Source organism: Mustelus asterias, chromosome 26 (assembly GCF_964213995.1).
Source record: "Mustelus asterias chromosome 26, sMusAst1.hap1.1, whole genome shotgun sequence".
NCBI lineage: Eukaryota > Metazoa > Chordata > Chondrichthyes > Carcharhiniformes > Triakidae > Mustelus > Mustelus asterias.
In genome coordinates this window covers 16,148,544-16,209,491 of record NC_135826.1, presented here as the reverse complement: position 1 = coordinate 16,209,491, position 60,948 = coordinate 16,148,544, and the positions used below count along the sequence as shown (strand labels likewise).

General features: G+C 43.6%; 2 protein-coding genes and 1 pseudogene across 2 annotated transcripts in view; all 3 read left to right on the top strand.

The window, feature by feature from the left end:
* Window positions 1–2,064: 2,064 nt before the first annotated feature.
* LOC144479489 (cathepsin L2-like) lies at window positions 2,065–13,851 on the top strand. Its single transcript, XM_078198213.1, has 7 exons — window positions 2,065–2,202; window positions 4,339–4,461; window positions 6,619–6,771; window positions 7,858–8,079; window positions 10,246–10,411; window positions 12,468–12,573; window positions 13,724–13,851. Exons 1-7 carry the CDS (start codon window positions 2,071–2,073, stop codon window positions 13,821–13,823), a joined length of 1,002 nt encoding a protein of 333 aa, XP_078054339.1. The 5' UTR covers window positions 2,065–2,070; the 3' UTR covers window positions 13,824–13,851.
* On the top strand, window positions 10,907–11,126 carry LOC144479788 (U2 spliceosomal RNA; annotated as a pseudogene).
* A 36,101-nt stretch (window positions 13,852–49,952) lies between the features above and the next one.
* LOC144479727 (procathepsin L-like) overlaps window positions 49,953–60,948 on the top strand; it is a 12,384-nt gene continuing 1,388 nt past the window's right edge. The window contains exons 1-5 of the mRNA XM_078198759.1: window positions 49,953–50,069; window positions 57,522–57,674; window positions 58,568–58,789; window positions 58,993–59,158; window positions 60,774–60,879. Coding sequence (XP_078054885.1) covers window positions 49,968–50,069; window positions 57,522–57,674; window positions 58,568–58,789; window positions 58,993–59,158; window positions 60,774–60,879 — 749 coding nt within the window. The 5' untranslated portion in view covers window positions 49,953–49,967. The remainder of the gene's footprint in view (window positions 50,070–57,521; window positions 57,675–58,567; window positions 58,790–58,992; window positions 59,159–60,773; window positions 60,880–60,948) is intronic.

Genomic DNA, 60,948 nt, shown 5'->3' with positions numbered 1-60,948 from the left:
CTTTCTTCTTCTTTTCCTGCCAGTGGCTATTAGCTTTGAACGTCAGATCTTCCATGCTGGTGAATATTGGCCCCCCTATCCGGAGCGCATTCTCCGGACACCCCTCCAAACTCTTGGGCAGCTCATAAAATAGTCTGCCCATTCTGTTTCAAGCATCTCAGAACTCAGGGATTCCTTTACTCTTTCAACTCTCTTGTAAATGACAATTCCTGCAACAGAATCACTTTCCACTCAACAAAACTCCACTCTTTATTTTACAACAATCAAAAGAGAGCCAATAGAATCGATCTTTTCGTTTATCCTTTGATGTGATATGTGCATCCCTGGCAAGGCCCATCCCTAATTGCTCCTGAACTGACTGCCTTGCTCGGCCATATCGCCAAGGGCCTGGAGTCACATGTTGGCCACACCCGGTAAAGATGGCAGATTTCTTTCCTGAAAAGTAATTTGTGACCAACCCACAATGCCTGCATCAGCTCTCCGAATGAGCAACTGATTAAATGGCATTCTCCCCGTAATTACTTTCAGTCTGTGCCCTCTCATTCTCAATTCTTTCACAAGTGAGAACAGTTTCTCTCTTTCTACTCTGCCCAGGCCCCTCATGATTTTGAACACCTCTATCAAATCTCCTCTCAACCATCTCTTCTCTCAGGCAAACAGTCCAAATTTCTCCAATATCTCTTCACAGCCAAAGTTCCCCTTCCCTGGAACTATTTCCATGAATCTTTTATGTGCTGTCTCCAATGTCTTGATATCCTTCCTTAAATCTGGTGTCCAGAACTGGACACAATACTTCAGCTGAGACCAAACTAATGGTTTATACAAATTCAACATGGCCTCCTTGCTCTTGTACTTTATGCCCCTGCTAATAAAACCCAGTATATTTATTGACTGTTCTCTCATCTCGTCCTGCCACCTTTGATGACTTATGCACGTATATACCCAGGTCCCTCTTGTCCTGCAGCCCTTTAGAATTGTATCCTTTATTTTACATTGTCTCTTCATGCTTTCCTGCCAAAATGAACCGCTTCACATTTCGCTGCACTGAACTTCATCTGCTGCTGGTCTGCCCATTCCACCAACTTGCCTATGGCCCTTTGAAGTTCTACATTGTCCTCTTCAAACTTCACATTGCTTCCAAGTTTTGTATCATCTGCAAACTTTGAAATTCTGCACTTCACACTGAAGTCTAGATCAGTAATAAAAATGATGAAATGCATTATAATATAAAGGTGTTCAGCAGAGCAAGGGTTAACATGGGATTGAAGACTGGCACTGCCCACACTGTGATGTAAGTAATTACATGATTAGAGAACAGTCTAGAAAAAACTCTGTAAGCAGCCAGCCTGCATTGTGGTGAGGAACCCCATGAGGAACATACTCGGAACTGTAAATCATAGAATCATAGAATCCTACAGTGCAGAAGGAAGCCATTCAGCCCATCAAGTCTGCACTGACCACAATCCCACCCAGGCCCTATCCCCATAACCCCATGCACTTACCCTAGCTAGTCACCCTGACACTAAGGGGCAATTTAGCACGGCCAATCCACCTAACCTGCACATCTTTGGACTGTGGGAGGAAACTGGAGCACCCAGAGGAAACCCATGCAGACATGGGGAGAATGTGCAAATTCCACACAGACAGTGACCCAAGCCAGTTAAATAGTTAAAGCCTACCAATAAAAGTGTTTATGTTTGGAAACATTAGCCTCAAGATCTCATCAATGAGCCATCGCCACTGCAACATAAAGCACACACAGCAAGTACATAATATGCCAATAGGTATCAGGAAAGGCAAGGGTGCCAGCATTGACCCCTGGGGAACTGAATTACAAACCTTTCTGCAGCCTTAAAAACATCCGTTCACCACCACGCTCTGTTTCTTGTCACTCAACCAATTCCATTCCCATGTTGTTACTGTCTTCATTCCCCAAGAGTCAGTTAAATATTTTGGTGAGTTAAGATAATGCTTACACTCCACACTTTAAAAATCTTTTCCAGTATAACCTGTGAATGCCACGTTGTATCAATATTACAAAATTGCCTTTGTTCCAACAGACTGTGCATCATGAAATTCTCTTTGATTGTGGGCTGTGTGCTCCTCTTCATCCTAACAATAGCCTCCAGCTTCATGTTTGACCCAACTCTGGATGAAGCCTGGTTCAGCTGGAAGTCGTTTCATAGGAAGCAGTATGACAAGGTAGGAAGCAATAAATGCTGAACTGAAACTTACTGAGCAGCTATTATGATTTCCTGCTGCTTGCTCATCAAAATGACTTGGTTGTTTTCACTGAGAAACAGGGGGTGAAAGGTAAGAGGTCAGAAGTGCAGGGGGTGAACTTTGAGTTTTTCCTCAGTGGGGAAATCGAGCAGGGTTCTTGGATTGACCCCATTCTATGCAAGACACAATTTTCAGTGTCAATACCAGTTGTAAGAAAGGATGTAAGGAGCAGAAATGGAGGAGAGCGGGATGTGAAGGAGAAGGATAAGAATTTAAAGTGATTGGGCGTTGAGGAATGAATAGACCAGCAATCATGGGTCTGAGGCTGGGGTAACTAGTGAGCAGAACTTAGTGCAGAATGGCATACGGGTTCTGGAATTTTGACAACTTGGTGCTTATGCATCCTAAAGGATCGGAAGGTGGAATAATTGAACGTAGAGGTGACAAAGGTCCAGATGAGGGATTTCCATAGCAGAGGGGCTGAAAAAGGCTGGAGTTTCCTGGCAGGGTCAGCCACTGGAATTGGCAGTTTGCTCAGTGGAAGTGGGCAGGTGATCAATGTAACTTGATCAATGGCATTTTCATACATCAGCAGAATTTCTGTAGCATCGAATGGGTCCCCCACTGTGGCTGAAGTCCAGCAACACTTTGGCCTCCTGACTGGAGGTTGAATGAAATGCTGGTATTAGGGAACCACAAAGCTCAAAAGAGGTCTAATTGTAACAATGGAAGGGTTTCCCCATATCTCTGAGGCCCCCACCGCAGCGGATTATGCGACTTGAATCCACAGCCTGAGGGCGAAGAGTACTTTCACTGATTGAGAGAAATTGAAAACTTGCATTAATGCATCCAAAATTCAAAAGATTTCACAACTGTCTAACCTGAGATAAGTTGGTCAATTGGGAGCAAGTCTTCACCTGAATTAATTCCAAGCCAAGATTACCACCGTTTGCATTCTCTTTGTCTTTTTGTCTATGACATCTTTGTCAATCTCTCCTGTCTCCACCAACTGCTGACTCTCTATCAGCCCCCACAGCTTCCCCTGCTCACCGCCCCCTCCCCACCCCCTCACCACAACCGTATCAATTTCATCCTATTTTCTCTGTCTTCAGCTCTGATGAAGGGTCATTCAGACTCAAAATGTTGGCTCTGTTCTCTCTCCACAAATGCTATCAGACCTGCTGAGATTTTCCAGCATTTTCTGCTTTTGTTTCAGATTCCAGCATCCGCAGTAATTTGCTAATATCTTGTTCCAAAGAATTTAAGCATTGAGTCTACAGTACAGAAACAGACCATTTGGCCCAACTGGTCTATACCAGCATTTATACTCCACACAAATCTTTTTTCAATTCCTCTACATCTAGTCCTTCAGCAAACCCTTCCATCCATTTCTCCCTCATGTATTTATCTAGATTCCCCTTGAATGCATTATGCTACTTACCTCAACATTTGTTGTCATTCTAAACACATACTTAGCACTCTTTGGCTGAGGTAATTGCTCTCAAATTCCCGACTGGATTTACTAGTGACTATCCTATATAGCTTTAGACTTCTCCACGAGAGGTAACATCTTTCCTCCATCCTATCAAACCCCTTATAATTTTAAAGATCTCTATCAAATTACCTCTCGGATTTCTCTTTCCTAAGGAAAAAAACACCACCTTATGTTAGTCACAAGTAAGGCTTACATTAACACTGCAATGAAATTACTGTGAAATTCCCCTAGTTGCCATAGTCTGGCGCCTGTTCAGGTCAACCATCACGTCTTTCAGACAGTGGGAGGAAACTGGTGCACCCGGAGGAAACCCATGCAGACATGGGGAGAACGTGCAAACTCCACACAGACAGTGACCCAACTGGGACTCAAACCCAGGTCCCTGGAGCTGTGAGACAGCAGTGCTAACCACTGTGCTACAGTGCTGCCCTTATTGCCTTCCCTGATAGTTATAGCCTCACAGTTTACTACAAGAATTTTTCTTTGGTTTAATACGCATTGGCTTTGATGTGATAAACTGGTAAAAGGGATTTTTTTTCCTGGAATTTATTCTTAAAATATTCCCAATATTTACAACAATAAAATGCACTTGAATTGGATTTTGTTGGATTACTTTTCAGAATTCTGCAAGTTACAGAAGAATGGTGTGGGAGGAAAATATGAAATACATTGCAAAGCACAACCTGGAGCACTCAATGGGAAAGCACACGTTTACAGTGGGAATGAATCAGTTTGGAGATCTGGTACGTACAGAATTACATTTCATGGAATTACATCGAATTTATAGCAGAGAAACAGGCCATCAGGCCAACTAGCCTGTCAGTGTTTATGCTCCACATGACCCACCCCCCCCTACCCTTCCTTATTTAACTTATTCTTCCAACAATTTCTTGCTCATGGGTGGGATTTCCCAGCGGAGGGAGGTAGCCTGCCTTTGGCTAATGGTCCCATCATTGTCAAAGGGTTTCCCATTGTATGTAGCCCTTGCCATTGTGAAACCCATAGCGGGGGGTACACCATCAGCAGGACCGGTGGGTCCCGCTGGCGTGAATGGCCAGAAAATTTTGGCTCGTGTTTATCCAGCTTCCCTTTAAAAACACCCCTTCTATTTGCCTCAGCAACTCCATTTGGTACCAAGTTCCACATTCTAAGCAGTCTCTGGATAAAGACGCTTCTCTTTAATTCTTTATTAGGTTCATTAGTGAATGTTTTCTCTTTATTTTCACTGCAAGTTCATCTCCAGCCCTGAGAAGATGTCTCTCACCCTGGCACTGGGCAGGCAACACAACCGTCTGATCTCTGACTCCTTGCTACAGTAAGAAGTTTAACAACACCAGGTTAAAGTCCAACAGGTTTATTTGGTAGCAAAAGCCACTAGCTTTTGGAGCCTTAAGCTCCTTCTTCAGGTGGGTGGGAATTCTGTTCACAAACAGGGCATATAAAGACACAAACTCAATTTACAGAATAATGGTTGGAATGCGAATACTTACAGCTAATCAACTCTTAAAGGTACAAACAATGTGAGTGGAGAGAGCATTAAGACAGGTTAAAGAGATGTGTATTGGAGATCTGGTACGTACAGAATTACATTTTGTGGAATTACATCGAATTTATAGCAGAGAAACAAGCCATCAGGCCAACTAGCCTGTCAGTGTTTATGCTCCATATGACCCCCCCACCCACCCCCCCCCCCCCCGCCCCCCCCACCCTTCCTTATTTAACTTATTCTTACAAGAGATACAAGAGATGTAAACTTCTTACTGTGTTTACCCCAGTCCAACGCCGGCATCTCCACATCCTTGCTACAGAGCAATGCCTCTACTACCACTACATTCTTATCTGCTCCCCCAACTTTCTGTACCATGGCCAGCCAGCTCACCCACCCTGCAGCCCCCACTCTCATCCAAACAAGCTCAAAGAATCTTTAACCCGTTGGAACAATTGCAGAGGCCGACACTCCTGCCCACTGGGTTCCCTTACTTGCCTCACCTTTGGCCACACCCACTTTGTCCCTGACCACTTTCTAAACCAGAAGGCCCCATTCTTAGGAGTGTAACTGCCTCCTGAAACAAAGCGTCCAGGTAATTCTCACCCTCCCTGATGTGTCGCAGTATTTGCAGCTCAGCTTCCAACTCAATGAATCTGAACTAAAGTTCCTCAAGCCGCAAACACTTACTGCAAGTGGGTTTGCCGTGAATCACAATGTTATCCACGAGTTCTCAGATGCTGCAGCCTTGATACATCACAATGCCGCCATCTTTAATGTGTTTTATGTAATTACTTAATTAAATTATTTATCTATTTATGGTGCTTTTTGTACATTTTGTTAAATAACCACCAAGTTGTACACTGTTTTAAACCCTAGGTGCACTCTGTTTACATCCCTTATGTTAACTCTATTCTATTTTGGATTACTTGCATCACCTTACTATATTAGGCCCCAACTTTCCTTTACATCAGACACAAGTTTGACACTCACTACCCCTGGCACTGAGTACTTATTGGCCAATCAACTTACCAGTTTCTCAGGACTGCATGGTTGTTTCTTCATTTTTCCATCGCTGCCTCACAGTGGCTGAAATACTCACCAAATACTCCTCTACTCCTGCAGCAGGGACAAGACCACTTTCTGAAGGGTGAAAAAGTTAGGAAGCAAAAAGCAAAAACTTCTCCTCTGCACCGAATTCCCACTTTGCTCCAAATTCTCATGCGCCCACCTTCTAAAAGCTGTTGTCTGCTTCATTCCACTGCTACAACTCACTGGTTCATCTACCTTCCAGCAAATCCTAAACCATCATTTTAATGATGAGGATTTATTGAAATGATGTACGTAAGTCGTATCATACATTGAACCCATGTATATTATGATTAATAAAGCTCAGAGTTTCTTGATTTTTTAGACCACTAAGGAGTTTGGACAGTTTTTGAATAAGTTCAACAAAAAGGAAGCTGGGAACCTGACGTGCAAAGTGTTTACAGCACAGAAGAATGTTGAACTGCCTTTGGCTGTTGACTGGCGTCCCAAGGGTTACGTTACCCCAGTGAAGGACCAGGTAAAGATGGGAGAAGTGCTGCTAATCATAGGATGTTCATTTTTAGCATAGAACAACAAGAACCTGCATTTATATAGTGCCTTTAACATAGATAAAGACCCAAGGAACTTTAATTAGAGCAATATTGAGGATTTTGGCACTGAGTCTTCAAGGATGATATTAGGACAGTTGACCATAAGTGTGGTCAAAGAGGGAGGTTTTAAGGATAATCTTAAAGACAGAGAGAGAGAGATAAAGAGGTGGAGTGATTTAGAGAGGGAATTCCAGATTCCCTCTGGCCCTGGCAGCAGAGAACAAGGTTGCCAATTTTTGGAACAATTAAAATTGGATAATTTGCAAGAGGACAGATTTGGAGCAGCACAGAAGGGAGGATCGTGGGCTGGTGGAAATTAAGGAGATAGGAAATGGAGCGATGAAGAACATAAGAACATAAGAAATAGGAGCAGGAGTAGGCCATCTAGCCCCTCGAGCCTGCCCCGCCATTCAATAAGATCATGGCTGATCTGAAGTGGATCAGTTCCACTTACCCGCCTGGTTCCTATAACCCCTAATTCCCTTACCGATCAGGAATCCATCTATCTGTGATTTAAACATATTCAACGAAGTAGCCTCCACCACTTCAGTGGGCAGAGAATTCCAGAGAATCACCACCCTCTGAGAGAAGAAGTTCCTCCTCAACTCTGTCCTAAACTGACCCCCCTTTATTTTGAGGCTGTGCCCTCTAGAAGGAAGGATATGAGAAAAAAATGAGTATTTTAAAATCAAGGTGTTGCCAGGCCAGGAGCCTATGTGGGTTAATGAGGACAGGGGTGATTAATGAACAGTTTTGTATCAAACATTGATATTTGTATGATTGAAAAATTAGCAGCCTCAGCCTCATGTTGCCAAAATGTATATAAGAAAGAAAATCATTGTAAATGAAAGGAGAGATGTATAAGAGACCGTAGCCTTTTGTCTGAAGTCAAAATGTTTAGAAATTTGATGGTGTCCTCCGCTATGACTGTTGACTTTTACATGGAGGTTTCTCAGTGAAATAAAATATCACAAATGATCGCAAATGTTTCCCTCTGTGATTCTTTATGTCAGGGACAATGTGGCTCGTGCTGGGCTTTCAGTACGACTGGAGTACTTGAAGGGCAAGTGTTTAGGAAAACCGGAAAACTCATTTCCCTGAGTGAGCAGTACCTGATGGATTGTACCCGAGCTGTAGGAAACAGAGGCTGTAATGGTGGATATAAAGTCCAGGCCCTTCTATTTATCAAAGAAAATGGTATTAATTCCGAACAATCTTACCCCTACACTGCAAAGGTAACTTTCCCTTCTCCTTAATGTTCTTGGAATTTTTATGTTACTTAAGATGAAGAATGCTTTTTTTTTCCATTTCAGGGCCAGGTTTTGTTTGTTTGAACTATTCTCTGAGGTTATTTGTCAGCCTCCTGGGAGAGATACCTTGGAGACTCCACAAGCCCCTGAAGAGTTTCAGGCCCCTGTCACACCCTCCCAGAGGAAAATGCTCTCCTCCTATAGACTGACTACTTCTGTACCCAACAGCCCGTGATTGAAAAGCCCAAAACAAAATATCTACTGTTAGATGTAATTCCACAATTGGGCAGCAGTTTCTGAGCAATCCTGAGTACGCTAATAGGTAAACCAACAACTGATTTAGGATACAGGCAGTCCTCGACTTTACAATGTTCAAATTATCATGAACAGCACTTACAGTGCTTATAAATTGACATTCTGTTTCAAATTTGCAATTTACAATGAGTTTTGGTTAAGTTAAATTTTCCAGAATATTTGATGTTTTACTGTTCCAAATGCTTTAATCGTTGCTTTACTCATATACCATGAGTAGCATTTCTACAGGAGTTGCCTGTAACACTGGCAGAAACACCCTTGGAATTTACGAACATATGATTATTTGTAATCAGCAGATTAAATGGTTTCTTTTCAATATGTCTTAGGCAGAGCTGGAGAAATAGAGTCCAATAGTCCATCATCCAGTTGTACAGTATTGGGTCATTGGTCCCGAACAAGCATGGTTAAAAGTGTTGCCTTGCCTCACTGATAGAACCAGTCCCCCAGTTTTAACAGTGTTCCTATGGGGAAATCAGTTCCAACATTTCGACTTGACGATGTTTCCAGGAACCAATTGTTGTGTAAGTCTGACAGCTGCCTATAATCAGTTGGGCTCGTAATGTGGTGGCTTTACTGTGACCACAAGTGATTTAAGTTCACTTCAAACAAAACAAACATGTTCAAATCTTGCATCTTTTTTGAATTATCCAAGTGCTAAGGAGCCAATAATTCCTCAATCAGTTTCCCTTTCTCCCCGAGGAGAAATTGTTATGGATGCACAGGCAAGAAGCAAAAACCAGGAAAATAAAACACTGGAACACTTGACATCAAAAACATTAAAGATTGAACCATTCATCTAGGGTGAAGGTAAAAGTTAAAGGTAGGAAACGCCCGCAGACACGGGGAGAACACGCAGGCTTCGCACAGACAGTGACCGGGTCTGTGGCGCTGTGGGGCTAGCAGTGCTAACCACTGTGCCACCATGCTACCTCTAGAGGATGAAGGCAGTAATGAACTTATTTGGAAAAAAATGTAGAAAATTATTTTTAAAACCTTCAGAATTTACTAATTAATCATTTAAGAGCGCTCTATAAAAATAACATAATTTTCTTAGGGTCAGTTTAATTGGTGTTTAATTTTATTAATTACAGACCAGTTAAATACCTGGTTACTCCTGATTGACCAAGGCATAAGTTTTTTATGGACTTCTAACAGTGAAGGGGGGGGGGGGGGGGGGAGGGAAGATGTCCTCACTAAATTCAATAAATCTAATTCTGGGAAGATTTGGTTCTCCCCTGAAAAACCTGGGCCATTGTGTGAACATCATACATCTCAGTGCACAACCTAACTCAACTTGCTGATGTTTGCCAAGTTCATGTGAAGTCCTGGTACATTGGTGGGTGATGAATTTATTCCAGCAAAGCAACAGATTAAACAAAGAATTACACAAATTCTGCTGGGTAGGTGAGCAGGGTTTATCTGAACATATCAAAAGGATTTGGTGGTGAAGAAAATTAAGAATGTAGGGCCTTTCTTTGGAGGAAAGGAGACTCTGATGTAACATAATTGAAGCTTTCATGTTTGAAGGAAATGACCCAAACAATAGTTCATCCTGGTGAACATTTACATGGGAGGAACACAATTTAAAAATAAGAATAGGTGCAGGAAAAAAATTAAATTGAATTACTTACACGCAAATGCTAAATGGCTTGTGAAGTAAATTGTAATTGGAAACCATTGAAATATGTTCACGAGGCACTTAAAAGTATTATGGAGAATAAAAGGTTTGAAGGAGTGCGATTCATCAATAAGGGATGAAGCTGTTCAGTTTTCTGGCCTAATCATTTTCGTGTTATTTGAATAAATCTTTGCCTCAGCTTTCCTCTTGGCTTTTAGGATGGGGATTGTAAATCCAACAAAAATGATATTGTCGCCACTTGCAATGGGGTCAGAATTATTCCAAAGAATTCTGAAGCAGATTTAGCTGCAGCAGTGGCCACGGTTGGACCAATATCGGTTTCTATAGACGCAGAGCACAGATCCTTCATGTTGTACAAATCAGGTAAGTGACAGAATTCATAGCTACTGCGCACATTTGACCTATTCATGGTTGAAACAAGTTCTGAATGAACTGAATAAAATTTCAAGGTGCGAAGTTGAGAGTTAATCATAGTGAAGTTGTTACAAGTTTAGTATTTTTAACCACTGTCTTATACTCCACTTACATCTTGATTAAAAACACGAGTGATAGGCTTTGGCCATTTATTAAATGGAGAATGAGAGATCTGAAGATATTGAGAGCAGTTTGCAAACCTAGTGCAGAGTAGGCAATGACACTGCAATGTTCCGCAAACTGTAGACCATGTTGATGGTGGTCAGTTTTGTTTTGGCATGGAGGCGACTGAGGTTTAAGAATTTTTCTAGAGGGCATTTGATACTCACACCAGAGGGCAGTAGGTCTTTGAGGTGAATTGCTGTTGTCAGGTAGACTGTAAGTAGTATGGGAGCTATCACACAACCTTGCTTGAGACTGTTCTGTATTTTGAAGGTATCTGTGATCGCTTCTTGGCCTTTTGGCTAAGATCAAGTGTAGTATGGTCGGCAGCCCATGGCCGGCCGCACTTGGTTGAGGTCATTAGGCTACACTGAAGCTTCATATGTTTCATTTGAAGCAATTTTTTAAAGTGGCATCTCGGCCTTTTGGCTGGGATGCAAATGAGCTCAAGTCTTGGAAGAGGAACCTCCCCCTTCTCCAATCAGCTTGGCTCATGTAGATCAGGCCCAGGACAGGGTGGTTTGGTCGCTCGCCCTGTCTTGTCAGCCTGGATCTGAAATGTCTCAACTTGTTGAGACTCTGAATTGGATTTGATTTGATTGAATTGGAAAAGTATATTAAAAAAAAAATCTGTTCCAGATCTCCCTTTCAAGGCATTTGCAGCCATAGCTTCATGAAGCTTTTGTAGAATTGTGATGACATTTCTTGAAGTTTAAATCTTTGCAGCACAATACACAGATCTTCGTGATTGACTTAATCAGGTTCTTTGGTCAGGTTGATGAATACAGTGGTGAGTTCCTGGTGTTGTTCTTGAGATTTTGTCTGAAAATAAAGACCAGTCAGAGATCCTCTGGAAAAGCCCTAGTGTACAGAGCAGTTGTCATCACCACGTCCCTGTGAGATCTGGACAGTATATCAGCGACACACAAGAGAAGTTCCATCATCAATGTTTCCACTGCACACTCTGAATTCAATGGAAAGATCTTTCAACAAATGCTCGAATCCTTCTTCAAGCCAGTTTATCACAAGCATTAAGGCAAAATTCCTGCAAAATCTGCTACAATGGACTAGGAACTGAGTCCAGATGGCCAAATGTACCCCCCCCCTCCCTGCCCCCCACCGCTCCTTGTCCCCTGCCCCCCCAGGTCCTATTATCTCAACTCTCAAATGGCTGACGTCCCATGGAGGACAAAGAAAACTCTTCAATGACTCCCTGGACTTCTCCTTGAAGCATGGCAGCATTAACATGGAGCAGTTTGCTACTAACCATTTAAAATAGCGACAACTTGTCCATCGGTCTCATCATGAATTGAGTCACAAAGTTTTAATGATGAGAAGAAAGAGTGCTGGAAACAAGCTGCCTTTTTCTAGCTTCCTCTGTTTATGTTTCAGATTCCAACATCTGTTGTATTTTACTTATCTTAATGCGACAAATTAAGTGGAGCGACAGCAGAGAGGGAAAGTAAAGGAAGCCAACCCTGCAATCTGGGTCCCCCTACCTCTCGGGACATCCAGACCCACCTACCCAAAGATCTGTGAACTGTTTAGTCGCATGAAGACCCACGGCAGAAATCCAGGACCCTGAGCAGACGTCATCTTTGAATTGAGGGACAGCTGCCGTCGTGATAATGGAGCATAATCGATTATTAGGGGAAATGTTAAAAATAGCGTTCTTGTCACCTGATCTTTGGGGGAGTCTGATTTATTAAAGAAAGGCAGGTGCAAACCAATAGTTTTTAATTGCTGTAGAATTCCAATAATTCTCCCACAGCATGTTGTCATTTCCTTTTAAAATGAGATTTCAATTCTGTGATAACAGGTACAATTGTTGCTTTTCCTCCAGGTATTTTCTATGAGCCACGCTGTAGTACAGACAAACTTGATCATGAAGTGTTGGCAGTCGGGTACGGGACTGAAAATCAGAAGCCATACTGGATTGTTAAAAACAGGTACGGTACCCAGCCAGGGAGTCAGGGCTGATCCATTTAATCTCAGAGTTTTAATTAAAGTTAAAAATCTACAGAACTATAATATTTTCAATAAGATATAGCTAAAGCTAAAGGAATGCATTTAGTGAACAGATGGACCTTCCTTCATACAACCTTCTTATCAATTTGACCAAAATTGTTTGGGGCTTTTAGTCTCTTTTTGATTTTTCCCTAAACACAGAAAATTTGTAGAAATGCTGGCGGCTGTAATTCTGCTGCAGATTACCTGAGGTGGACTTTGCATGGCAACAAAATCTCTGTGCCCCCACTTCCCCCACACTCCTGAACTAGTCCTGTTCCTCATGCGGAGTCAGCACAATTCAAAGATTTTGGAGTTGCAGCAACTGGGCTGCTGGGAAGAGGGACATTTCTTTGGGGCCTGTCACAATGTAAATGGGCCCCTTTGCCGAAAGCGATCGCTTGGTCTGTAAAATGGGACGTTTAAAACTTAAATCCTCAGGGCTTTGATTAATGGTGGACATTAAGCCTGGGCAGGCAGCTCTTGTAATGGGTGATGTTGGGTGCAACTCGTGGGAAATATGCCATATGAAGCCTCATCGCATTTTCCTCCAATCATAATATTGATTGAGGTTGAACTATTGAGCATTCGATATCACAAGTATAGAAATTGCTGTTGGGGATGGATTTGCTTGTGAAACGGTTGTTGACTTTCCTGTGTAACCCAATGAGAAATTTTGTCCTCAGCAATCTGGTCCAGTTTTATCTTAACAAGCTAGTTTTATTCTGACAGTGGGCAATCCACAGCTCTCCACTTTGTAAAGTTTATTTATTTAATAGTCACAAGTAAGCTTACATTAATACTGCAATGAAGTTATTGTGAAATTCCCCCCGTTGCCAAACTCCGGCGTCTGTTCGGGTCAATGCACCTAACCAGCACATCTTTCAGACAGTGGGAGGAAACCGGAGCACCCGGAGGAAACCCACACAGACATGGGGAGAATGTGCAAACTCCGCACAGTGACCCAAGCCGGGAATCGAACATGGGTCCGCACTTGGTACCAATAATCAAAAGCAAAACCTCTTATTTTAAAAAATATGTTTAAAGATTTGCTTTACCAGGGCTATAATACAAGATTTGCTTTCATTTCAGTTGGGGAGCAAGTTGGGGCAATGAAGGATATGTCCACATGGCTAAGGACATGGAAAACAACTGTGGAATTGCTACAGATGCAGTCTATCCTGAGGTGTGAAGGTTTAAAGGTATCAGCTAGAAGTGGATAAAATTCCAATAAGAATCAAAATCACGTCTACCTGGAGCCGCTGAATTTAGAAATTATTCACAACACTGTCTTAATTTACCTTTGCTGTGGTTTATAGGAAATTCTTTTCAAATATTAAGATAAAATATATGCACAAATTTATCTGTTATCAATAGGACTGAAAATGTTTCTCTTAGAATCAATGTAAAACATAACCTTCATGTGGTTCAATAGTTACATTTAAGCATTTTCTCTGTATAGTAGCATTAGCATCATAGTAGCATTAGAACAATGTTCTACTTTAAAGGGTTTTTTCTATGTTAAAGGCTGCTAAGTACAAGCTGCTGTTGTCTGATATTACATTAAACATCATTATCTGTCAATCTATGAGTCGTGTTCATTTAACTAAACAAAACCTGGGGTGGAGGAAGTAGGGTTGCCAATTCTGGTTAAATGTAACCCTGGAGACTTTAAGCACATGAGATGCCTTCAGACCCACCCTCTTGGTCAAATAAACTTATTATCCCACAATTCAATATTTTAATAGTTTTTAAAAATTATTTTTTTCTCGGTTTGCTCACAGCAGGGTTCAGGAGATTAATCTTAAATTCCTGAAGGATCCAGGATAAGCTAATATTTACAAGCACTCAATCAAAATGCAGTGAAGCATTTTGAACAAGATGGATGAATTCATGCCACGAATAGAGGTAAATGGTTTTGATTTGGTGGCATTACTCAGGCATGGCTGCAGAATGACCTAGCATTGGAACTAAATATTCTAGGGTAATTTAAGAAAATAAATGTTATGTATGCGCGGTGCAGCCCCTTTAAGAAGACAAGTCAATCGACCCGGGGAGAGAGGTGGCCCTGTCTGTGAATCCGCCCCTATAGCCAGTCAAGGGCTGGAGTGCGAGGAGTACAGTTCATCAATAAACCTTATTGCTCCTGTGGCTTGTCTTTCCATGTGATGTCTTTGGAACTACCCCCCCCCCGGTAGTCTCAAATTTAACAATAGGCAAAATGGATAAGGAGACGCGGAATACTTGGATAATTTTTTAAAAATTCATTTACGGGATGTGGACATTACTGGGAAGACTCATCCCTAATTGCCCTCCGATTGAATGGCTTTCTTGGCCATTTCAGAAGGTATTTAAGAGTCAACTATATTGCTATGGGTCTGGAGTCACATGTAGGCCAGACCAGGTGAGAACGGCAGATTTTGTTCCCTAAAAGGCATTCAGGAACCAGATGGGTTATTACAATGATCAACAATGGTGTCATAGTCACTATTACTGAGACTAGCTTTTAATTCCATCAGCTACCATGGTGGGATTCAAAACCAAGGACCCAGAGCGTTCCCCTAGGTCTCTGGATTACTAATCCAGTGACAAAGCACTACCCCACTGCTCCCCATTAAAAAAAGGGATAGAAAATGGGTGGGATTGTTTGATAGGCTCACTAACAATAATCTGAGTGTTGGACTAAGTATAAACAAGAAATTAGAGGATCATGTAACAAGGGAGTAGTGTATTAACCGTGGGGATTTTAATCTTTATACAGAGCAGGCAAACCAATAGGAAAATGTGGCTTGGGGAATTAATTAATAGAACACAATAGTATTTCTAAACAATGTACCAAAGAACTAGCAAGATAAATTTGAACTGGTATAATGCAAAAAGACATGGTTCATTAGTAAAGGATAATCTGGGGAAAAGCGATCATAAAGTGATGGAATTTCATGATAAGTTTGAAAGCAAAGTGCTTAAATCCAAAATTAGGTTCTTAAATTTAAACAAAACCAATGGCATAGATATGAGGGAATGAGTTCAGAGGTAGGTTGGGGAAATTAGGTTAAAAACAAATAAGCAAAGGCATACATTTAAATAAATCATTTATAAACCTCAATAGACATACATTTCCTTGAGGAATATCTTCACTCCATGGTTAGCTAGAAAAGGTAAGGTTAGTATCAGATTGAAAGAAGAGGTTTACAATGTTGTCAAAAAGACTAGGAAGCCTGAAGATTAGGAGAAGTTTGAAAATATGTAGAGGATGACCAGGAAGCCATTAGAAGGAGAAAAGAGAAGAAGAATAAACTAGCAAGAGATATAAAAACAGACTGCAAAACATTTATTGGTAGGTATACATGAAGAGATTGGCAGAAATAAATGTGGGTCCTTAAAGGCATAGACAGGAAAGATTATCATGAGCACTAAGGGCATGGCAGAGAAGTTGAATACACAAAGAATATATTGGAAATTGTTGGGAGACAATCTAATAAGAGCAAAGTGTTGTAATATCGCTTTAAGAGTGATGTCCCTTTAAGAAGCTCAACCCGCAGATGAGACAAGTACCTGGGTGTCATCATGTGAATAGGAGCCATGGCCTCTTTCTGCACTTTCTGCACCCTCTTTTTTACACAGAGGGGGGTGAATGGCCGGAACCCACTGCCCGGAGAGGTTGTGGAAGCAGATAAGATAGCGGCATTTAAGGGGCAACTAGATGAATACATAAATAGGATGGGGATGGAAGGATACAGACTCCGTAAGTGCATACAGTTTTAGTTTAGACAGGCATTATGGTTGGCGCAGGCTTGAAGGGCCGAAGAACCTGTTCCTATGCTGTACTTTTTTTATTCTTTGTTCTTTTTTGTAAAACCCTAGACAACAGGATGCCATGGAGTCATATAGCACAGCAAGAGGCTCTTCGGCCCATCATATCTGTGTCAGCCATCAAACACATATCCATTCTAATCCCATTTCTTAGCACTTGGTGCGTAACCTTGTATCTGTGGCATTTCAAGTGCTCAGCTAAACGCCTCTCCATTGCCAGGGGCTTATAGCTTGAGGGGCACCACTCCACATTAAGTGTGATTGATCAGGGGTTTCTTCCACTCTTACCCCAGCTATTGCCATGTTTGAAGGATTTGTCGGTTGACACACCCATGGTGGCGAGGGGCACATTCAATGGGAAACCCTGTTGACAACGGTGGGACCAGAAGATCCTGTTGCCGGCCAATGGCAAGCCACCGCCCCCTTGGCGAAACACGCCACCGTGGGTGCAGAAAATCCCATCCATTGTGTCAGTTGCAGGGGAGTACATGTGTAGATCAGTTACTACGGGAGGAGCCATTAGCTGTCATAGGGCTGTTTACACATAAAGGTACCCATTGAAATGGTACTTAATCCTTCTATCTGCACGGGAAAAGAATGCAGAACACATTCCACCAGGGAATGATGGTGTCCCCACATGGCGATGAGTCTACTCGCTGCTGCTCTACAAAATCAGTTTGTATCTGTAAAGGGCACAAGCTCTCCTGATCAAAAAGGACAGCCATAGGTGGCTACAGAGGGAAAAGACAATAACAAAATAAAGAAACTGCCAGAAAAAGATAAGCACAAATCCTGGCAAATGGAAAAGATAGGAAGAACAGGAAAAGAGATGTTGAAGTTGGGATGGGATGTTCTGTTTCTAGTCAGCAGCTATCACCAAACTTAATAAATCAGGAGCAAGAAAGGTTACAACATTCGAACCAACGTGAGTTATGACGAGAGTTGACGAAGACGACCATTCGGATGAGTCCTGGGTAAAGCCAGATAGTTTCTGTGACTGACCTGAAAGATGAAAGTTGGCAGAGTGGACAGATAGGTAACAGATGAAGTCCAATGTGGGGAAGTGTGAGGTGATCCATTTTTGTAGGAAGAACATGGATAGATGATCTAAAACAAGGGGTACAAACCTTGAGGGAATGCAGGAACAGAGGGACCTGGGTTTACATGCGCATGGATCATTGAAAGTGGCAGGACAGGTGGAGAGAGCAGTTAATAAAGCATATAGTATTCTGCACTTTCTTAATAGGGACATGGAGTACAAGAGCAAGGAGTTTATACGAGACATTAGTTAGACCTCAGCTGGGATGTTGTGTACAGTTCTGGGTGCAACATTATAGGAAGGATGTGAATGCATTGGAGAGAGTGCAGAAGAAGTTTACAAGAATGGTTCCAGGGATGAGAAACTTCAGATGTGAGGATAGATTGGAGAGGTTGGGAGAGATGGCGGCTAAGAGGAGATTCAATAAAGATGGTCTAAATCATGAGGGGGCTGGACAGAATAGATAGGGAGAAACTGTTCCTACTTCTAAAAAAATCAATAAACGAGAGGGCAAAGATTTAAAGTGATTTGCAAAAAAAAGCAAATGTGATGGGAGAAAAATCTTTTTCCCACGAGTGGTTTGGGTCTGGAATGCACTGTCTGGAAGTGTGGTGGAGGCAGCTTCAATTGAGGCATTCAAGTGGGAATTAGATGATTATTTGAATAGAGATAATGTGCAGAGGTATGGGAAGAGGGCAGGGGAATGGATTTAACCTACTGCTCATTTAAAGAGCTAGTACAGATACGATGGGCCAAATGACCTCCTTCTGCACTTTAATAATACTGTGATTCTGATAACAATGGGTGATAAAACAGATTGCAAGATCTACAAAAGTGAACAGCCTAGAGAGAAACTATTCCCATTGGTTGGGGAGTCCAGGGCTGAGAGGGGCGATGGGGCCGAAACAAACTTTAAATGGGAGAGAATCATACGGTTCTTTGGGGTGAGATAAAAATACAATCTTTCCTAACTCTGCCAAAAAAATGAAGTCAAACTTGTTTCTCGCAAGCAAGGGAGGGGACATGGCCTAGCTCACCAGAAAGCCGGCAGATAGCAGCAGAGGGTGCCATTGAGCATGTGCAAAACTCAAAGATCTGAGAGTGACTGCTTCCCCCAGCTATAGCTGGTCTTTGTGGCTGAAACCCCCTGCTCCCTAATATCGCTGCCCCTGACCTCCTGAGTGGGGCCGGTCCTACCAATGAGGCCATCATGTCTGGCCTCCGTTGATGGGGACCATACGTGATCCTCGCTGGAGAGAACCCTCACTGGCAAGGGCACAGAGGCAAGTGAGCCTGGACGACTGTGTCCCAAGCTCACATCTAACATTAAATTATATTTTAAATAGCATTGAAATATTATAATCAGCCTTCTGCCCTTTACGGCACAAGGCTGATCTCGCTGGATATCCAATGCCAGTAAGATGGCTGGCGGGGTGAAAAGGTAAGAGCATGGCCATAGTCTAAAAATTAAACCAAACATTTCTAGATCAAAGGGTAATAGTACTTTGTAATCCCTTTCCACAAATAATTGATGTTGAATCAATTTTAAATCTATTTTGACAGATTTTTGTGATCCAAAGATTTTAAGGGACAAGAGGCAGAGGAAGGAATGTAGAGTTAGGCTGCAAATCAGCCATAATCTCACTGAATGGCAGAACAGGCTGAAGGGGGCAAAGTGAGGAAATGAAGTTTTACAATTCAGGCAACTTCCCAATATTCTGATCATTCGTTAATTGAGTTCGTTATAACCGCTAACCACAATTTCCAAACATTCTCCATTTCTATTGCCAGTTCTCTATTTGTATTTTTCTGACCTTTCTGTAATGTTTAAATTGCTGCTGTTAAAGTTCGAGCTTCAAAGTCAAAAGCAAAGTAAAAACAATGATGTTTCAATAGTTCACACTGACCATTCGAGCACAGTAATTGCTTCGACTGTTCAATGACGATACCTGCATTTCTACCCAATCTTCCTATTTATTCTGGTTTGCTAACATTTCAAAAGTCACTGAGTTTATCTGCATCATCTCTTTGTTTAAAAGTAGTTTGATGAAAGCTATTCCACAAAGGGCCTTGACCTGATAACTGACCCTCCCTCATTGATCTAACACTCGATCAGGTTTTCTCTGTCGGTTTAGTTGTCCACAACTGCTGCTTCTCCTTTTCCACCACCCTGTATTTGGAGATTGACGTGCGTCCACTCTCACAGCCTCCATGTTTCCCTACCATGATGGACTGGATTAAATCCAACCCATGGACTTAGTTTCTCTCTGCAAAGGTGCTGCCTGATCTGCTCAGTATTTCCATCACTTTCAGTATTAATTTCAGATTCCCAGCGATGGTCGTATTTTGCTTCTTCACTTTAAGGGCCCGATTTTACCATTGCGTCGCGCCCGTTTAAACATGGTAAAGTTGAGCGTGAGGCCATTAACGTGATCCGCGTTATTTGCATGCATTTAAATTGAATTAATGAACTGCCCGCTCAACTTTACCTGCATTTCCCCCTTTACCATCGCATTCACGCATCCAGATTCGGCCCGAAACAGACATGCTCGGCAAAGATCTGTTTCGGGCGCTCCAGCTTCTGAAGATGCAAGCTCAGTGCTTCCAGTGGCTCTCTGACTCATTTTCTGCTGGGGGGGAAGTGAGGACAGATCATTGTTCTGACCCTGATAATTATAGGCCGGTTAGTCTTACTTCGGTGGTTGGTAAGTTGATGGAAAAGGTCCTTCGGGATGGGATTTACGACCATTTAGAAAGATGCGGATTAATCCCGGATAGCACGGATTCGTGAAGGGCAAGTCGTGCCTCACAAATTTGATAGAATGTTTTGAGGAGGTAACTAAGTGTGTTGATGAAGGTAGGGCAGTTGATGTCACATACATGGATTTTAGTAAAGCATTTGATAAGGTCCCCCATGGTCAGCTTATGATGAAAGTAAGGAGGTGTGGGATAGAGGGAAAGTTGGCCGATTGGATAGGTAACTGGCTATCTGATCGAAGACAGAGGGTGGTGGTAGATGGAAAATTTTCGGACTGGAGGCAGGTTGCTAGCGGAGTGCCACAGGGATCAGTGCTTGGTCCTCTGCTCTTTGTGATTTTTATTAATGACTTGGAGGAGGGGGCTGAAGGGTGGATCAGTAAATTTGCTGATGACACCAAGATTGGTGGAGTAGTGGATGAGGTCGAGGGCTGTTGTAAGCTGCAAAGAGACATAGATAGGATGCAAAGCTGGGCTGAAAAGTGGCAAATGGAGTTTAACCCTGATAAATGTGAGGTGATTCATTTTGGTAGGACAAATTTAAATGTGGATTACAGGGTCAAAGGTAGGGTTCTGAAGACTGTGGAGGAACAGAGAGATCTTGGGGTCCATATCCACAGATCTCTAAAGGTTGCCATTCAAGTGGATAGAGCTGTGAAGAAGGCCTATAGTGTGTTAGCTTTTATTAACAGGGGTTGGAGTTCAAGAGCTGTGGGGATATGCTGCAACTGTACAGGACCTTGGTGAGACCACATTTGGAATATTGTGTGCAGTTCTGGTCACCTCACTATAAGAAGGATGTGGAAGCGCTGGAAAGAGTGCAGAGGAGATTTACCAGGATGCTGCCTGGTTTGGAGGGTAGGTCTTATGAGGAAAGGTTGAGGGAGCTAGGGCTGTTCTCTCTGGAGCGGAGGAGGCTGAGGGGAGACTTAATAGAGGTTTATAAAATGATGAAGGGGATAGATAGAATGAACATTCAAAGACTATTTCCTCGGGTGGATGGAGCTATTACAAGGGGGCATAACTATAGGGTTCATGGTGGGAGATATAGGAAGGATATCAGAGGTAGGTTCTTTACGCAGAGTGGTTGGGGTGTGGAATGGACTGCCTGCAGTGATAGTGGAGTCAGACACTTTAGGAACATTTAAGCGGTTATTGGATAGACACATGGAGCACACCAGGATGATAGGGAGTGGGATAGCTTGATCTTGGTTTCAGATAAAGCTCGGCACAAAATCGTGGGCCGAAGGGCCTGTTCTGTGCTGTACTGTTCTATGTTCTATTATCTGGTTGGGGCAATGGGAATAGGAGGGGGAGGAGGGCAGAGGGAGGCCAGATTGTTGTCTGGTGGCGGGGGGAGGAGGGGGGTGGGGGGGTCCACTGCCACTCTGCGGGCGATCAGTGGGGGGGAAAGGGGGCAGAGGGTCACGATCGGTCTGGGTAGCAGGATGGTGGATAAGGGGGAAAGTTAAGTTTTGGGGTGGGGATGATGTGTGTGGGGGTCATCGCTCTCGCTTTTTGTTCCCGAGCCGCTTTATCTGCTTTTTGCGGCCCGGGAGCAATGTGACAGTGGTGCGTTTTTCAAATTTTTTTTCCTCACTGCGCATGCACAGTTCAGAGCTCCGATTGTTTCGGGCGCGCTAAGCCACGCCCACAGTGCGATTCACACTCATGATTTTTTTTTCAAGCTAAGTGCGTATGGAGGCGCATTTCCAAGGTTTCCAAGTCGGATCTGAATTGCGCCCAGGTTCAGCACTTCGAATGAAAATGGTAAAATCGGGCCTGAAGAATCCCTTTTACGTGATGTCAATGGAGCCAAAATCTCTGCACCCAGTTTCGACTCAGATAACCATTGAATCGCATGGATGGTGGTGGACAAAGATCTTGATAGTGCGATTCCTGCACCTGTTTGACTGGGACCATCAGGCGTGTGAACCACAATCGAATTCCGTGGTTGCAGAGTTTAATAGATCTGGAATATTCCAGTTGACATCCATCCCTTTGATAGTATCGAGTATTTTTTTTAACCAAGCGCAAAGTCTATCCATTCTAACCCATTAAGAATTGAGAAAAATCATGATTAAAAAATTAAATTGGGATAAAAATAAAGAAATGGGATAAAAGGAGAACTGATAAGTACAGCTGTCTGTGTCAAGAGATTGTTCTACTGCTTGTACTGATTTATCTATCCCACCAGAACGCTCAAGCAAACAAATTCACAAATCTCATTTGTGTTACATTTCGATAACACAAGAATATCACTGCACTGTGTACAGTGGTGATTGGCCTCTCTGGAGTGAAAATGTAGAACAAAGGCTACAAGCTTGAAGATCAACTGGTAAAAACGCAGACCAGGTTAAAGAGCACTCCAGGAATTCCCATGGTCTATAGACATTTGTTTTCTTCCTCCTTTCTTGAACAGAAAAGTTACATTTGCCATCTTCCAATCCATTGGGGCCATTCTAGAATCTCAAGATTTGAAATCAGTGCATCCACCATCCATGCAACCACCTATTTTAAAATCCTCAGCTTTTGGTCATTCGGTTCAGGGAATTGCTTTTAATTTCTCGAGGATATTTTCTTTACGAATATCAATTACATGAAGTTCCTCATGTACAGACATTTTGTACTATCTATAGGCAACACAAAAGAGGTATGTGAGTTCTATAAGGTGTTTTAGAACATAGAACATTACAGCGCAGTACAGGCCCTTCGGCCCTCGATGTTGCGCCGACCAGTGGTACCAATCTAAAGCCCCTCTAATCTACACTATTCCAATATCATCCATATGTTTATCCAATAACCACTTGAACGCTCTCAACATTGACGAGTCCACCACTGCTGCAGGCAGGGCATTCCACGCCCTTACTACTCTCTGAGTAAAGAACCTACCTCTAACATCTGTCCTATATCTCTCACCCCTCAATTTAAAGCTATGTCCCCTCGTGCTAGCCAACACCATCCGAGGAAAAAGGCTCTCACTATCCACCCTATCTAATCCTCAGATCATCTTGTATGCCTCCATTAAGTCACCTCTTAACCTTCTTCTCTCTAACGAAAACAACCTCAAGCCCCTCAGCCTTTCCTCATACGATTTTCCCACCATACCAGGCAACATCCTGGTAAATCTCCTCTGCACCCTTTCCAATGCTTCCACATCTTTCCTATAATACGGCGACCAGAACTGTACGCAATACTCCAAATGCGGCCGCACCAGAGTTTTGTATAGTTGCAGCATGACCTCCTGGCTTCGAAACTCAATCCCTCTACCAATAAAAGCTAACACACCGTACACCTTCTTAACAACCCTATCAATCTGGGTGCCAACTTTCAGGGGTCTATGCACGTGGACACCCAGATCCCTCTGTTCATCCACACTACCAAGTATCTTACCATTAGCCCAGTACTCTGCATTCCTGTTACTCCTTCCAAAGTGAATCACCTCACACTTTTCCGCATTAAACTCCATTTGCGACCTCTCAGTCCAGCTCTGCAGCTTATCAATGTCCCTCTGTAACCTGCCACTTCCCTCCGCACTGTCTACAACTCCACCGACTTTAGTGTCATCCGCAAATTTACTAATCCATCCTTCCACGCCCTCATCCAAGTCATTAATAAAAATGACAAACAGCAGTGGCCCCAAAACAGATCCTTGCTGTACACCACTAGTAACTGAACTCCAGGATGAATATTTCCCATCAACCACCACCCTTTGTTTTCTTACAGCTAGCCAATTCCTGATCCAAACCACTAAATCACCCTCAATCCCATGTGTCCGTATTTTCTGCAAAAGCTTAGCATGGGGAACCTTATCAAACGCTTTGCTGAAATCCATATACACCACATCAACCGCTTTACCCTCATCCACCTCTTTGGTCACCTTCTCAAAGAACTCAATAAGGTTTGTGAGGCATGACCTACCCTTCACAAAACCGTGCTGGCTATCCCTAATCAAATTATTCCTTTCTAGGTGATTATAAATCTTATCTCTTATAATCCTTTCCAATACTTTTCCCACAACAGAAGTAAGGCTCACCGGTCTATAATTACCAGGGTTGTCCCTACTCCCCTTCTTAAACAAGGGGACAACATTTGCTATCCTCCAGTCTTCTGGCACTGTTCCTGTAGACAATGACGACACAAAGATCAAAGCCAAAGGCTCTGCAATCTCCTCTCTAGCCTCCCAGAGAATCCTAGGATATAGAACATAGAACATAGAACAGTACAACACAGAACAGGCCCTTCGGCCCACGATGTTGCGCCGAGCTTTATCTGAAACCAAGATCAAGCTATCCCACTCCCTATCATCCTGGTGTGCTCCATGTGCCTATCCAATAACCGCTTAAATGTTCCTAAAGTGTCTGACTCCACTATCACTGCAGGCAGTCCATTCCACACCCCAACCACTCTGCGTAAAAAACCTACCTCTGATATCCTTCCTATATCTCCCACCATGAACCCTATAGTTATGCCCCCTTGTAATAGCTCCATCCACCCAAGGAAATAGTCTTTGAACGTTCACTCTATCTATCCCCTTCATCATTTTATAAACCTCTATTAAGTCTCCCCTCAGCCTCCTCCGCTCCAGAGAGAACAGCCCTAGCTCCCTCAACCTTTCCTCATCCGGCCCAGGGGACTTATCTATTTTTACCCTTTCCAGAATTGCTAACACCTCCTCCTTATGAACATCAATACCATCCAGTCCAACAGCCTGCATCTCAGTACTCCCCTCAACAACACTGTCCCTCTCCAGTGTGAGTATAAGGGAGAGAATCTCAAAGAAATCACTCAATGCTCAGGGTTGGTCCTCGCATCAAACAGTTTGTTTTCGCTGGCAGGGAGATGGCTTCTGTTAAACCCAGTGCCTCTCTCCAACGAACAAAAGAAAAACATCCATTCTTATACAATTTTCAAACATCTACACAGCCCATCACGGCTGGACCTTGTCCAATAATATTGATTACAGATTACATACATAAGTCACATATCCAATGAAAAAGGCATTTTTCATAGAAGGGAAGGTGGGCTTATGCATGATCAGCTCGTGCTCTTATGGACACGACTCATTAGTATCATCTTCCTTTCTCCCATCTGGAGTCCTTGAGGTTACAATACTCTTTGTCCAGTGGGCTTCCTTATCATTTCCTATGAATGCCCTCCCTAATCTTATGTGTCTGGTTTTCTGGTACCAGCCCAGTATCTGTGGTCTATTATACACAAGCTTGTGATTAAGCCAGCTAATTGTGTTCAGGAATGTGGCTAAGCCAGCTAGTATTCATTTTGTGTCATTTTAATATCCTGAACTTCTGTTAACATGGTGTCTTCATCCTGAGGATTTGGATTTTTAGAATTCTCACTCCAGAGAGCTGTGGATATTCAGGAATTAGTGATCACGAGGGGTCACGGGCTCAAGCTGAGAGGGGCGAAGTATAACTCAGACATCAGAGGGACGTTTTTTACACAGAGGGTGGTGGGGGCCTGGAATGTGCTGCCAAGTAGGGTGGTGGAGGCAGGCACGCTGACATCATTTAAGACTTACCTGGATAGTCACATGAGCAGCCTGGGAATGGAGGGATACAAACGATTGGTCTAGTTGGACCAAGGAGCGGCACAGGCTTGGAGGGCCGAAGGGCCTGTTTCTTTGTTCTTTGTTCTTTGAGTTTCATGGATGGCCAAATGGGGGTGAAGATTTGGCCCACTCCAAAAATTATATCTGTGTAAGGAGGTGGGAACATGAGGCTAGCAGCATGGATCCCCAAAATTGGGACTTCCTAGTTCCTGGCTCTTGATGGGACCCATCTCAAGGTCAGTGAAGGTATGCTTAGTCTCACCAGAACGAATGGAAGCCTGGTCCAGCTGAGGTTCCAGGCAGGGTACAGTTGCCAATCCTGGTTGGAGGCATTCTTGGACCACATGACATCGGACCATGTGATACCGGATCACATGACATTCAGTCATATGTAGTTAAATATCTGCTTGTGGCTTTGTCCCAGAAGCTGTTGTGAGACAAGTTCCAGGATATAGGAGGAGGCCTCCATTAGCCAGCAAAGAGGAGAAATCAAGGTAGAAAGAGGAGAAATGGAGGGAGTGGAAGAGGGGAAGAGAAGAAACTGTTTGGGAAGAGGGTAAATGGAGGGGGGGAATCTGAAGGTGTGGCAGAGATTTGCAGGGGAGAAATAAGAGGTGGAATATAATTTGATTCCATCAGTAGCTAATAGTAACTCACTGAAATAGCACTGATAACCAACAGTAACTCACTGGAATTGCACTGATAGCTAACAGTAACTCATTGAAATTGCACTGATAATGAATGGTAGTCAAGTAATGGAGGAAGAAGATTCCCTCATGATCAAGAATAAAACAGAAATCACTACTGTAACTGCTGAGAATAGGAAATAAAGCCTGGTATCTGATGTGTGGCTTATAGCAATCCTGATATAACTGGGGCATTTTTTCCAGGGCACAATGTGCTGTAATGAACTCAATATCAACAGTGTCAAACCACTCCCATTCATGAGAGAGTTCCCATTAAAATCACAATGCAGGGAGAGGGCTTTCGACCTCTAGTGTTGGTGTTCCCTCCTGAAACATATTCACCTCAGATCTTCTTTAAAATCCCACCCACCTTTGCAAAAGTATATCTCATTCTCTTTGAAAAGAAGAAGAAATTTTAACATGGAGGTACACATGGGTTCTGGAGGTGAGAGCGGTGCGCAGGGAGCTGGTGGTTAATGCTGGTGAAATTGACAGCATATCAAATGAAAAAAGCAGAGGTCTCTCTGTGTGCGATCCCATAAATTCTACTCTAAGCGAGAAGAAGGGTTTCCAAAGAAAGCACCAGGCCCCGTGTGGTAGTTATTTGCTGGATTCGGCTCAAAGTTTTCAAACCTATGGGATGTCGTTTTGGGGAAGGTGTATTCTCAGAGTTTAGGAAAGTAGATAGATTTAGATTGAGAGGGAGTAATTTAAGCATACTGCCTGAGTAGCCATCATTGTGGTTAATTGTAAATGTTCTGCACTGTTGCCTTTCTTGTGTGTTTTAAAGTTTAATAAACATTTTATTTGAATAATTTACAAGACTGACCCCTTTAAAAAACTTCCCCACTAGGCTTCATCTCTTTTCTCACCTTTTTTCCAAATCACAAAAATAAATGGTTAAGAACTGATGTTCCAAATTTCTCTTCTAGGATTTGGGATGCCCTTGCATTGAAAATCAATGGGGTTCATGATGCTATTCATCAAGTTAAAAGGTCATTTTTCAGCCAACAACCAAGAATGGGCAAGACAGAAAATTGGAGCAAAAGACTAAAGAGCTTCTGGTGGTCACGTGATGTCCATAAAACTAATTGGGAAATGGATACTTTTTTAAAAAAATGCAACATGGAACTGGCACTGTACCTTCAAAAAATAGACTCTGGAAAGATAGATGACTCCTTTTGTGCTCTCTGGACAGACTGAGGCCGCATAGCTTAAAGTGCGAACAATTTTCCCAGATGCCAATTGATTACCCCTCACCATTTCAATAGAAGAAACATTAAAATGACAATTGCTGCTATACCTGTTGGCCCCAGAAAGATGGGAATTTAAATCAAGTCATTCAGTGAGATGATCATTGTGGGAATGTTGATGGGCTATCAAACATTTTCTCTGTGTGCATCAATCACATTTGTTTCAACCAATCGTGCAGACAATGGATACAATGATACTGTCATTACATAACTGAAGTTGGCTGGAAAGGGAGCTGATACCTTATTAATCCACAAAGGTAGGTCAACACTACAGTCAGGGACCAACACCTCAGATGGAGGGAAACAGTAAAAGGAATGACCCTGCCTTGAAAAAAAATCATTTTGAGGTAGTGAAAAGCAGCTAATTCACATTACTTGCACAATTATATTTCTTCACTATAACAGATGGGCTTTAATATCATCTGAAAAGCCAGAAACCCCTGTCCTCCATTGTCTTCAATGAATCAGAACAGAAGCCTTCAGGCCTGCAATACTTTCAACCACAATTTTAAGGACTTTAAACAAGTGACCTGTTTCTTGTTCCCCTGTTAGTAATCTATGTGCATGTTACATCTCCAGAAATCATCTTTTCTTGTGTGTGCCTGTGTGCTTGGGGACTGGTTATTTGTTGTGTTTACATTTATAGTGTTGTGAAAATAAACATTTATTGTGTCATTTGATTTAAATTTACAAGAAAGCCTGTTTGTGTCTTTCCTTTAAAGTCACAGTGTCTAAAAGTATTAAAACATTCATTTTCAAAAATGCATCTTGTGTTCAGCCAATGGAGAGAACAGGGGGAAAATTATCCCACACCTCTCCTCATTGCAATGAGGTTCAAATAAAAACCAGAAATTTAATAACATAAAAATGTCCAGGACAACCTGTGCAAATAATTATCCGACAACAAATCTTTCATTTTCCTTTTTTCTACCAGTCCCACCAGGTGCAATCCCTGTGGTTAGAACAGTTATTAGCGGTGTCCTGATCAGATCCCAGCTCTGATTCATAGAAATCATAGAAACCCTACAGTGCAGAAAGAGGCCATCTGGCCCATCGAGTCTGCACCGACCACAATCCCACCCAGGCCCTACCCCCATATCCCTACACATTTACCCGCTGATCCCTCTAATCTACACATCTCAGGCCACTAAGGGGCAATTTTAGCATGGCCAATCAACCTAACCTGCACATCTTTGGACTGTGGGAGGAAACCGGAGCACCCGGTGGAAACCCACGCAGACACGAGGAGAATGTGCAAACTCCACACAGACAGTGACCCAAGCCAGGAATCGAACCCAGGTCCCTGGAGCTGTGAAGCAGCAGTGCTGACCACTGTGCTACCGTGCCGCCAATAACATAAAAGTGTGATTCTTTGTGATTACCTTCACAAGGGCAACAAATGCTAGCCTCAGCAGTGATCCCCAAGTCACATGAAAGAATAAAAAAAAATCCTCAGGATTTTGGAGCCCTAAAGAATCCTGCCAAAGGCTGCACCTTTGCACAGGAATACTGGGACATGAGGCAGCCTGTGGGTACTAAATGGAGGAGGGCGACAGATGAGAAGTGGCAGCATCTTGAGTGGAGTCTTTGTTTCCATGTTTCCTTTCACCATCATCCCTCTCATGGGCCAGCCACACTCCTCTGCTCCCATAGAATCATAGAAAAGTTACAGCACAGAAGGAGGCCATTTGGCCCATCTTGTCCATGCCAGCCCGAGGATGACCAGGTGCCCTTTCAATCCTGCCTTCCTGCACCTGGCCCATTGTCCTGTAGCTTACAACATTTAAGGTGCAGATCCAGGTGCTTTTTAAAAGAGTTCAGGGTCTCTCCCTCCACCACCAATTTGGGCAGTGGATTCCAGACATCCACTACCCTCTGCGTAAAAAGATTTTTCCTCGTGTCCCTTTACACTTACTGCCATTTATCTTGAATCACTCTGTTGGAGAGCACATTGCTGCACATCACTGGCTTGCTGCAAGGTATCCATCATTCTATTTAAGGGGGCATCCAGACAGCCTTTATTCAGGGCCTGCATGGACTGTGTGATTGTCACCTTTAATGTTCCATGTAGTTAACTGGTTCATCAATACAATAAGTCATTGCGTAGTGTCTTGCATCATTACTTACTCATATTTCAGACAGGCTGCTCTATTCCCACTGTGCTTGTGGGCTTGGACTGCTTCTCAGTATAGATCACACACTCTGCTGTTACTCAGTCATTATCCACTCCATCGATGGCTCTGGAATGGAGCCTCTGTGTCAGGTCCAGCTGAGCAGAGCTTGGAGAGTGCTGGACACTCCAATTCAGACTCTCTACTTACTGTCCCTGCCACCACTGTATGCTCTTGCTCACTTGGGAAATGTGAGTCAGCAGATGAAATCCCAATGCTTGCTGATTCCACCCAAGCACCAGGCAATAAAATTGTGAACACGAGATGGCTTATAAGATGGTTATGTTTTAAACTATTTCAATTAAAGGTAAAACAGGATGTCCTAGAATGGGGAATGGAGTGAAGCTGTCCTGAAATCTGCCCAGCAATAGGCCCATGTGACTGAGTTGCCAGGGTTGGGGGTCAAAAGGCTCGGGTCAAATCTTCTTAGCTTTGGGTGAGAGCTTTAACATCAGGATAGAAAGTTGATAGCAGCTGTTCTTGCTGCTTGCAGACTCACAACTCTCAGACGCAGTCAGAGCGAGAGTTAAGGAAAAAGACACACAACAGATCCTGCTATGTCAGGCAGAAAAAAAGGATTGCTTTTAGAGTCATAGATTCATAGAGTCATAGAGGTTTACAGCATGGAAACAGGCCCTTCGGCCCAACTTGTCCATCCCACCCCTTTTCTTAACCACTAAGCGAGTCCCAATTGCCCACATTTAGCCCATATCCTTCTATACCCATTTTACCCATGTAACTGTCTAAATGGTTTTTAAAACACAAAATTGTACCCTCCTCTGCTACTACCTCTGGCAGCTTGTTCCAGACACTCACCACCCTCTGTGTGAAAAAATTGCTCCTCTGGATCCTTTTGTATCTCTCCCCTCTCACCTTAAACCTATGCCCTCCAGTTTTAGACTCCCCTACCTTTGGGAAAAGATATTGACTATCTAGCTGATCTGTGCCCCTCATTATTTTATAGAGCTCTATAAGATCATAGGCCTTAGCCTCCTATGTTCCAGAGAAAAAAGTCCCAGTCTATCCAGCCTCTCCTTATAACTCAAACTATCAAGGCCCAGTAGCATCCTAGTAAATCTTTTCTGCACTCTTTCTAGTTTAATATCCTTACTATAATAGGGTGACCAGAACTGTACACAGCATTCCAAGTGTGGCCTTACCAATGTCTTGTATAACTTCAACAAGACGTGCCAACTCCTGTATTCAACGTTCTGACCAATGGAACCAAGCGTGCCAAATGCCTTCTTCACCACTCTGTCCACCTGTGACTCCACTTTCAAGGAGCCATGAACCTGTAACCCTCGATCTCTTTGTTCTGTAACTTTCCCCAACGCCCTACCATTAACTGAGTAAGTCCTGCCCTGGTTCAATCTACCAAAATGTATCACCTCGCATTTATCTAAATTAAACTCCATCTGCTATTCGTCAGCCCACTGGCCTAATTGATCAAAATCCCGTTGCAAACCTTCTTCACTGTCCACTATGCCACCAATCTTGGTGTCATCTGCCAACTTACTAACCATGCCTCCTAAATTCTCATCCAAATCATTAACATAAATGACAAATAACAGTGGATCCAGTACTGATCCCTGAGGCACACCGCTGGTCACAGGCCTCCAGTCTGAAAAACAGCCCTCTACATCCACCCTCTGTCATCAAGCCAATTTTGTATCCCATTGGCTACCTCACCCTGGTTCCCGTGAGGTTTAACCTTATGCAACAACCTACCATGTGGTGCCTTGTCAAAGGCCTAGTTAAAGTCCATGCAGACAACATCAACCGCACTGCCCTCATCTACCTTCTTGGTTACCCCTTCGAAAGACTCAATCAAATTTGTGGGTCTGATTTTCCACTCACAAAGCCATGCTGACTGTCTTCTTTTGGGTTAGCCACCAAGTGGGGGCTCATGAGGAAAGAAGAGTTGAGAAAGGTGAAAGACTTTGGAATATTCAGAGGGTACCTTGCAAAGAGAAGTCCATTCAATTATACTCAAAGGGTTGTGAGAAGGTGACTTTTAAAAGGATACTGTCATGATTCACCTTGGTGTGACAGGGAGAAAAGGTCCAATTGGAGCCAGGAGGAGTTGGATTTTAAATGCAAGACTATGGGCCCTATTTTAGCAAAATGGGCGCGAAAACATGGTAAAGTCGGGTGTGAGGCCATTAACGCGATCCACGCCCACGTCCGCACAGATGGCCACTTTACCGAGACCCGGGAATGGCTACGATCTGCTTTGCACCCGAAACGGGCACAACGGCGATTTAAATGCATTTGCATGTATTTCAATTGAATTAATGAGCTGCCCGTCCAACTTTATCAGCATTTTCCCCTTTACCATCGCGTTCGCCAATCCGGAACTGCGCCGAAATGGACATGCTAAATAAAAGTCTGAATCGGGCACTTCATCAGTGAGGGTTAGTGAGGAGGTAAGTGCATGGTGTCCAACGGCTCTCCGCTACTCACGGGTGTCCTGCTGTTGCCGCCATTTTCTGTCTCGGGTCGGTGGCGGCTCTGCCCAATTCCACGGAAGTCACGGATAGGCATTGTTTCCACAGATAAAATAGGTACCATTATATGCAGTCATCTCGCTTACATAAGCGGCGGAGAGGCTAACCATGACGGTGGCTTTGGGGCACTGGATTGTGACCTGTGCCATGGCCCAAGTGTCACTAGTGATATCAATCTGCTGTATACAGTAGCTACGGCCAACAGGTATGGTTCCATTTCTTGTCAGGCAGATAGATCCCCTTTGTTTATTTTTCACAACGAAGTAGGGTGGGGAATCTGATCTGTTGTAGCTGGGTTGGTAATGTTTCTTAAAGGTTGATAAAGTGCACCCTCTGCCTCCTAGCTTTAACACAACATCACTGTTGCTACTATTAAACGTACCCTGCATAGTGGTACCTAATGGGGTTTTGAGTGTCAGTTGCCATGTCCCTTTCTGGGTTCCATTCTGATTTAAAACCCATTAAAACTCTCCCTGGAAAGACGGAGGATGAGGGGCGACCTAATAGAGGTGTATAAAATTATGAAGGGCATAGATAGGGTGAACAGTGGGAAGTTTTTTCCCAGGTTGGAGGTGACGAACACAAGGGGTCACAGGCTCAAGGTGATGGGGGCAAGGTTCAACACAGATGTCAGGGGGACATATTTTACACAGAGGGTGGTGGGGGCCTGGAATGCACTGCCAAGCAAGGTGATTGAGGCGGACATGCTGGGATCGTTTAAGACTTATCTAGATAGCCACATGAACAGACTGGGAATAGAGGGATACAAAAGAATGGTCTAGTGGGCACATGAGCGGCGCAGGCTTGGAGGGCCGAAGGGCCTGTACCTGTGCTGTATTGTTCTTGGTTCTTTGTTCCATTCAATTACTTCCGGAGCTGATAAAGGGATAGGGAATTCCTCCCTTTCCTCCATGTGTGGGAATGTGTGAACAGACCCAGCACTTGCTCAGATTCGAATGTGATGCATATAGATAAGACATATACACAAAGGTGTTCATACAATAGACAGAGTCATCATTACAGAGATGTTCACTGTGTCCTATCCCTAAATTCTCATAATTCCATCTATACTTTCCCGCTATGGCTAACAGGGCCAGGGTCGTGAGAAGCAGCATGAAAAGCATCTTATCACTTACTAATAACCCGCACAACCCTCATACAATGGTCCAAAGGCTATACCGCCCGCGCGCAACTGTCTGCGAATCTGTTCAGCTTGCTTGGAGGTCAGTCATTGTCTGTACATTCCTGCAATGGGAATATATCACATATTTGCCCAATTAGTTTCAGCATATTCTTTCAACTGAGTTTAATGCGTAATATTGCCATGCACCTTTCCCTCTTATGTCTATACAGGCACAGGTATCTCCACTAATTATAACTTCATACGGCCCATCCCATTTTAGTACAAACCCTGATTTGTCAGGTAGTGTTTTCACTAGGATGTCCCGCTGTTGGGACGTCAGGGAGCATTTCAAGCTCTCTCTCTGCATCTCGTATCTCCTAATTGTCTTTTACCAATTTGCGCATCCCTTTTAGTTGGGTGCTTAGTTCCAGAACATATCTCCTGATTTTATCTTTCAGTGGACCTACATCAGTCCCACCTGTTATGATGCTTTCTGATAATTGCATCACCCGTCCTGTCATTAGCTCATAAGGGGTTAATCCGGTTGTTCGGTTTGTGGTAACCCTTAATCTCATTAGTATGGTGGGCAATACCTTTGGCCACAAAAGCCAGTGCATTATACATTTAACGACATACCCCCCCCTTGCATAGAAAGCTCAGTGTAAATCAAATAATACTTTGCACATCCATCAAAAGACATCGCTTTCCTCATTACAATCACGTGCCATACAGCTCCGATCTTTATATGATGCATTCTTACATTATAAACAACAGTGTTTCGTGGTCACAGATGTTTATGCTGCCAGACACAGCTCTTTAAAAACACAGATAACCGAATGAGCTATCTGTTGTGTTCAGTCGAATGCTGCAAGATTTTTGAGTCTGGCTGCAAAGCCAGTCTCCAACTCTTTCTCTCTCTCTCTCTCTCTCTTAAGTAATCCGGTTTCACTTCCTGTCATGTTAATGTTAATTGTGCAAGTTATTACAAATTATGGCGAAGAATGGCTAGATGTTTGGAATAAATAGCCTCTTCTCCGACAGAATTATGTTTTTATCAATAAAATTGGTTAAGGCTCTTCAGGATTTGACTTTTTCGGGTATATCACAACCCTCTTAATTTAAGCCGTTTCCATTTTTAAACTGAGCTCCAGATCAAAATCCCTGCATTTTTAGAACAATAACAAGCACAATACATATAACAATAACAATAGTTACTTGATTAGAAATGTTTTGGTTTGATTCTTAACTGGCTAGGTGCTAAAACCTTGAACGATATGCAATCCCAACGGCAATATATAATTTGAACATCATACAAGCCTTGAATGCCATATTATTATCATGTCATTTAGAACTAACTGGCAACACAAGTTCCGACAATTCATGGTGTTTGATGGTTAGCAACTAATGCAGATTAAAAATACTCAAGGACAACATCTGTATCTGTATTAACAACTGAGGTTTTAACTGATTAATCTCTGCTGTAACTTGGAGTAATCAGAACGACGATTAATTTCACTACTTTGCTATACTTTAAACTGACTCATCGACAATATATTCACCTCATTCATTTGTTCCTGCTTTTCTATTGTTTTTCACAAAATTACTTATTTTTAACTTCTTGACTACACTCGAATAATTTCAACTTCAAGACAAGGAAAGAGCACATGGTCCTTCCAAGGTCTAACTCCTTTCTTAACATTAAAACAGTGAAGCGAACAACAACAAAACATTCATGCAACCACTTTGTTAAACACACATGGAAGCTTCCAACATTTATTCAGACTTAACATCTTAAACTGGAATGAAAGTAAAACGCTTGAGAATACAGAACGTTGATTAACAGTCGGTTTTATTCTGCTGTCTTCCAAACCGTACTTAAACTCAAAACAGAAGTAAATTCAAGAAATCTTATCACTTTAATCTCTAACAGCTTTAACTGTAATTTTAACACTTTAAATTTGCAGGAATAACTCTTTCCATTTATCTTTTCAGTTTCAGTTCTATCAAGAATACATGTTCAAATTTAACAAAAAGCCTGATCCAAATAATCCATTTATTTTTATCACTTTTAAATATCCCTACTAAATTAAGACATTTACACTTTCTTACAGACTCTCCAGTCTAAGCTCAAAAGGTGCATAATTAATTATTTCTTCAGCTCTGCCTTTGTAATCAACACACGCAGATGCAAGATCGAATCTACTGTGTGCTTAAATGGTTAACTCTCCTTACGACTCTTCAGATGTAATTTAATGCTATTTTTCCCGCATTCCCCAAATCTCTGTCCGATGCACTATCGTAAAATTTCAACTTTGATCTGCTATACCCTATTCCACCACATGAGGCTCTCGATCGCACACTTTCACCTCTCTCTCTCTCTTTGCCTTTGTCAAGAGAGAAACTTACAGACTGCTGGTGTTTAACCCTTTACTATCACGCTTCAAACTAACCAAGTGAGCCTGATTTGAGTTCCTTCTGTCTTTGCAGCAGCACCGGCGCTGGTGTCTTGTCATATTTATCGGGGCAATGACGGCTATCTTAGATTTCTGGTGATTATCTACACTGGGTCAATTCCACCACTCCTGTTCACCCGTATCGGTATTGTGGAACAACATTGGCAAGCCAGATACCTCTTTATCTTTCCTGTGTTCGGCTTGCTGTACTATTCCTTTCCTCGCGGTCTCATCTTTCCTTTTCAGTCTTTCCTGTTCTGTTCTATCTCTTTTCGCTTTCTCATACCTCTCACATTCCCACTTCAACCGTACTCAAGTCTTAGAGTTTTCCTCATTATCACATACATTGATCCCTCTTCTGCGTGTATTGTTCCCCCTCTTAACTGTTTTGTTGCACATTACATGTTTTCCGATTGGTACCAGTGTATTCTTTCAACTGGGTCCAGTGTTTCCAGACACCCCTGCCTTGCATATCTATGCAGGCACAGCTGTCTCCACTGATGATAACCTCATAGGGGCCTTTCCATTTGGGGGCGAATCCAGGTTTTCCGGGTAATGTTTTTACCATAAACATGCTGCCCGCCGGGGGTATCTCCGGGGTCTGTTCTAGTTCATTGTACTCATCTACCGCTATTTGCTTGTCCCATACTGTTTTCCGCATATCTTTTAATTGGGAGCTTAATTCTAATACATATCGTCTAATCATGTCCCGTAATGGGCCTACATCTGCCCCTCCAGTAATGATGGATTCTGGCAGTTGCATAGCCCTTCCGGTCATTAGCTCATATGATGTCAGCCCAGTGGTCCGATTTGTGGTGGCTCTGAGTTTCATTAATATAGCAGGTAATACTTCTGTCCAAGTCTTTCCTGATTCCTGCATGGCCTTTGCCAAGGAGATCTTAAGTGTCCTATTCATACGTTCCACCATCCCCGAGCTTTGAGGGTGGTAGGTATGTGAAATTTCTGTCTTATCCCCATCAGTTGACATATGGTCTTTACATCCTTCCCCATAAAGTGTGTGCCTTGATCGGAGTCTATTTGCAAAGGCACCCCCCATCTTGGGATAACTTCCTCAGCTAGTATTCTGGCCACTGTAGTGGCAGAACAATTTTTCATCGGGAATGCTTCTACCCACCTGGTAAATTGGTCAATTATTCCCAAGGAGTAGGTTCTCCCGTGTGACTGCGGAACCTGTAAAGTCAATTTGCAGGTGTTCCCAGGGACCCTTAGGCTGGTGCCCCATCTTGATTTTTACGGGTCTTCCGGGGTTATACTGTGCACAGGTTATGCACCGGTGACAATATCGGGCAATGTCCCGTCCCATTCCTTTCCACCACCATTCCTTCCCCATACTGGTCATCATGGCATCCCTCCCCAGATGTGACAGCCCATGATGTAACTGCATCAGAATATGCTGGATACATTCTGGGGCTAGAACTTTATCATTTAATCTCCATAGCTCCCCCCCCCCTCCATCAGGTGTAGCTCCTTGAGTTTTCCACCTCACACGTTCTTCTTCAGGGGTATCAGCATGTAGCTGTGAGATGTCTATCAGGGTTTTGATTTTAGTCGAGGTGGCCGGCAAGGCCTGCACTTCCCCTGTTTCCAAGGCGGATCATGCCGCTTTGTCGGCTGCCTGGTTTCCCTTGAAGATATACCACTCAGGACTTTGCTTATCCGGTTCCTTGTGGTGTGCCTTTACCTTCAATACCGCGGCTTCCGATGGGCGCTCGCTGGCTCCCAATAAGGTTGTTATTATGTGGCCATGTTTAATTGGAGTGCCTCCCGTTGTGATAAATCCCCTTCTCCCCCAAACCGTCATATAGTCATGTACAATTCCGAACGCATATCTATTATCGGTGTGAATGTTGACCCTTTTCCCTGCAGCCTCAGTAAAAGCCTGAGTTAAGGCTATTAGTTCCGCTACTTGCCCTGACATGCCTCCCTCTATTCTTCCTGCTTGAACAATTTGTAAATCCGCATTCACTACCACCCATCCTGTCCGTGGTGAACCATCTACATATTTCCGTGATCCATTGACAAATAGGACCATGTCTGGTGCCTCCAGGGGCACATCTTTTATTCTACCTTCCTCTATCTCTTCATCTATGTCCCCACACATGTGTGGGTTCCCTTCACCTAACATTCCTTCTGCGGGGTTCATTCCCATGTCTCGTACAATCGTGATGGACTTAGTGGGTGGGAGAAGCACTGCCTCCCACTTCGCCATTCTCATATTTGAGACAGACCGCAATTTTCCTGTGTTCAACATTTCCACCAAGGTATGTTTGGTGTGTAAAACAATATTCCCCGTCATGACGATGGGCTCACTGACCTTTACTGCCCATGCCACGTAATCCAGTGCGGTTATACATCTGGGTAACCCGGCTACTACGGGGCCCTCCGCTGTGGAATAATAACCCACGGGTTGCTGCTTGTCCCCATGGACCTGTGTGACTACTGCTGAATAAAACCCCCCCTCGTTATTACAATAGATGTGAAAATCTTTATTAGCGTTGGGCAGTCCAAGTCCCGGAGCTGTCATTAGTTCTGCTTTTAGTTTACTATATGCCCCTTCGTGTTCTGATCCCCACTCTATAACTTCTAAAGCGGGTTTCCCCCCTTTTACTCGCCTTTGTATTGGTTCGGCTAGCCTGGCAAATTCCGGTATAAAGTTGCGACTGTAATTAAAAAGTCCCAAAACCTTCCTTACCCCTCGGACGGTTACTGGTCTTGGCATTTGCTGAATGGCTGTTTTCCTGTCCAATGGCATTTCTTTGGTCCCCTGGGATATCAGGTGTCCCAAATATAACACCTGTGCTTTCCCTATTTGGGCCTTCCTGGGGCTCGCCTTTAGTCCCTGTTCTTCTAAGTGTTTCAAGACTGAGTATAGCGCTGTCTGATGTTCTGCTCTAGTTTTGGAGGCTATTAAGATGTCATCTACATACTGCAGAATTGTGCTCCATTTTGGGACTTCTATTTGTTCTAATATCTTACTCCTGAAATATAGCCAGGCTATTGTGGAAGCCTTGCGGGAGCCTAGTCCATGTGTACTGTTTATCGCCCACGGTAAATGCAAATTTATCTTGTGAATTAGGGTCCAGGGGGATGATCCAAAACCCGTTGGCGATGTCTAATACCGTGAAGATTCCATGGGATGGTGACAACCCGTTTAAAATGGTGGAGGGGCGAGCCACGATGGGGTGTAGTTTGGGGGTCACTTTATTTAAAGCTGTATGATCAATGGTTAATCTATAGCTCCTGTCCGGTTTAGGCACCGGCCAGGTGGGGGAGTTGGTGGTACTAGTGGTTTCCTGTAGGATCCCTCTCTTTAATAATCCTGTCGCAATTTCCTCGACTGCCTTTTTGGCTTCGGGCTTAATCGGGTATTGTCGATGTGGTTTATGTTCTGGCCCTACCACTATTATAGGATCAATTTTGACTAATCCAGTATCCAGTTTCGTTTCCGCCCACACACCGGGGACGGAGGTGCAGATGGCGCCGAATCCAATACCTTCTAACTGCCAGTTGCGTCCCGTTGCAGATGCTGCATGGATGGTTCCTAAATGGTTTGCATATGTTCCGACCCTGTCTTTTCTCCCATCGGGGCGGGGCCAAATCAATTCACCTTTCCCGCAATCTATTAAGACTTTGTATTCCTTCATTAGGTCATTTCCCATAATAGTTCCTTCATTATTTCTACATACATAAAATCGCATAGGTATATACATAGAAACATAGAAAAACTACAGCACAAAACAGGCCCTTCGGCCCCACAAGTTGTGCCGAACGTATCCCTACCTTTTAGGCCTACCTATAACCCTCCATCCTATTAAGTCCCATGTACTCATCCAGGAGTCTCTTAAAAGACCCTATCAAGTTTGCCTCCACCACCACTGACGGCAGCCGATTCCACTCGCCCACCACCCTCTGTGTGAAAAACTTCCCCCTAACATTTCCCCTGTACCTACCCCCCAGCACCTTAAACCTGTGTCCTCTTGTAGCAGCCATTTCCACCCTGGGAAAAAGCCTCTGAGAGTCCACCCGATCTATACCTCTCAACATCTTATATACCTCTATTAGGTCTCCTCTCATCCTACGTCTCTCCAAGGAGAAAAGACTGAGCTCTCTCTTGATTGATAAAGGCCAGCACACCATATGCCTTCTTAACCACCTCCTCCACCTGCGGGGCCGATTTTAGAGTCCTATGGACCCAGACCCCAAGGTCCTTCTGATCCTCTATAGTACTAAGAGTCTTTCCCTTTATATTGTATTCCTTCATCCCATTTGACCTGCCAAAATGGACCACTACGCATTTATCTGGGTTGAAGTCCATCTGCCACTTCTCCGCCCAGTCTTGCATCCTATCTATGTCCCTCTGTAACTTCTGACATCCCTCCAGACTATCCACAACCCCACCAACCTTCGTGTCGTCGGCAAACTTACCAACCCATCCCTCCACTTCCTCATCCAGGTCATTTGTGAAAATGACAAACAGCAAGGGTCCCAGAACAGATCCCTGGGGCACACCACTGGTGACCGACCTCCATTTAGAAAAAGACCCAACTATGCCCACTCTCTGCCTCCTTTGGGCAAGCCAGTTCTGGGTCCACAGGGCAGCAGCCCCTTGGATCCCATGCCCTCTCACTTTTTCTAGAAGCCTTGCATGGGGGACCTTATCGAACGCCTTGCTAAAATCCATATAAACTACATCTACCGCTTTCCCTTCGTCAATGTGTTTAGTCACATTTTCGAAGAACTCCACCAGGCTCGTAAGGCACGATCTGCCTTCGACAACAGGTTATTAATAAAGAGGTTATTAATTTCTACTAGGGTGGTTTCACTTAAGTAGGCAGGGGTCTTCTGTCTGTTAACACCCCTTATATAGATCATTTTATTAGTGGTGGGCAAGGGTAGATCAGTGATGGATATGGAGGCTCCCCGTGTCCACCAGCATTTCACATTGCCTGTCCCCTACTAGCGCAGACACGTAGATTCTACCCTCTTTTATGCCCAGGCTTGCCTCCCGTCAATTCCTCCCTCCTCAGTGAGGGGAGGGGGAAGCAGTTGACTCGGTCTGCCGTGCTTGCTCCAACAGGTGGCCTCAGTGTGGCCAACTTTATTGCAAAACAGGCAGGTAGGGGCTTTTCTACTGCCCCCTTTTGGAGCTCTACAGCCTCTGGCAAAGTGACCCAGTTTCCCACAATTAGAGCACGCACCCTTGGGTTTAGCTCCTCCACTGTTTGCACTAACTGTTTCCTGTTTTATTCGTGGGTATGGTTTCTCATTTGGTCCGTCTCTAATTCCAGATGCCCATTCTATTAATTCATCATAGTTTTGGGTATTGAGAACTCCCATTTTAAGGATTTTTTGGTGAGCTGGTGACAGCCGTCTTTAAATGCTTGTAAAAAGGCTCTATCTGTTCGGGCAGTTTCGGGTATTCCCGAACATTCTTGGTATACTCTAAAGAGTCGCTCCTCAAATTCGGAGTTTCCTTCACCCCTTTATTGTTTAATATTGGTAATTCTGGACCAATTGGTTGGCACATTAACCAAGACTCATTGGACTTCCGCTTTAAACCGAGTAAATGGCTCAACCATTGCCTCGATCTCGGCAGTTGTCTCTGTCGCATATGTCCACCTCCCGCCTCGGTATTCCAACCGAGCTTGGTCGGCGACATTAGCCTGGTCCCCTCTGTCACCCATTAGTCTCCATCTATCCCGCGGGCAAGCAGCCCGTACCAACTGGTGTATATCCCACAAATGTAACTGGTGTCCAACTCAAATGGTGTCCAGTTCTGCCCAAAATTTGCTATTGTTACTCTGGGGCTGGAGCCTTCCCAGGGATGCCAAAATCTGTTGTCTTTCACCTGGGGTAAAGGGTTTATACCGGGCAGTAGGATGCTGTAACGTCCCGGCCCGAGTTATGGGAGCGAGATCATGGATCCCTTCCTCATCGGGGTCTCCCACTGGTGCCGTGGGTTGTACGGCCGGCCCATAGGGAGGCAAGAATCTCCCGGCAGGGTCCTCTAAAAGTTGGTTTCGCTTTTCTAATTCGCTATTGCGTGTTTCCAACATTTTAATTTTTGCTTTGTTGTCAGCCCATTTCTTACCCGAGACTGAGACCTGTTCAATTAATCCGGCCAATTGGTGAACTAAGAGAACTCCAATTTTCTTAGTTCTGTCTTTCTTTTATTTTCCCAACCATTTTCGTTGTTGGTCTAGTGGGTGGTCTAAATTCCACCCCCCTTTGTTCATCTGTTTCATGAATTTGTCCCTCTTAGCCATATATTCATGTATCAGGGCCCCCGGGCCCCACTGTCCTTGTCCTGCCATATCATTGATAAGGTTTCTCTTATCCAAGTTCGGTGATGCCTGTCCGGGGTGATCAGATCCCTCCGCACCACCACTTACACTATATTTTTATTAAGCCGGCTTTCACATGAAGGCTTGTCCTTCAACTCTGGCGATCACTCAGACAGTCTCTATCTATCACTCACGTCTGAACATCACACCTCAGGCAGCCCTGACACCCATTTCAAGTTCCTAACATCAATGTGGGAGATTTCTCCTTTTAACAGTCAGCTTAAGGCAGGGTGCCAGAGTCAATGCCTCCTTGTCCGTATGTGCGCAGTTCAGACGTCTTTCATCAATTCAGACACTCTCTTATCACAGATGATCACCCACTATATTTTGACCCACTTCATCAAGTTCAGTAATCTATTCCGGTGTCCCGGTCGTGGCCATTCGACCGGACCCGTAATCAGATTTCCCGGGTTTCGGCACCATTTGTTGTAGGTAAAAATACCTCTGAGTCTATTCGTCGGTCAAAATACAGTGGTTTATTTGCACAATTGTGGGAGACGTCCGATGCCTAACATGGCCTCAGACTTCTCAGCAAATACAGGTTAAAAACATATATTTATACCCCCCCCCGTTACATTCAGTTTCCCAGGCCCCACAGGTTCCCAGGCTGTGGCTTGTCTTCCATCGTGTGAACCTTGCTGCCTTGGCGGGTTCTTCACGGTTGTCTCAAGGCCGTGACTGTTGATCTCTGAACACAGGTGGGGTATCTTACTAACGTACAAGGTTACAGTCTCACACAAACAAGTTAACTGGCATACAACAATTTATATATGTTCGTAGGTACTTGTATAATGTATATCGGTCCAGGTTATGATGAATATATATGAATGTATCATTATACAATCACAGAAGGCCTACTGTTACACAGCGGTACATAACATTAAAGAATACAAAATGGCTGGGTTAGTCACTTTCCGGAACAGGTGAGCTGGGAACAACATACTCTTGTATACCACAGCTGCTATTCTTATCTGTTCTGGATACATGAGCATGAAAACACCCTAACGTAAACATGAGTTCTACAGTGTTTCTCTCACAATCTCTAAATATCACAGAGTTCACTTTGACACTTTGAGTATTAGAATTCATTAACCCATTCCCGTCTTCAATGAGGTCATTGATTTTTTCCGGTACTGCCTCCCGGTTCGGGGGGGCCAGTGCCCTGGCACTGACCGAGGCAGCGACTTCCTCCCAGGCCGCATGGCCATCAGCCCCCCTTGGTCTGCATCCTCCTGGGGGGAAGAGGGTGTCCCGCCTCGCCTCTGCTGCATCCAGCAGCCTCCCCAGGGTCGTCCGCAGTAAATCGGGGGCTGGTCGTGCGCACATTTTGTGTAGGAATGCCTGCCTGCCTGTCCATTCTTGAGTTTTTAATGGAGCTGCCCCTCGTTAGAGCAGATCAGCTGCAGGCAGTTTGTCAGAGCATTCCAGCAAGTTCCATGCAGTTTGCTTGTTAGCATTGAGGGGAAGGCAAGTGAGCACCTGCAGTTGTGCTGATGGGGAGGGGGTGGGGGATGGGGGGGTGGGGGGTGGTGGTGGATGAGTGCCTCAGTGATTAGTGACAGGGGAGAGAGAGCGAGGTGTCACACAGCCATCGGAGTGTAGGTGAGATGGGGCCTTATGCGGGAGGATCCGGGGTGGGGGTCAGGGGGATCACTCTGCCTGATATCTGTAGGGTGGAGGGTGGATCTCTCTGCCTGAGATCGGTGGGGGGAAAGGGGGGTCTGCTGCCACTCTGCCTGAGATCAGTGGAGGGGAAAGCAGGAGGGGGCCGCGATTGTTCTGGGTGGCGGAGGGATAGATGGGTCTGTAATGTTGTGGAGGTGGGGCAATGTCTGTGGGGGCTCGGGGGAGGCATTATCCGGCTGGGAGCGATGTGACAGGCGCGCTTTTTCAATTTTTTTCTAACTGCACATGCGCAGTTCAGAGCTCTGGTCGTTTCGGGTGCACTAAGCCCCGCCCACAGTGCGATTCGGACTTGTTAATTTTATTTTCAGGCTGAGTGCGTACGGGGGCGCCTGAAAGCAGATTTCCAAGTCAGATCTGAATTGCGCCCAGATTGAGAACTTAGAATGAAAATGGTAAAATCAGGCCCTATATATATCTCTGGGGGCTGCGGTGTAACTAACCACATTGAGTGTATGGAGTTCTTTGTTGTATCAAGAAGTCACTGGGGAAAACGTTTTCTATACTTTATTAGTTACCTCTAAGTAATGTTTTGTCTATATTGATTTTAGTTTGTTACAGTAAAAGTCTTAAAATGTGAAATCTTATCTTCTGATCCTTTATGTTGGTGAAATTCCTATCTCATTTTAAACATTATCAGTCTCTATGGGGATTGTAACAATGACTATCACTATCGAATAAAGTACAGTGATCTTAGTGAGACAGCAAAGTCCTGGTTTCTGCAGAATTATGCTTTATTCTCAGGAGAAAAGGAATGCAAAATAAAGTTAACTTTAGAAAAGTCATGTAAAGGGTAGAATCCATAAAATTCCTACAGTGCAGAAGGAGGCTACTTGGCCCATCGAATCTGCACTGACCCTCCAAAAGAGCACTTTACTGAGACTCACTCCCCCACCGCCTGTGGGCGGCATGGTGGCACAGTGGTTAGCACTGCTGCCTCACAATGCCAGGGACCCGGGTTCGATGTCTGTCTTGGGTCACTGTCTGTGTGGAGTTTGCACGTTCTCCCCGTGTCTGCGTGGGTTTCCTCCGGGTGCTCCCGTTTCCTCCCACAGTCCGAAAGACGTGCTGGTTAGGTGCATTGACCCGAACAGGCGCCGGAGTGTGGCGACTAGGGGAATTTCATAGTAACTTAATTGCAGTATTAATGTAAGCCTAGTTGTGGCTAATAAATAAACTTTACTTTATCCCCGTACATTGATCATGGCCAATTCACCTAACCTGCACATCTTTGCACTGTAAAATCCCGCCCGAGGCCAAAGTTCTGCGAGCCTCACCCACCCCGATCTCGGCGCGGGTGTGCCAGTAAAATTCTGGCCGGTGAGAAAATGCAAACTCCACACGGATACCCAAGGCTGGAATCAAACGTAGGTCCCTGGCACTGTGAGGCAGCAGTGCTAACCACTGTGCCACCGCGCTTCATTAAAGATCATTGTAGCTTGGAAGGAAAAAACTATAACTTATCGAGTGATAGCTGACAAACAAACAGATGACATTTGCCATTACTGTCATCATTGTGATTGCTTCACTTGTCAATCAGGCGTTGCTGGAGCAGCACTTTGGGATGGGAAGGACACGGAAAGATTATAAAATAAATCTTCCCACATAAATTCACTCCATGGTGATGTCACCAGTATACTGGAAGGTAGGCTTTGCTAAAGTGAATTATCTCTTAAATTATTATACTGTGTGTGTTTTCAGGCAAGTACTTTATGCTTACATTAATGTTGCAATGATACTAAATGTCAAGAATTCTATGTGTATTGGTATCTTTTCAAACATATATTATACCAGGGAAAGAATGTTTTATCTTCTAAATAGTCCGTGCATTTTAATATAGGCAGGCTCAATAAAATAAGCAAAACACGAGTGGTCAAATCTATCACCAAAGTTTGCACAGGCATATTATAGACTGGAGAAAATAACTTTTTGTCCACGATTTGACTCTCACTGGGTCCAGTTTCTTGTTCCCAAGCTATAAGCGAAAGAGGGAGGCAAGTATCTGATACATAGTGAACATGATGCTCAACAATAACCTCTTTTGCTGCTCATTGGCGACCCCTGTAATGTCTCCCATGGGGACTAGAGAGGTTCCTGAGTACTAAAGTTAGGAGCAGTACTGACTCTCATTGTAAAGGTCGCGCAGTACAAGGTTGATTAGGCAGCTCTCACAAAACCTTCCTCCTGAGCCCTATTCTGTGTGGCTCCTGGTCCTGCCCAGAAAGCTGCCTAGGATCGGTTGGTTCACTGTCTGAGGTAATTTGTTTTTTAAGTCGCATAGTGCTGTGTATCCAAATTAAATTCACCCCTTGTTGCTTCTCCCTTAAGATGTCTGACAATTGCTGCTGCACTTACATTGCTGGGAACACTTTCTAATCGCTATTAAATTGATCTTTTCTTATCCTACCTCATTGATCTGATAAACACTACTTTGAGCTTGAGTTCAGAACGTGCTCAGATTTTTCCTCCTTACACCCCTCTGTACAATTCTACATCAGTTTCTTTTAATTGAATCGCATTATGTCCGTGATAGTCCTTAACCAGTAGCTTTTCCACTGTTAATTCCTCCAAACATGTTTAATGATGTCAGACTAGCTTCTAAAATGGAAGAAAAGTCAGTTACTGCCTTCTTCCAATCTTGTTTATGCAAGTCTGTAAAGTTAACAAGCATGAAAATGTTCATTTTCAGATCTGAACATTGCTGATATTTATTGTCCAACTCAGTTGCCCTGAGCAGGTGGAGATAGTGAGCAGTTTGTTACAGGTTTGCTGGGAAATTTCAGAGGAGTTAAGAATCAACCACACTAGGGTGGAACTAGAGTCAGATCAGACAAGCTTTCCATCCCTGAAGGACACTTGTGAACCAATTTGTGTTTTATGACAATTCAACAGCTTCATTGTCACTTCTATTGAAACCAGCTTTTCATTTTTATTATTTCTGAAAATAAACTGGATTATAATTCCCAAATGACTATGATAATATTCCAACTCACATTCTCTGGATTGCTGATCAAAGCCTCTGGATTGCTAGTCCAGAAATATCATCAGTACACGACTGTACTCTGTCTCTATTCTATCCTTAAAGAAATTGTGTCCGGTGTAATCTTGAATGTTATTTACCGTAGGTGATTAATGTCATTGGCTTTGTTCCATCAGACTGTCTATCATGAAGTCCACTCTGTTTGCTGGCTGTGCAGTTGTCTGCATTCTGGATTCAGTCTCTGGCTCATTCCCGTTTGACCCAACATTGGATGAAGGCTGGAATAGTTGGAGGTCATTTCATAATAAGCAGTACAAAGAGGTAATGAGATGTAAATGTTGATCATTCTACAGAGAATTTACTTTGTAAAGGTTGTAGCAATTTTGCACAACTCAAATTTGACTCAAAACAACTTATGACGCCTATAACACCATAAAATATTCCAGGTTGTTTCACAGGGACATTTATCAAAGAAAATTGGACACCAAACCATGAAAAGAGGTTTTCAAGTTCTAGAGTTGATTTATTAGTCACAAGCAGGCTTACATTAACACTGCAATGAAGTTACTGTGAAAAGCCTCTAGTCGCTACACTCCAATGCCTGTTTGGGTACACTGAGGGAGAATTTAGCATGGCCAATGTACCTAACCAGCACGTCTTGGGACAGCTAAGACAAAAGCTTGGTCAAAGAGGTTGGTTAATCATAGAATCCCTCAGTGCAGTAGGAGGCCATTCACCCCATCATGCCTGCACCAACCCACTTCTTTTCTTTCTTACCTCGGGCCTATCCTCATAACTCCATGTATTTACACTGCTAATCCCCCTGACACCAAGAGGCAATTTACCATGGCCAATCCACCTAACCCGCACATCTTTGGACTGTGGGAGGAAACCGAAGCACCCAGAGGAAACCCATGCATGCACGAAGAGAATGTGCAAACTCCACACAAACAGTCACCCGAGGCTAGAATTCAACCCGGTCCTTGGTGCTGTGAGGCAACAATGCTAACCATTGTGCCACTATGTCACATAAAGGAGGAAAGAGAGGTAAAGAGATCCCTAGATTTAGGGAGGGAATTCCAGAGTAAATCAGGAATGGACAAGAGTTCTGAGATGGAGGAAGCTGAGATTTTGGAGGTTTGTAGAGTTGGAAGGGAGGAAAGATTGAGCCCATCGATGAGTACCAAAACAAAGGTGAAAACTTTAGAACCAGGGCCTTTCTGGACAATGTATATCAGCAAGAAGAGGGGATAATGGGTGAACAGAATTAGCTGAGGGTTGGGATACAGTCATAAAGTTTTGACTGAGTCAAGTTCACTGAGGCTGTAAATTGAGAGGTTTGCCAGGAGAGTATTGGAATAGTTGTGTATCGTATCAACAACTAAACTGTTATTAATTTCTTATTGGGTTTTATTTTCCATTGTTTCTCCAAATTAAAGACGAAATGCATAATTATTTTAACTAATTAAATAATCAGAGTCTGATAGATTATTTCCTACATTCCTTTCCTACCTCCTTTTTAGGTAAGTTTTGGTTTTGTCGAGGAATCTTACTGGAAAGCAATTCAAAAACTTTAAATAATAATAATTTATGGAAATGACCTAAAGTCAACAAGTTTTGAGATTGAGACTCCAAATCAGTTGAGGAATTAAAGCAGTTTTTGCTTTTGCCCTTGTCCTTCTTGGTGGCAAAGGTCAGGGGTTTGGAAGGCGCTGTCGAAGGAACTTTGATGAGTTGTCTGTCACTGTTTCTAGCTTTCCACCATTTAGATAGTGCCCAGTTCTATCCTGTCCAAGGTGAATGACCTCACATTTACAGACAGTGAAATCAATTTCCTGCAGTTGTGTTCATTTCCTTAATCACCCAATGTAACTTTGTAATCATCTACTGTTGTTGCAATGTTACCTATTTCTATGCCATTAACAATCTGAATATGGGGCTTTTTATCTAATCAGCCAAGTTATTACATTTAGTGACCAGATACCCAGGTGGGATGATGGTGGGAACCGGGTGACAGTGATAGGAAAGGCCAATCTAAGGGACTCTCTTCTATACATGTTGCCCAAGATAGTCAGCAATGTTAACAGTTAACTGTGCCCATTCCAACAACCAGGAGAGAAGATCTATAAAGAGAAGGAATTAGAGATTTTTACCAAGTATCTACATTTAAAAGAGTGCTTCTCCTATTAAAAGTACTGGTGCGCAGTCCTTTAAGCTGTTGTAAGGACAACGCTTCAGCAACAATATTTGCCTCCAATTTAATGGTAGATTATCATTGCAGAGTGGAAATTCAACTGAGAAAAAGAACTGGTCAGGGACACAGGGAATGGAATTTACCCACTTCCAGTGGTGATGGTGCCCTTGAGGAGAGTCACCATCCAGCAGGTCTGTTGTTAAAGAGCAAAGATGACCTTTGTAGCACAGATGATCAGAGCTATGATCGTAATGGGAAAGTCAATATGGAATATATTGGGTGGCACGGTAGCACAGTGGTTAGCACTGCTGCTTCACAGCTCCAGGGACCTGGGTTCAATTCCCGGCTTGGGTCACTGTCTGTGTGGAGTTTGCACATTCTCCCCGTGTCTGTGTGGGTTTCCTCCGGGTGCTCCGGTTTCCTCCCACAGTCCAAAGATGTGCGGGTTAGGTTGATTGGCCATGCTAAAAATTGCCCCTTAGAGTCTTGAAATGCGTAGGTTAGAGGGATTAGCAGGTAAATGTGTAGGAATAAGAGGGTAGGGCCTGGGTGGGAGTGTGGTCGGTGCAGACTCGACGGGCCGAATGGCCTCCTTCTGCACTGTAGGGTTTCTATGATTTCTTTCTATGAAAACCTGTTTCTTTCCCATTGCATTACTGAAGTAATAAAATAAATTTGTAACGGTACAAGTTAAAATTTAACTTTGGTGTGAATGTTTTTAGAACGAGAGGAATCAGCGAAGAATGACTTGGGAAGAGAATATGAGATTCATTGAACAGCACAACCTGGAGCATTCAATGGGGAAACACACATTTTCTGTGGGAATGAATCAGTTTGGAGATCTGGTATGTACTAAATGGAGGTGAGAAATACTGAGTGTGCTTTCAATGAATCAAGAATGATAGTGCATTGTAGGTGGACTATGAGACAATAACACAAAGACTTTGTAGGTTTCCCAGTCTCAATTGCAAATTTTGAAGCAAAAGCAAAATACTGTAGAGGTTGGAAATCTGAAATAAAAACAGAATATGCTGGAAATACTCAACGGGTCAGACAGCATCTACAAAGTAAGAAATATTTTGATTATCTAGCCACCTGATATCATGCTTAAGAGTCTCCAAACCAAGAGGATGAGACACTTACACAAACAACATTCTTGTTTACCTGTAAGTTTAATGATGACCATGAAACTGTGCCAACGTACTTCGCCTTAGTAAAGTAGACAATAAGACATGGAAGGAAATATTAGGAGGGAGCTTAAGTGGGTTTTAAAGTGACCTTAAAGTAGGAAGAGGTGGAAAGGTGTAAGTATCTAGGGACGGAATGTCAGACAATGGGGGAATGGCATTTGATGGTGCAGGATGTGTGCAGGAAACTAAGGTCAGAACACAGAGTTGATGGGCAGTGGGGAGAGATAGGGAATGATAAACCACACAACTTATCAACACAGAGTTCCTTGCTGCTTGCCTGGTTAAGCCCTCTCTTTACAATTATCTGGGATAGAGTGAGAAGAATTCTAGCACTCAAACACAGTTGTATCCCTTTGAAATCAGCCATTGTATAATTGAGTATGCCATGGAGGACTGATCCTGTACCAATCTTCTATCAGTAGGCAGGTTAACATGAAGCTATATTAACCTAAAATATATCCTGCCGATATCCCATTAACAGGAATAATTACCAGTTGACATCCAGGATTCCCTTTCTCCACAATCACTCCTTAATTTGTGGCATGTCAATGATCTGGACCACTTAAACCGGGTACAACTCCCTCGCAACCTGGAGCTTCCCCAATGATTTTGAACCATTCCAACCCTCTCGATTTGAACTCCCTCTGCTTTCTAGCTCTCCTGGGATCTCTCTCACTTTCCCAATACATCCACTTCCTCATGTAGGCTATGGCCCTGTCATGGAGGTTCACAGCATGGAAACAGGCCCTTAGGCCCAACTTGTCCATGCCACCCTTTTTTTTAACCAACTAAGCTAGTCCCAATTGCCTGCATTTGGCTCAAATCCCTCTATACCCATCTTACCCATGTAACTGTCTAAACGCTTTTTAAAAGAAAATTGTACCCGCCTCTACTACTACCTCCGGCAGCTTGTTCCAGACACTCACCACCCTCTGTGTGAAAAGATTGCCCCTCTAGACCCTTTTGTATCTCTCCCCTCTCACCCTAAACCTATGCCCTCAAGTTTTAGACTCCCCTACCTTTGGGAAAAGATATTAACTATCTAGCTGATCTGTGCCCCTCATTAGTTTATAGACCTCGATAAGGTCACCCCTAAGCTTCCTACGCTCCAGAGAAAAAAGTCCCAGTCTATCCAGCCTCTCCTTATGACTCAAACTATCAAGTCCCGGTAAATCTTTTCTGCATGATTTCTAGTTTAATGATATCCTTTCTATAATAGGGTGACCAGAACTGTACACAGTATTCCAAGTGTGGGTCTTACCAATGTCTTATACAACTTCAGCAAGATGTCCCAACTCCTGTATTCAATGTTCTGACCAATGAAACCAAGCATGCCAAATGCCTTCTTCACCACTCTATCCATCTGCGACTCCACTTTCAAGGAGCTATGACCCTGTACCCCTCGATCTCTTTGTCCTATAACTCTCCCAACGCCCTACCATTAACTGAGTAAGTCCTGCCCTGGTTCAATCTACCAAAATGCATCACCTTGCATTTATCTAAATTAAACTCCATCTGCCTTTTGTCAGCCCACTGGCCCAATTGATCAAGATCCCTTTGCAATCCGAGATAACCTTCTTCACTGTCCACTATGCCACCAATCTTGGTGTCATCTGCAAACTTACTAACCATGCCCCCTAAATTTCATCCAAATCATTAATATAAATGACAAATAACAGTGGACCCAGCACCGGTCCCTGAGGCACACCGCTGGTCACAGGCCTCCAGTTTGAAAAACAATTCTCTGTAACAACCCTCTGGCTTCTGTCATCAAGCCAATTTTGTATCCATTTGGCTACCTCACCCTGGATCCCATGAAATTTAACCTTATGCAACAACCTACCATGCGGTACCTTGTCAAAGGCCTTGCTAAGGTCCATGTAGACAACATCAACTGCACTGCCCTCATCTACCTTCTTGGTTGCCCCTTCAAAAAACTCAATCAAATTTGTGAGACATGATTTTCCACTCACAGAGCCATGCTGACTGTCCCTAATCAGTCCTTGCGTCTCTAAATGCCTGTAGATCCTGTCTCTCATAATACCTTCTGACAATTTACCCACTACAGATGTGAGGCTCACTGGTCTGTAGTTCCTAAGCTTTTCCATGCAGCCTTTTTTAAACAAAGGCACAACATTTGCCACCCTCCAATCTTCAGGCACCTCACCTGTGGCTGTCGACGATTCAAGTATCTCTGCTAGGGGACCCACAATTTCCTCCCTAGCCGACCACAACGTCCTGGGATATACTTCATCAGGTCCCAGGTATTTATCTACTTTGCTGCGCTTTAAGACTTCCAGCACCTCCTTCTCTGTTATATACACACTCCTCAAGACATCACTATTTATTTCCCCAAGTTCCCTAACATCCATGCCTTTCTCAACAGTTAATACTGATGAGAAATATTCATTTTGGAGCTCACCCATGTCTTGTGGATCCGCAAATAGATGACCTTGATGATTCTTAAGAAGCCCTACTCTCTCCCTCGTCATTCATTTGCCCTTTATGTATTTGTAGAATCTCTTTGAATTCTCCTTTGCCTTATCTGCCAAAGCAATCTCGTGTCCCCTTTTTGCCCTCCTGATTTCTTTCTTAACTCTACTCCTACACCCTCTATATTCGTCAAGGGTTCCACTTGATCCCAGCTGCCTATACATGTCATGTGCCTCCTTCTTCTTTTTGACCAGAGCCTCAATATCCCGAGTCATCCAGAGTTCCCTCCTTCTACCAGCTTTGCCCTTCACTCTAAGAGGAATGCGCTTACCCTGAACCCTGGTTAACACACTTTTGAAAGCCTCCCACTTACCAGATGTCCCTTTGCCTTCCCACAGACTCCCCCAATTAACTTTTGGAAGTCCCTGTCTGATACCATTAAAATTGGCCTTGCCCCAATTTAGAATTTTAACTTCTGGGCCAGACTTATCGTTCTCCATAGCTATCTTAAAACTAATAGAATTATGGTCACTGGTCCCAAAGTGATCCTGCACTAACACTTCTGTCACCTGCCCTTCCTTATTTCCCAAGAGGAGGTCAAGTTTTGCCCCTTCTCTAGTTGGGCCATCCACATACTGAATGAGAAATTCCTCCTGAATACACTCAACAAATTTCTCTCCATCCAACCCTCTAATACTATGGCTGTCCCAGTCAATGTTGGAAAAGTTAAAATTCCCTACTATTACCATCCTATTTTTCTTGGAGCTATCTGTAATCTCCTTACATATTTGCTCCTCAATTTCCCACTGACCATTTGGAGGTCTGTAGTATAACCCTATCAGAGTGATTTCCCCCTTCTTATTTTTCAGTTCTACCATAGAGAATCAGTGGCCGAATCCTCGGATATATCCCCTCTCAGTACAGCTGTGATGTTTTCCCTAATCAAAAGTGCAACTCCCCTCCTCTCTTATCTCCTGTTCTATCTTTCCTATAGCATCTGTACCCTGGAACATTGAGCTGCCAGCCCTGTCCCTCCCTTAACCATGTTTCAGCCCTGTTCCATGTACCCATCCATGCCCTGAGTTCATCTGCCTTGCCCGTCAGGCCTCTTGCATTGAAATAAATGCAGTTTAATCTGGACTTCCCTTGCTCTCTGTCCTGCTTTTGCCTGATCTGTCTGGTACTAGGATTACTGACACTGCCTTTACTATTTAATGTGCTCTTTTTAACCTCTGTGCTGTCATCAATCTTCTCTTCTGTCTCCCTGCTGCTTTGGGTCCCACCCCCCTACCAAACTAGTTTAAACCCTCCCGAGTGGCTCCAGCAAATCTGCCCGCCAGGATATTAATCCCCCTCCAGTTCAGGTGTAACCCGTCCATCTTGAACAGGTCACCCCTTCCATAGAAGACATCCCAATGATCCACAAATCTAAATCTCTGATCCCTGCACCAGCTCTTAAGCCAGGTATTCATCTGCCTAATCTTCCTATTCCTACTCTCACTAGCACGTGGCACCCGGTAGTAGTCCAGAAATTATTACCTTCGAGGTCCTGCACTTTAGCCTTCTGCCTAATTCTCTATATTCACACTTCAGGACCTCATCCCTGTGACATAGGATTCCTGATGTGGAGATGCCGGCGTTGGACTGGGGTAAACACAGTAAGAAGTTTAACAACACCAGGTTAAAGTCCAACAGGTTTATTTGGTAGCAAAAGCCACACAAGCTTTCGGAGCTCTTAGCCCCTTCTTCAGGTGAGTGGGAATTCTGTTCACAAACAGGGCTTATAAAGACACAGACTCAATTTACATGAATAATGGTTGGAATGCGAATACTTACAACTAATCAAGTCTTTAAGAAACGAAACAATGTGAGTGGAGAGAGCATCAAGACAGGCTAAAAAGATGTGTATTGTCTCCAGACAAGACAGCCAGTGAGACTCTGCAGGTCCACGCAACTGTGGGAGTTACAAATAGTGTGACATGAACCCAATATCCCGGTTGAGGCCGTCCTCGTGTGTGCGGAACTTGGCTATTAGTTTCTGCTCAGCGACTCTGCGCTGTCGTGTGTCGCGAAGGCCGCCTTGGAGAACGCTTACCCGAATATCCGAGGCCGAATGCCCGTGACCGCTGAAGTGCTCCCCAACAGGAAGAGAACAGTCTTGCCTGGTGATTGTCGAGCGGTGTTCATTCATCGTTCAAAACTTATTATTATTCTTCTTATTATTACTCATTATTCGTTCAAAACTTACCAACTTGTCTATGAATATTTCCCAGAAGGCTTGCTTCAATGTGGACCTAGAGGTCCTCTTGCACTTTTTCTCTATAATATTAAGACATCCCATAAATTGGACCATACCTACATTGTGAGAAAATCTAGGCCACAGCTGTTTGAAGATGCAACAAATGCAACTCTCTACTTGAGTATTACAGAACAGAGACATTTTTCATAGAATCATAGAATCCCTACAGTGCAGAAGGAGGCCATTTGGCCCATCGATGAATGAACACCGCTCGACAATCACCAGGCAAGACTGTTCTCTTCCTGTTGGGGAGCACTTCAGCGGTCACGGGCATTCGGCCTCGGATATTCGGGTAAGCGTTCTCCAAGGCGGCCTTCGCGACACACGACAGCGCAGAGTTGCTGAGCAGAAACTGATAGCCAAGTTCCGCACACACGAGGACGGCCTCAACCGGGATATTGGGTTCATGTCACACTATTTGTAACTCCCACAGTTGCGTGGACCTGCAGAGTTTCACTGGCTGTCTTGTCTGGAGACAATACACATCTTTTTAGCCTGTCTTGATGCTCTCTCCACTCACATTGTTTCGTTTCTTAAAGACTTGATTAGTTGTAAGTATTCGCATTCCAACCATTATTCATGTAAATTGAGTCTGTGTCTTTATAAGCTCTGTTTGTGAACAGAATTCCCACTCACCTGAAGAAGGGGCTAAGAGCTCCGAAAGCTTGTGTGGCTTTTGCTACCAAATAAACCTGTTGGACTTTAACCTGGTGTTGTTAAACTTCTTACATAGGATTCCTGTCAGTTAGGTCTCCAGTCTGTCAGTCAGGTTATCTTTGGGCAGGAACTCCATTTCAAGGTCCTTGCAACACAATATTCTGCAGCACATTTTGGTAATCTATTTTTATTGGTTTTCCGCCCTCACAACTGGATTTCAACCCTCCACCCTGATCCCACCTTGCACAAAAATCATCCAGAGGATAAAATCCAGGCTCAAATTTCAGGAGCAGTGGCTTCTGTCAGATATCCAATCAGGAAAGGTGCTGAGCCTTCCAGATATGAGTTCATACTCTCAGTATGAACCCTCTGTTAACACATTCCAGCACTGCCATCCTAAGATTCAAAGGGCAGGATTCTCCAATCTCGTCCTACTGCAAGTGGGAATGGAGAATTTGACGTTCCAGCCAAAATTTCATTCACTTTCAGCAGCACCGGAGAATCCCAGCTGCGAATGAGGATGGAGGTTTTCGGTGAAAGTCTTTTCAAGGGCTGCGTGACAAACTTTTTCTTCCACGTTGTGACATTGATAGTTATGATATATTCAACTCCTACTCCACATATCTCTGAACAGTGACCACTTTGTTCCAGTTTTCCACTGTCTACTGTACTAACTACTAATGTACTTGCTGATGTCCTTAGTAAGGTGTATGGAAGATTTATTCGTTCAAAACTTACCAACTTGTCTATGAATATTTCCCAGAAGGCTTGCTTCAATGTGGACCTAGAGGTCCTCTTGCACTTTTTCTCTATAATATTAAGACATCCCATAAATTGGACCATACCTACATTGTGAGAAAATCTAGGCCACAGCTGTTTGAAGATGCAACAAATGCAACTCTCTACTTGAGTATTACAGAACAGAGAGACATTTTTCATAGAATCATAGAATCCCTACAGTGCAGAAGGAGGCCATTTGGCCCATCGAGTCTGCACTGACCACAATCCCACCCAGGCCCTATCCCCATTACCCCACATATTTACCCTGCTAGTCTCCCTGATGCTAGGGTCGATTTAGCATGGCCAATCAACTTAACCCGCACATCTTTGGACTGTGGGAGGAAACCGGAGCACCTGGAGGAAACCCATGCAGACACAGGAGAACGTGCAAACTCCACACAGACAGTGACCTGAGGCTGGAATTGAACCCGGGTCCCTGGCACTGTGAGGCAGCAGTGCTAACCACTTTGCCACCTTGCCGTCCCAGCTTTTGTCAAAGCTTTTCATCTTGCACTCATCAGGAGAATTCGCAAGAATCTCTGATGAGTGCAAGATGAAAAGCTTCGATAAAAAGTCACGTGTTTTTCAGCAACATTCAACTTTTGTGCAACCAAACTCTATTTTTTCAAGGTAGATGGTCCTAGAAGAGGCACCTTGGCGGAGTTGGCGGAAATGGCGGTGGATGATCCTTTGAATCTGGAGGCTGGTGGGGTGGAAAGTGAGGACAAGCGAGAACATTCCAGAAATGTAGCTCTCTGATGTGACTTGTGAATAAAGTTCATTTGTTGACTGATTTTCAGGCATCCTAATTTCTTGCACTTAAGATTTCATTTCATGATCTTTAGCGGCTGAATAATGTTAATTTAATGCAAATTCACTGTGAAATAATGAAAGAATCTTTAAAGCTTAGTAAAATATCAAACTTCTTGACTTTCTAGACTGCTGAGGAGTTTAGGTGGTTTTTGACTGTATCTAACACAAAGAAAGCTGAGAACTCAACTTCCAAAGTGTTTATGGCTCAGGAGAATGCTGAACTGCCCGCAGCTGTTGACTGGCGTCCTAAAGGCTATGTTACTGCAGTGAAGGACCAGGTAAGGACCAGGAGAAATGCTTCAACAAAGTGAGATGTTTGTTGGTGACTGACAATATTACCAACACAATGAAGGACACCGTGACTTTGTATGATAGTCAATATAAGCAACAATGAATGATCAGCTTGCTATGATGAGTTGAGGTCTGCATGATTAGTTAATGACACAATATATCAAACCAGAAATTATGGACCAATTTCTTCTGGGTACTATATATCACACAATTGGAAACACTTTCTTTAGAACCCTGATGCTGAAGGAAAAGCCCTTACGCTTGGGGCGGCACGGTGGCGCAGTGGTTAGCACTGCCTCACAGCACCAGGGACCCAGGTTCAATTCCGGCCTTGGGTGATCACTATTCCTATGATCATTGCTCCTTTGAATTTTCTTCCTGCCGAATAGCCATCCAAGGCCATCTTACTTTGCCTTCGTCTCACATGCATTCCCAATGTGATGAAAGTCCATTACACCCATTACTGCTCTCAATTCCCCTTCTCCAGGCTCTGAAAACGATTTCAGTAACTATTATGTCTTTACTTTGGTTTTCCTATCTCAGCTTTTTTCACTCTTGCTGGATTCCTGAACAATGGTCTTCCTTGTGAATTCCTCAATTGTCCAAAAAGAGGGAAAGCCCTGAAACAGGAGTTCCCAAATTGGGGTCCGCGATACCCAATGGGTCTGCGAGAGCCTCCTCAGGGGATCCGTGGCAGGACAGGCACATTTGCTGCAGAACTGCTTGTCAAATCAGAGGCTGGCTTCTGGAAACATTATCCGAATGCTTGGGGTTCCCCGATGCATGTTGGAGGTCACTCGGGATTCCGCGGCTCGAAAAGTTTGGGAAATCTGGCCCAAAAACATTCCTTCACTCACTGTGACTTTTATTTCTTTGTTAGGGCCAATGTGGCTCGTGCTGGGCTTTCAGTACGACTGGGGTACTTGAAGGACAAGTGTTTAGGAAAACAGGAAAGCTCATTTCCCTGAGTGAGCAGTACCTGATGGATTGTAGCAGAGCTGTAGGAAATGCAGGGTGCAGTGGCGGATCTGTCTTGGCCGGCTTCCTATTCATAAAAGAAAAGGGAATCACTTCTGAGCAGTCCTACCCATACACTGCAAAGGTAACTCTTCTCTGTAACTTCATTGTTTGTTGTTGATTGGTTTTGTTTATTCAATTTGTGATGAATGGAAAGAAGTCCAGAGCACCGCCTTAACCTTTTCCAGAAAGCTGCACTTTCAACAAGTTACGGCAACACAGCCAGGAAATTCCTGGCTCACGTTGTGATCCCGCATATAATGAGCATTCTCTGACTTTTTGTTCCAGGATGGCAATTGTACATTCAACCAAAATGATATTGTCGCAACTTGTAAAGGTGTCAAGCAGATTCCAGAAGGTTCTGAGGCGGAATTGGCTGCAGCAGTGGCTACAGTTGGACCGATCTCTGCTGGCATAGACGCCGAGCACAGATCTTTCATGTTGTACAAATCAGGTAAGAAACAAGTTTCACAGGAGGGTTACATTGGCTCATGTCAGTTATTGAGTGTGAAACAGGATGCACAGATGAATCATGTGCCAAAGAAACTCTGTTCCATGGTCCACCCAATGTGGTCTCATCTTAATTCCAGCATTCTCCATTGAGCCTCATAGCAAAATACCGAGACAAAAATGACAAAGGAAGACTTGAGGGTACAACCTACCATTTTGAACTAGTGTCAGTAACAGCCTGGTAGTGTATATCAGCTTCAGGTGTCTAAGCTGCATTTGTTAGTCTGCTGACTCAGGATCTCTGTATCCAGTTTCTAGTTCAGTCTAGTCTTTGCTAGGTATATGCGCTCATGCCTGTAATACGAGTCTATGTGCTACATTCTTCCATTGTTCATCTGCCTGCCTCTGTGAAAAGAAAAGTTTTAAAAGTAGAATCTCCATTGGAAAACCCATTGTTCCAATATTTTGGAAACACTAAAAAAGGCAATCTGTGCAATTGGCACAAAACTTATCAAACAACTAAATGGAAATGGGCAAGAAACAAAGTAACAAAATGAAAAGATTCAGAAATACTCTTCAAATCCTCCTGTCAGGTCCCTTTAAATACGCGTCTATTATCAATACATAATGGAGACGCACTGTAAATGAGCAGATAAATGATGGAGAAATGCTGGCAATTGCATGATTGCTTCCATGATGTTACTGGAGCCGAATTTTAATACAATTAGATGCTCCAGTTACCAATATTATGTGGCAAAAATTTGGCATAACAGAGGTTAAGGCAATGGTCGAGACATCTTAACACTACAATCTGTCCTATCATGTGATCTATTGATAACAAAGCCTAGAAATTCCACAACACTCTTAAAGAGGTAGAAATAGTCTCAGGTGAAATCAGACATCCATCTTGGGTGGGCATTATCCTGTCACTGGCCTACTCAAAGTCCATGGGACAGGATTATTTTAATATTTTGAGTAAACCTTCCATGTGTGACACCAAATGGACACTGCAGAGATACTGATACTGGAGCTCTTCTCTGAGAGGAGACACTTGAGGTCCAAATTGGGCTGAAGACTAAGGTAGCAGCAGGTTTCAACACTGAAGTATTTCTTCAATCAAAATCAGGACAGCTGGGCCTTCCCTAGCCCCCAACCCTACTCTCAGTTGTTCCTTTTTAGACGTTGGATCTGATTTGTCTATCAGGGGTTGAGTTTGGACGGCATTTCTGGAGTTGCCCTCAAGTATTCCCACAAAGTTGGATCCTTCCTCTCAAAGACCTGAACTTCTTAAGGAATGGCTGATACATGTGATACAGAATCTACCCAGAAGGGAAAAACAGTAAAAACTGGGAAATAAGAATAGTGGTCGGAACTGTTTTCCTTCCGGGTATCCTAGGTTATCCCTCCACAAGGATCCGCCAACCCCATCCCACTACCAAACCTCTCCCCGTCCCCCACCCTCCTCCACCCCCGTTCCCCCACCTTCATCCCCGAAGGTCAGAACTTTTGCCCTTGGGTACCTTACCATAGATACTTCCCTCACAAAATTCCAACTTGTGAAATCCTGACAAATTTAGAAATTCTACAATAATAGTTAGAAATCACTATTTTTTTGGTAGGAATATTTTACGAGCCCCACTGCAGTACTGTCAAACTCGATCATGGAATTTTGGTGGTTGGATATGGAACTGAAAATCAGAAGCCATTCTGGATTGTTAAAAACAGGTACATCACAGAGTTCATGTGGGAGGACATTGTTAAACGCATCTTAATTCTGGTTGCGAGTTCCGTTTT

Excerpts from the sequence above, each read along its gene's own strand:
- LOC144479489 (XM_078198213.1), top strand. The coding sequence starts at position 2,071 with ATGAAATTCTCTTTGATTGTGGGCTGTGTGCTCCTCTTCATCCTAACA. Across the intron at positions 10,412-12,467 it reads CTTCATGTTGTACAAATCAG|GTATTTTCTATGAGCCACGC; the intron begins GTAAGTGACAGA and ends CTTTTCCTCCAG. Across the intron at positions 12,574-13,723 it reads TACTGGATTGTTAAAAACAG|TTGGGGAGCAAGTTGGGGCA; the intron begins GTACGGTACCCA and ends CTTTCATTTCAG.